The 61,682-nt window shown below is 44.1% G+C and overlaps 2 pseudogenes; one reads left to right on the top strand and one right to left on the bottom strand.

Annotated features, from left to right (window-relative positions):
* Nucleotides 1–9,099: 9,099 nt before the first annotated feature.
* On the top strand, nucleotides 9,100–41,216 carry LOC111525060 (annotated as a pseudogene).
* A 3,904-nt stretch (nucleotides 41,217–45,120) lies between these two features.
* Nucleotides 45,121–45,516, bottom strand: LOC111525067 (annotated as a pseudogene).
* Nucleotides 45,517–61,682: the final 16,166 nt, after the last annotated feature.

Here is a 61,682-nt window from a genome sequence, read left to right as displayed (position 1 = left end):
ATTCTGCTGTTGTTGGATAGAATGTTCTATATAGGTCAATTTGATTCTGTTGGTTGATTGTGTAATAATTCTATCAGTTGCTGAGAGTGAGATGTTGAAGTCTCCAACTGTAATTGTGGCTTTGTCTATTTCTCTTTCAGGTTTCAGGTTTTACTTCTGTCAGTACTTTGAGGCTCTGTTGTTTGGTGCATACACATTTAGGATTATTAAGTCTTTCTTCTGAAATCTTTTATCATTATGCAATGTCTATTTTTTTCTCTGGTAATTTTCTTTGCTCTGAAGTCTACTTTATCTGATATTAATATAGGCACTCCTGATTTTTAAAAAAGTAATTTCTGTATGGTACGCCTATTTCTACCTACCTATGTTGTATTTGATTGAGTTTCTTGTAGACAACATGTTATATGATTTTTTAAATTCACTTGCCAATCTTTTTCTTTTCACTGGTATATTTAGACCATTTATATTTAAGGCAATTATGGATATATTAGGATGCAAGCTGTCATTCAAATGTTTTCCTCTCCAGTTATGAAAGTCTTAGATGTCATCTTCTTCCAATAGAAGGGTGGTTTGTTTTCACGGAAGATCTGCTGTTTAGTGTAGCCACCTTCATCGACGATCTTAGCTACATCTTCTGGATAACTTGCTGCAGCTTCTACATCAGCACTTGCTGCTTCCCTTTGCACTTTTGTGTTATGGAGACGGATTCTTTTCCTAAACCTCATGAAGATTTTCCTGTGGTTTCCTCGCCTCTCTCAGCCTTCATAGAATTGAAGAGAGTTAGGATCTTTTTTTGGTAGTTTCCTCAGGACAATGAGTTCTTACTGTTTGTTTAAAAGTGTGCAGCACCTCCCCCTTCACTATCTTTGCTCCTGCTCTGGCAATGTGACAGCTAAACTTCTTCTTTGCCTTGTGCCATGATTGGAAGCTTCCTGAGGCCTCCCCAAAATCAGAAGCCTGCTATGGTTCCTCTACAGCCTGCAGAGCCATGAGTCAACTAACCTCTTTTTTTTTTTTTTTTTTTTTTTTTTTTTGAGATGGAGTCTCACTCTGTCATCAGGCTGGAGTGCAGTGGCACAATTTCAGCTCACTGCCCTCTGCCTCCTGGGTTCAAGCGATTCTCCTGCCTCAGCCTCCCGAGTAGCTGGGACTACAGGCGCACACCACCCACGTCCAACAGGGTTTCTCCATGTTGGCCAGGATGGTCTCAGTCTCCTTACCTTGTGATCTGCCTGGCTCAGCCTCCCCAAATGCTGAGATTACAAGTGTGAGCCACTATGCCCATCCTGAAACCTCTTTTCTTTATAATTTACTCAGTCTCAGGTACTTCTTTATAGCAATGTGAGAACAGCCTGTTACACCTTATTTTGAAAAGCTTGGGACCACAAGTGTTAGTTTTGGATTTTGGAATATTTGCAGTATGCTTATCAGTTCAGCATCCCTAATCTGAAAATCCGAAATGTGAAGAGCTCCAATGAGCATTTCCTTTCAGCATCATGTTGGCATTCAAAAAGTTTTGGATTTTAGAGCATTTTGGATTTGGGATTTTCTAATTAGGGATACTCAATCTGTATGTATATAGCCATAGGGATGTATGTGTGTGTGTATGTGTGTGTATCTACAGATTTGGGAAGTTTTTGGCCACTATTTCTTCAAAGACTTTTCAGTCCCACCCTCTGTTTCCTTCTATGACTCCACCAATAGAAATATTAGTTCTTTTGTTATTGTCATATGGGTCCCTGTTCCCCTTCTTTTCCAGTCTGTTTTCTCTATTGCTCAGATTGAGTAAATTCTACTGATTTGTTCTCAGATTATATCTCCCCTCATTTCCATTATACTGTTGAGCCCACTCAGTGAGTTTTAAAAATTTCATTTCTTGTATTTTCTTGTTCCATAATTTCCATTTGAATCCTTTTTATAATTTATCTTTCTTTGCAAAGATTTTTTTTTTCTCAAGGGAATTCTTAATTGCTTGTTGAAACATTTCTATACTGGCTGCTTTAAAACCCTTGTCACATAATTCCAACGTGAGCTTCATCTTGATGTTAATGTCTATTGACTTTTCTCATTCAAGTTGTGATTTTTCTGCTTCTTGGTTTGATTAATAATTTCAACTCTACCCTGGATATTCTGGATGCTAATTTTGAGACTCTGGATCCTCTGTAATCTCTTTCCATTTACGCAATAGTATCCGGCTGAGATGCAGCATGAAAGCTTATGACTGTGAATTCCGCTTCCCATGGGTCCTGCCAACACCATCTCAGCAAACATGGAACCAGCAGGTACTACCAGTGGGGGTGGTGGTTCAGCTTGATTGATGCTGGACCCCGCTGATACTAACTTGGTGGGAAAATCGGGGTATCACCTGCTTCTATCAGATAGGAGATAGATAGAAATTAATGATTTTTGCTTCAGCTATCAAATCTTTGCTCAGCTCTGCTGACAGGGAAATTGGAGCACTGACACCTTCTTCCATGGGACAGAGGTATAGGGGGAAAGACCAGCTTCTTACTCAGTTTTGCTAAAACTGCTGGGGGGCAGTTTTTCCATTAACTTTTAGCTGGAGTGTGGTAGAACTTGCCAAAAAGGTTTTTTTTGTTGTTAGGCCACATTTTTCTCAGCACTTTACTTAGGGACGACAGGATTTGGGGGGACCTTCTCCTCCTTCTCCTTTTCCTTCGGCTCCTTTTCTTTTCTCTTCCCTCCCTTTCCCTCCTCCTCTCTCACTTTTTCTTTCTTTTTTTCCTTGTTTTTTTGAGATGGAGTTTCACTCTGTTGCCCAGGCTGCAGTGCAGTGGCCCAGTCTCGGCTCACTGCAACCTCCACCTCCCAGGTTCAAGTGATTCTCCTGCCTCAGCCTCCCGAGTAGCTGCAATTACAGGTGTCTGCCACCACACCTGGCTAATTTTTTGTACTGTTAGTAGAGACAGAGTTTCACCATGTTGACCAGGCTGGTCTCACACTCCTGATCTCGTGATCTGCCCGCCTCAACCTCCCAAAGTCCTGGGATTACAGGCACGAGCCATCAAGCCCAACCAACATCATAAAGACTTCCTCCCAGATTTTCTTCAGAAGTTATATAGTTTTATATCTTATATTTAGGTCTATGATATATTTCAAATTACTTTTTGTATATATGTGAAATAAGGGTTGAGTTTTATTTTGCTTCCTTATGGATATCTGATTCTTTCATCACCATTTGTTGAAAAGACTATCTTTTGCCTATTGTGTCACCTTGGCGTAATTGTTAGAGATGAAATATGTGGATTCATTTCTGGAATCTGTTCTGTTCCGTTGATTTACATGCCTACTCTTATGCCATTCCTCAAGTCTTGACTATCTTAGCTTCTTGATCTTAAAATTGGTTAGTATAATTCCTCCAACCATTGTTCTTTTTCAAACTTGTTTTGGTTATTTTAAGTATTTTACATTTTCATGCAAGCTTAAGTTTAAAAAAACCTGTTGAGATTTTATTGGAATTGTATTAAATCTATATACCAACTGGAGAGAATTAACCTATTAACAATAGTGAGTACTGTAATTCAAGAACATGGTATACCTCTCCATTTATATAAATCTTTTATTTGAGACAGGTTCTCACTCTGTCACTCAGGCTGGAGTACAGTGGCATGATCACAGCTCACTGCAGCCTCAAACTCCTGGGCTCAAGTGATCCTCCTACCTCAGTCTCCTGAGTGGCTGAGGCCACAGGTGTGCACCACCATACCCAGTTAATTTTTAAATTTTTTGTAGAGACAGGATCTATGTTGTTCAGGCTGGTTCAGAAGTCCTGGACTCAAGCAATCCTCCTGCTTTGGCCTTCCAAAGTACTGGGGTTATAAGTGTGAGCCACTACACTTCCCCACTTATGTAAATTTAAAAAAAGTTCCTCTCAGTGTCTTGAAGTTTTCAATGTACAGGTTTGCACTTCTTTTGTTTGATTTAGCCCTAGGCATTTCATATTTGTGTATGCTAATATAAATGGCATTTTTTTGGCTGGGCGCGGTGGCTCGTTCCTGTAATCCCAGCACTTTGGGAGGCCAAGGTGGGCAGATCACCTGAGGTTGGGAGTTCGAGACCAGCCTGACCAACATGGAGAAACCTGTCTCTACTAAAAATACAAGAATTAGCATGGTGGTGCATGCCTGTAATCCCAGCTACTTGGGAGGCTGAGGCGGGAGAATTCTTGAACCTGGGAGGCGGAGGTTGCGGTGAGCCGAGATTGTGCCATTGCACTCCAGCCTGGGCAATAAGAGCAAAACTCTGTCTTAAAAAAAAAAAAAAAAAAAAAAGGCTTTTTTTCCCTTGAATTTAAAATTCCCAATGTTAGTTGCTAGTTTATATAACTACAATAGATTTTTTGTGTAAATATTTTGTATCTTGTGATTTTGCCAAATTCAAAAGTTTAAGTATCTTTTTTGTAACTTCTTTGGAATGGTTTATATAGACAATCATGCCATTTGCAAATTAGGGTATTCGCTTTTTCTTTCTGATCTGCTTACCTTTCTTTCTTTGCTTTGCTTTGTTGTACTAGGTAGGACCTCCAGTAAAATGTTAATTAGAAGTGGTGAGAGAAAACATCCTTCCCTTATTCATTATCTTAGGAGGAAAGCATTTATTCTTTCATTATTAAGTGTGATGTTAGTTTAAAGTTGTGGGGTTTTTTGTGTTTTTGAGATGGACTTTTGCTCTGTCAACCAGGCTAGAGTGCAGTGGCACGATCTTGGCTCACTGCAACCTCCGCCTCCCAGGTTCAAGTCATTCTCCTGCCTCAGCCTCCCAAGTAGCTGGGATTACAGGCATGTGCCACCATGCCCAGCTAATTTTTGTATTTTTAGTAGAGACAGGGTTTCGCTATGCTGGCCAGGTTGGTCTTAAACTCCTGACCTCAGGTGATCCATCTGCCTCAGCCCCCTTGTGCTGGGATTATAGTCGTGAGCCACTGCGCCTAGCCTGTGCTTCACTTTGGATCTATTGTTGTGTCTATAAATTAACCCAGTTTTTTTTTTTTTTTTTAACAGTGTTTAAACTGCCGTTAATCTAACCTAGTGTTATTTGTTCATTTTAGACACTGTATCAAATGGTCCACTTATGCCTTTTAAATTTAAAAATTTTATTTCTCTTAACCAGGTGTGGTGGCATGAGCCCATAGTCCCAGCTACTCAGGAGGCTGAGGCGGGAGAATTGCTTGAACCTGGGAGGTGGAGGTTGCAGTGAGCTGAGATCACGCCACTGTACTCCAGTCTGGATGACAGAGTGAGACCCCATTTCAGAAAAAAAATAAATAAAAAACAAATAAATAAAAATAAAAATTGTGTTTTTCTACTTATGTTTCTCTACAGATCCTAAATATATTTATAATATTTAGAGTTACCCATTTTAAGGTTCTTGCATGCTCACTCCATCATCTCTGTCAATTCCTGGAGTGTTTGTATTGATTGAGATTTTCCTCCTCATTGTGGGTCACCATTTTTACCTTCTTTGCATGACAGCTTTTTTGTTTTTTAAATTTAGGTGCTGTATTTGTGAATTTTACATTGTTACATGCTGGAGTTTTTTTGTATTCTTTTAAAGAGCATTAATTAGCTGGGCGTGGTGGCACGCACTTGTAGTCCCAGCTACTTGGGAGGCTGAGGCTGGAGAATCTCTTGAACCCAGGAGGCAGAGGTTGCAGTGAGTCAAGACTGTGCCAGACTGGGCAACACAGTGAGACTCTGTCTCAAAAAAAAAAAAAAGCATTGTACTTTGTTTGGCAAGGAGTTAAATTCCCTGCAGATATTTTTGTGGGTTGGTTGGAAAGGTTTGTTTGAGTGAGTGTGAGGCAGCCTTTGTTCTAGAGCCACTTTAACCCCAGTTGTAAGGTGTGCCTCTGCTGAGGACTCTGTGTCCCAGGTTCTGAAGCCTCCTTACGTGCCTATGTGGGTTGTGGCAGTTGTGTCACCTACTGCTCTCTGGCAGTTCTTTCTCATGCCCGTGGAATGTCATTCCATGCGTGCACTAGTCAGTTCTCAAAGGATTGAGGGCACGCCTCTGCAGAGCTCCGAACGCCCTTTCTGTGCACATTTTCTTTAGTACTCTGCTCTGTGCACTCTAGTTGTCTTGGTCTCTTCATTCTACAGTTGACTCGTGAACAATGCGGGGTTAGGGGGACTGACCCCCACCCGCCTCCCTGTGCAGTCAGAAATGCACATACAACTTTTAATTTCCTCCAAATGTAACTAATACAGCCTATTGTTGACCAAAAGCCTTACCAATGACCGGAACAGTTAATATATATTTGGTGTGTCATATGTGTTTTATACTGTAGTCTCACAATAGAGTAAGCTAGAGAAAAGAATGTTCTAAGAAAATCATAAGGAAGAGAAAATACATTTATTCTTTATTAAGCGGAAGTGGATCATCATAAAGGTCTTCATCCTCATTATCTTCATGTTGCACAGGCTGAGAAGGAGGAGGAGGGGTTGGTTGCATTGTCTCAAGGGCGGCAGAGGCAGAAGAAAATCCTTTTATATGTGGCATGCACAGCTCAAAGCCTTATTGTTCAGGGTCAACTGTTAGCTGCGTAGTGATTTTCTCTCAGCTTCTTGGCCCAGTGAGACCTCGGTGGGGGACTGGTGGAGGGGAGGGCTCTTCAGCTTCTCCGCCCTGGGCTGCAGCCTAGACATCGCCTAATGGAAGTAAGCCGAGGCATCATAGGGCTAATCTGGTTTGTTTCTCTTCTTTCAGGAATTGCTTCCTTGCACTGCCTGTTGCTCAATCTCTGAAAATAGCACTCATTTATTTTGTTTGTTTAAGTTTTTATGGCAGGAAGATAGTTCCTGTGGCAGATTATCTTCCATAGGTGGAGGCTGACGTTCTGGATAAATTTTTAATGGTTACTTTTATATTGTTTTCCCCATTTAAAAAGTTCTTGCCAAAAATACATCTTAAGTCCATTTATAGTTAAGCAGCGTGCAGTGTCCAGAATGTTTTTTATTACATTCAAGGTCAGTAAAAACATTAATGATCATACTTGTGTGGACCCAGAAAATCTGAGACAGGTCTCAGTTAATTTAGAAAGTTTATTTTGCCAAGGTTGGTAACAGTGCGGCTGTGAAACAGTTTCAGGAAGTCCTGATGACGTATCCAAGGTGGTTGGGGCACAGCTTGATTTGATACATTTTAGGGAGACAAGAGACATCGATATATGTAAGAAGTAGATTGGTTTGGTCTGGAAAGCTGGACAACTCCGAGCGAAGGCAGGAAGACTGGAAGGAAGCGGGGAGGGGGCTTCCAGGTCACAGATATGTGACAAATGGTTGCATTCTTTTGAGTGTCTGAACAGCCTTTCCAAAGGAGGCAATCAGATATGCATTTATCTCAGTGGGCAGAGGGATAACTTTGAATAGAACGGGAGGCACGTTTGCCCTAAGCAGTCCTCAGCTTGAATTTTCCTTTTAGCTTAGTGATTTTGGAGGTCCAAGATATTTTCCTTTCACACTTGCAACCGAATGTGAATACGTGGCAGTCTTATGGGGGATGCTGGTAAACCTCGTGGAGCCCATGCAAATACAAAACTTCTAATGAAGACATGGCAAGCAGAGAAGATAAGGAAGAACTCAACAGATCCGAGCAGTCAATGTCATTAGAGGGCAGATGTGGTGACTTCTCCCTGGAAGGACATGGCCCAGCAACAGGTCAGAAGGTGATGTGGGAGGAAAGCGGGGAGTTTAGGGAAAGGCAAGGGCAAAAGAGCATTTGTGAATGACACAAACTTTAGAAACTACAAAGGAGGGAGGTTCAGCCTCACAGCCTCTCGTGGCTGAGGGAAAGCAGTGGCTGAAGGTGCAGGAGACGCGTTCACAGGAGACAGGCTCTGGGCTCAGCCTTGCTGCTTGCTTTACAGAGGGAGAGACTGGGAAGATCCGTCCCCTTGTGCAGAGGCAGAATGCGAGCAGAGGCAGAATGCGAGCAGAGGCACAACGCGAGCACATGAGCCCGAATCCCCTGAGGAGCTCCTCCTGCAACTGGGGGCAGTTTCTTCATACAAGGCAAGTCGGAAAAAGCAAATTATTTTCTCTTATAGGGATTTTCCCTTTGAACCTTGTTAACCCAGAATATCAGAGACAGGTCTCAGTCAATTTAGAAACTTTATTTTGCCAGGGTCGCGTCCGTGACACAGTCTCAGGAAGTCCTGACAACACGTGCCGAAGGTGGTCAGGGGTGCAATTTGCTTTTATACATTTTAGGGAGAGATAAGACATCAATCAGTACGTGTAAGCTGTACAGTGGTTTGGCCTGGGAAGTGGGGGTCTCCAGGTCAGAAGTAGATAAGAGACAAAAGGTTGATTCCTTTGAGTCCTTGATCAGCCTTCCACTGAATACACAATTTAATCTGGCTCAGCGAATCTGCATTTTTACATGAATAATAGGGCAGAAGAAGCAATCAGATACACACGTGTCTTGGGTGAGCCTTAGAGGGACGACTTCTAGAGTTCTGTCTGCCCTTTGCCCACAAGGAATTTCCTGTGGGCAAATGGTGAGGGAGGTATCCTTGTAGCTCTCTTATTTAGGAATAAAATAAGAGGCAGGTTTGCCTGACGTAGTTCCCAGCTTGACTTTTCTCTTGGCTGAATGACTTTGGGGTCCTGAGATTTAGTTTCCTTTCACAACCTTTACTTGAGTGAAAGTTTCTCCTTCAGGAACCACAAAGGCCAGTCAGTCCCTGAGCTTCTGATTCTTTTGTCTCCTTAATGACCACACCTGTGTGCTGTTTCACCACACACCTTTGAATCCCTTGAAATTCTGCTGAGGTACAGTCAACAATCACCTACCTACATGGTTTGACCTGAGGGATCCCCAGAAGAGTGGCCTCTCTGAAATGCTGCTGCCATGTGTTTACCTCAATGCCAGGAGTCCCTCTGTGGGATGCCCCCAGGCAGTGGCAGGGGACACGGCAAGCCGGCCACCCAGCAGCCCCATGTGAGTGTGGCTTGCTGTGTTAGCTTCCAGTCCTCTGACAGTGACAGAGACTAGGCCATGGAGGAATGGGAGAAGAGTGGAGCTTGGGATGTGGAGAACTCTCTAGAGAGAGCAAACTTGGAGGGTTAAAAAACCCCAATGGCAGAGGGCATTAAAGCAGGAGATCAGAAAGAGGAGGTGAAGAGACTGCAAAACCGAACTCTGCCCATACGAACATTCCTTGTGTCGGGCTGGGATCAGTGGCTCATGCTTAGTCACTGCTTTGCATTGGTACGTCTTCTGTCCAACCTATGCTCCATGGCTGACCCGCCACCCACCACTGAACTCTGGTCCGAAGGCGGCCCGCAGCAAGCCAGAGTATGTTCCATGTCACCTGACTGTGCAGACATGGTCTGGGCACCACCCTGTCTACCTTCTGTACTCCACAAAGGGATAACAAACCACCAACCACACAGTAAGACGTACCCTTGTACTCAGAGAGAATTTATTTTGGAGAGTTCCTTCCTTCTATTCTGACCTTAGCTTTCTGTCCTCTGCAACATCGGAGGGTTTGTATTGCCGGGAGTTTTGAAAGTGCTAGGCTGAGGGCCACAGCCAGTGTATTTCCCCACATCTTTCCTTGTCTCAGCTACATTCCTCGGGTTCTGAATCAGTCTTTTTTTTTTTTTTTTTAATTGCAACTGTGTCATAGGTATATTGGTTTTTCCTGGAAACAGAGGTGAAGCTGCTCAGGTGATGATGACCTGTTTATTCCCAGACCTCAGCTCCGGTATGAGTGTGTCTCACTGAAGCCCGACCCACACCCTACATCCTAACCTCAGAATAGCAAGATAATTATATCACAAAAATAGCAAACAAGGACGATCAAATTTGGGGGTGGGGGCTAGGAGAGGAATGTTCAAAAACATTTGTCATTCTGAGTTACAGAGCTTCCGGATTAACAAAAAATAACCACTTGAGAGCTGAAGTAGTAGGAAAAATAAATACATGTTAACCAAACATTAGCGCTAATTAAGGTCCAAACGTTTAAAATACTTGGCCAGACGGGAAACTGCTGAGCTCACAGGCATTTACCAAGCGCTGAGATTCGCCAGCTGTTGTTATTAATCACTGAGCTTTGAGTTGTCAGCATTTTGTGTCGCATTCTGCCACTGAACTGTGGTGTGCAACTCTAATTGAATAGCACTGTGTCTTTGGAGCCATGTCTGTTGCCTAATATGGTATGTTCACATTCACTCAGACACTGCATAAATTTTAAAACCACGTTTTTATTTTCTGTATTTTATTTATTTATTTTTGAGATGGAGTCTCGCTCTGTCACCCAGGCTGGAGTGCAGTGGCCCAATCTCGGCTCACTGCAACCTCTGCCTCCTGGGTTCAAGCAGTTCTCCTGCCTCATCCTCCCGAGTAGCTGGGATTATAGGCAAGTGCCACCACGCCCAAATAATTTTTGTATTTTTAGTAGAGATGAGGTTTCACCATGTTGGCCAGGCTGGTCTCAAACTCCTGACCTCAGGTCATCTGCCCGCCTCGGCCTCCAAAAGTGCTGGGATTATAGGCGTGAGCCACCACGCCCAGCCTATTTTCTGTATTTTAATTGTACTTCACCTTGTGGTTTGCTTTTCCAGCTAAGCCTTCCTCCTTTTATCTAACACACACTGTCAGAATTATATTCCTAAAACACCACCTTGCAAATGTCCTCCCTCTGCCCAAAAGTGGAGGTTGCCAATTACCTGTTGATGAGGTCCACACCACGTAAATCGGCTCTTGTCGTGGAGAACTGGTGGACACCATGAATAGCAATGCTGTAAAATAGACTGGAGCTGCCAATCACTTCTCCCACTGCCAATCACTTCTCCCACTGCCAATCACTTCTCCCACCGAGGGAGACTACCTAGGCTGAGGGTGGTGGGTCAAGTTAAACGACCCCTCTGGCCAGAGTTTATTGGCCCTGGGGTTGAAACTTGAAACTGTCAGGTCAGTCAGATGATCCCTCCCCCACATCTGGAAGTGGGCTGAGAAACCCCTTTTCAGTGAGCCTTGAACAGAGCTACTCAGTAGCTTTACCTGCTCCCCGTTCCCCGCTGAGCTTTGCACAGCACAGAGAACTGCTCTAGAAAGGAAAGAATAAAGCATGGGCCAAGCATGGTGGCTCACGCCTGTAATCCTAACGCTGGGAGGCCGAGGCAGAAGGATCACTTGAGCCAAGGAGTTTGAGACCAGCCAGGGCAACACGGCAAAACCCCATCTCTACAAAAAATTTAAAAACCTTAGCTGGGTGTGGTGGCACGTGCCTATGGTCCCAGCTTCTTGGGAAGGCTGAGGTGGGAGGTTGAGGCTGCAGTGAGCTATGATCACACCACTGCACTCTGGCCTGTGCAACAGAGAGAAACCCTGTCTCAAAAAAATAACAAATAAAAATTAAAAAATTAAAGTAAGCCTGGTGGGGTGCTCAGGCCTGTAATCCCAGCACTCTGGGAGGCCGAGGCAGGTGAATCACCTGAGGTCAGGAGTTCGAGAACAGCCTGACTAATATGGCAAAACCTCGTCTCCACTGAAAAACAGAAAAATTAGCTGGGCGTGGTGGCAAGTGCCTGTAATCCCAGCTACTTGGTAGGCTGAGGCAGAAGAATCACTTGAACCCAGGAGGCGGAGGCAATCTCGGCCAAGATTGTGCCATTGCACTTCAGCCTGGGTGACAAGAACGAAACATTGTCTCAAAAAGAAATCAAAGCAGACAGGTATAAAGAGCATCAAAGACTCAATAAGAGAAACAGCAGCAATTCAGTGCAAGTCAGAATCGTACAAGATGCTCAAACCCCTTTAGGAATTACAAAATGAAGCAATGAGAAATCATTTTTTGGCCAATGATATTGGCAAATTAAAAACAAAATGGAGGCCATTGCACTCCAGCCTGGGCAACAGGGCAAGACTCCCTCTCAAAATAAATAAATAAATAAATATATATATATGAGGCCAGGCGCGGTGGCTCAAGCCTGTAATCCCACTGCTTTGGGAGGCTGAGGCAGGCGGATCCCCTGAGTTTGGGAGTTCTAGACCAGCCTGATCAATATGGAGAAACCCCGTCTCTACTAAAAATATAAAAATTAGCTGGGTGTGGTGGTACATGCCTGTAATCCCAGTTACCTGGGAAGGCTGAGGCAGAAGAATTGTTTGAACCCGGGAGGCGGAGATTACAGTGAGCCGAGATCGCGCCATTGCACTCCAGCCTGGACAACAAGAGTGAAACTTGTCTCAAAACACAAACAAAAACAAAAACAAAAGTGGAATATATGCAGCGAGGGTGGGTGGATAGGCAGGAAGATGCTTAGTTAGGCGCAAATAGCGTGGGTCTTCCTAGTGGCTTTCTTGCCATCTTCTGGAGTGGCGTTGAAGCTTGCTCCGGCTCAGTCCCTGTGTATGTTCATGAGGTCATAGTTCCACGAGGTTCCATCCAGCTCAAGCTCTTTGGCCGGGCCTGAGCCCCAGGGCGTTGTGTGGAGCCACTCCAGAGTCAGGACTCAGGCAGAGCCATCCCTGGGCCTCAGGCAGAGCCATTCTGGTTCAGTGCAGCAGACTCCCAAATATGAACTTGGGGGTGGGAGTTCAGGTCTCAGTCTCCAAGGAGGTCTTGGATTCTTGCAAGAATGGAGCCGCTGCCTCCACAACTCTGGCAACCCAGGTTTTAGGAAATGGTTATCTAGTGGTCATCTCAAGTTCAAACTTCTAAAGTGGAAATCTTGATCTCAGCCCCCAACAAAAAATAACAGTTTCTACCTGCACCTTTACCAGAGATGGGGCAGGTAAAGATACCCCTAGTTGTTCAAGAGACAAACCAGTGACCAGAAGCTTGGTGTCATCTGGGTTCCTCTTTCTTAGATTAATGTCCCACCTATTAGAATATTCTTCCAAATGCATTCAAAATCCAACCTCTTCTCATGACTGACACCTGGTGGGAGCTGCTACCACCTCTCACCTGGGCTGGGCCAGGGCCTCCTGTCTGTTCTTTTGCCCCTATCCCCAGTTTATTCTCAGAGCAGCAGACCAGGAGCTCCTTGTGTGATATAAACTAGGCTGTACCACCCCCTGCTCACACCAGCATTACTGCCCATTTCACGCAGATGCAGAGCAAAAGTCTTATCAGGAAAGAAGTGAAGAAAGGCCATGTGACTTCTCCAGTGTCACTTCCACTTCAGCCCACTGGCCCTGCCAGTCCTTGGAGAGGCCAGGCTCAGCCCTGCCCTAGGGCCTCTGCACTGGTCATTCCCTCTGCCCAAGATGCCCTTTGCTCGGAAGTCCATGTGGCTATGTCCTTCCCTCCTTTAAGACTTTGTTCAAGTCTTCCCACTGAGGCCTGCCCTGACTGCTGCCCTCCCCAAGGCCTCCAGTCCCCTGCAACCTGCTCTGCCTTCCCCCATGGCACCAATTCCCTCTGATAGCCCATATAATTCTGTTATTTATTATGGGCATTGTCTGTCCCCCACTTATTTGACTTATGAAGGCAAAGGTCGTTCTTTTGTCCACTGAGGGGTTCTGAGCACTAGAAATGATGCTTGCCGCACAGTAGGCACCCAATAAGTATTTGTCTGATGAGTGAATGAATGAATGAATGAATGAGCAATGGCTGTCAGCTTACTTCAGATATGAGGATGGAGCACCCAGGGGTTCTTCACAAAGATGGGGTGCCCAGGGGGCTGCCCCTCACTTTCCACAGCAGGAATCCTGGTCCTTCACTGATGCAAGTCCCCTAGAGGTGCCCAGTTTCAGCTCCACCGTGGGAGGTGTGCCACGAGGGCCATGTAACGCTGTCACAGACATTGAGTTGGAGAGGGAAGACCCACCAGCTGCTCACAGTACAACTGCCAGGAGAGAGAGGGCTGGAGGGACAAAAGGAGTTATTACATCTTACTCTACTTTATTCTGAATTGCTGGGATTTTAGCATTTAACAAATATTACTTTTTTGACAAAATAATTCACAATTTATTTATATAAACACATTTTAACTTTAGATCTACTGCCTAGTAACCCCCTTGCAGAAAATTGATGTTTACTATAACCAGTGACATGTTTTGCAGTGCTTTCTTAAGGTTAAATTCACATTTCAAACCCTATAGAGGCTGTAGCACAACTGCTGACAAAAAGAACCCAGCTGGTTCTTTACTTGCCTTCTATCCTCTATGACTGGCATCTGCTTCCACTTAGATTTGACACAGCACCATTCCTTCCCCAACTCATCCTAAAGAAACCCAGGGGAAGCGGTGCTAAGATTATGGGCCTATTGGAAAGCAATCTACCCTGATTATACCCTTAGCCAGACTGACATTCAGCTGTAAATACCCACATGGCCAAATGGATTATAAAATACGGCTACAATTCTGTATTCATAGGTACCTTGCTGCAGCTTCTAAGCCCTCCAGATTCCTCCACCACCTGCTGTGCCCTCCCTATCCTCCTATGACCCAGCCACTGAAGGGAGAACAGGGCCCAGCAGGGATGGCTTTTAGGCCAGCATCCGCCTGTTCTGACTGGTCAGCGCCCATGCCGGGCTGGTTGTTCAATAGTTTGAATAGCCCTCTGCCCATTTAACCCCCCTTTTCTTCTAATGTTCAGAGCTCTTTAGTCTCATACCTTTTTTCTCTATCAACCACACCACTTTAAAGTGTTGAATAAGTACCTACATGTTTAGATGTAAATTTTAAAAATGCAGAACCTCTTGTTTGAACCTCTCGGATAAGCTCTCTTTGGCTGCATTGCAAGGCCCAAAGCCTGCCCTGTGGAAAGGCATAGAGGGTGTGGCCTGGACCACAGGTGCCAGCACCTCAGCAGTGCAAGTGCCATCCTGTACTGAGGGAACATTGGTCTGGGCTTAGAGAAACCCGGTGGGAGGCTGAGATGGGAGTATTACTTGAGCCCAGGAGTTCGAGACCAACCTGGGCAACATGGCAAAACCCCATCTCTACAAAAAATTAAAAACTTTTTTAGATGAAGAAAATTAGAAAATTTTAGCTGGGCATGGTGGCACATGCCTGTAGTCCCAGCTACTTGAGCCTGGGCAGTTGAAGCTGCAGTGAGCTATAATTACACCACTGCACTCCAGCCTGGGCAACAGAGCAAGATCCTATCTCTAAAAAAACAAAATAAAGTCGAGTGTGGTGGCTCACAAATGTAATCCCAGCACTTTGGAAGGCAGAGGCGGGCAAATTGCTTGAGTCCAGGAGTTCAAGAGCAGCCCAGGCAACATGGCAAAACCCCACCTCTACAAAAAGTAAAAAAATTAGCTGAGTGTGGTGGTACGTGCCTGTAGTTCCATCTACTTGGGAGGCTGAAGGTTGCAGTGAGCCTGGGAAGCAAAGGTTGCAGTGAGACAAGACTGTGCCACTGTACTCCAGCCTGAGCAACAGAGTGAGACCCTGTCTCTAAATAAATAAATAAATAAATAAATAAAATTTAAAAATAACAAAACAAGGCCGGGCACGGTAGCTCAATCCTGTGATCCCAGGGCTTTGGGAGGCTGAGGCGGGCGGATCACCTGAGGTCAGGGGTTTGAGACCAGCCTGGCCAACATGATGAAACCCTGTCTCTACTAAAAATACAAAAATAAGCTGGGTATGGTGGTGGGCACCTGTAATGCCAGCTACTTGGGAGGCTGAGGCAGGGAGAATCACTTGAACCCACGTGGCAGGGGTTGCAGTGAACTGAGATCGCATCATCACACTCCAGCCTGGGCAACAAGAGCAAAACTCTGTCTCAAAAATAAAATAAAATAATAAAAATAAAAATAACAAAACAAAACAAAACTTTAGCTCTGCTGCCTGCTCCTGGGAAGCAGCTGCTGCCTCCGTGCAGTGTGGGGTATGGAGTCTGATGCCCCACTCTGAGAGCCAGTGCCAGGGCTTTGCAATCCTGCTGTCCCTCACTCTGTCACCCTAGATGGACCACTGAGCCTGGCTGAGCTGCAATTCCTTATCTAGAGGTGGAAATAATCATAGCACCTACCCTGTAGGGTTGTAAAGATGAAACAAGATAATGCATGCGACGCCCTTGGCGCTGTGCCTGGCACAAGGGAAGGGCTCATAAAAGCCCTTGGCTCTAGCACAATATCATTTACATATGGAGGGAAGGTCTTTGATCATATTTAAAACAAATACTTGTATAATAATAGTGGGCAAATTAGAGAAACAAAATGATTTTAAAAGTGATTTACTCGCTGGGCACGGTGGCTCACGCTTGTAACCCTAGCACTTTGGGAGGCTGAGGAGGGCAGATCATGAGGTCAGGAGTTCGAGACAAGCCTGGCTAGTATGATGAAATCCCGTTTCTACTGAAAGTACCAAAATTAGCCGGGCATGGTGGTGCACGCCTATAATCCCAGTTACTCTGGAGGCTGAGCCACGAGAATTGCTTAAACCCGGGTTTAATTGCTTAAACCCGGAGGTTGCAATGAGCCAAGATCGCACCACTACACTCCAGCCTGGGTGACAGAGCAAGCCTCCATCTCAAAATAAATAAATAAATAAATAAATAAGTAAATAAAAATGGCCAGGCGTGGTGGCTCATGCCTGTAATCCCAGCACTTTGGGAGACCAAGACAGGCAGATCACTTGAGGTCAGGAGTTCGAGAGCAGTCTGGCCAACGTGGTGAACGTTGTCTCTACTAAAAATACAAAAAGTAGTCAGGGGTGGTGGCACACACCTGTAGTCCCAGCTACTCGGGAGGCTAAGGTGGGAGAATTGCTTCAACCCAGGAGACGGAGGTTGCAGTGAGCAAAGATCATGCCATCACACTCCAGCCTGGGCAACAAAGCGAGACTCTGTCTTAAAAAAAAAAAAAAAGTGATTTACTCTATCAGTTATATGTGGATTCCGGCCCCCATTGCCTGTTTCTCACGTGAATTTGTGTGAAACCGTGGCTTTAAAATGAAATTTGGAGACACTCAAAACTATTTCTGGGCCAAGCCTGGTGTCGGCACGAGGTGGGGCTGAAGGCTCACCTCTGCGAGGTGCCAAAGCCTCAAGGAAGCCAGAAGCAGTGGTCAAGTGCCCAGAGCCCACCACCAAGGCTCTGGCCTGCGAGATCCTGGGGGGAAGCCATGGATTTGGAGAGCCTTCCACGTGCATCTAGTGAGTTCTACCTTCAACCACCATCAGCAGAAAGCAGAGTCAGGGAGAAGCCAGCAGAGCCTGGGAAGTAGGCAGTGAGGGAGGGGTGAGAGGAGACCCAGGGAAAGATGGGCTGAACCCTCCGGACACTTTAGCTGTGTCAAGGCAGCAGCCTTGGCATGGAAAGTGGGATGGCTGGTGATTCCCGAGACAGCAAGATGTGTTCATAATAGGAAGGGGATTCAGCTCTGCTAAGGTGGCAAGATAGCCAGTTTCTGGGACATTCTCTCAGGTGGCGATGCCTGTGCCCTGTGCTGAGGCCTCCTCCCTATGCCCTCTCTCTGCCTACCCACGTCCAGTCTCAGGGCTTCAAATGCTGTCTGTAAGTTGGTGGCATATTTGGATAGGTCTTTTGAGTTTCAGCTTCCTATCTGCCCCTGGGGACCTGATATCTCCTCAAGGACATCTGAAAGGCAGCGCAACCTTGACACATGTATGTGAGAACTTCAGCCACCCCGGCAAGTCCCCCGCAACTGTCTTCAGCAGCACTGTCCATACACTCAGTAACTTAGGCCGGCATTCTCTCTGTCCTTCTTGAGCCCACTTCTCACACCCTGTAAACATCACCATTTCCAAACCCCTCACATCTGGCCATTCCTCCCATTGCCAAGGGTGGGATGCAGCAGACCAGCCTGTCCCTTCCCTGGGACCCTGCAGTGGCTCCTCACTAGAGTCCCACACCTGCCCTTGCCCCCATAGCTTTGCTGCACAGCAGCCAGGAGAGTCTTAATAGTCAAATAAGCCACTCTCTTGTTTTACAAGCCTCCAGTGGCTTTCACTCTTTATAAACCCCCAAATCCTTGCCTACACGGTTCTGAGGCTTGCAGGACCAGCTTACCATCATCTCTGTGCCCCCTCCTTCTACACTCTGATGCCTACTGGCTATCCAGAAGCCTGAGGAAGCCTCAGTGGCCTGGCCTGCCCTCCAATAAGCTGTGTACCAGCCTGTCCTGGCCTCTGCCTGAAATGCTGTCCTGGAGACCCCTCAGCCTGCCTCCTCCTTGCTCAAATCACGCAATTATGAGGGGTCTTTCAACACTCAGAGTGAAGCAGTCCCCTTTGTCTCGGTCTGTTTTCTCTTCTGCATGGCACTTAACACCTGAAAGTGTCCGTTGTGTGTTTACTATCTGTTGAGCCCACTTCAGTGCAAGCTCTTAATGGCTGCCTGCAGTCTTGGCTGCTGCTCGCTTCTCCCTGCCCTCCCACTAACCGATAGGCCATGTTCCTCAGGGCCAGAGTCTACACTGCAGTGCATCCTGCCTGGCTCCTTCCCTGTCATCGGGGCTGATGCAACCAGCTGGTCCAGAGCTTGGGCAGAGGATGATTCGCAGCACCACGCTCCATTTTGGTTTTGAACAATTTGCTATTGACTGCTGGATTTTTCTTTCCTCTGCAAATGAAAGATTCCATGCCCAGGTAGGCTGTTAAAACAGGCCTCCTAGAAATCTCTTCCCCAGTGGGTTCAGGGCTGCCCTGGCCAGCTGTGTCAAGTGACAGACCTGGAACGGAGAAAACCGGGCTCAGTGGTCAATGGATTCTGCCGGCCGAGTAGCTGGGATTACAGGTGTGCTCCACCACACCTGGCTGGGATCATGTTTATTAAACACATCCTTACTTGGCCTCTAAGACACCGCCCTTTCTGGGATCTTCTTTAACATCACTGGGCCCTGCTTCCCCATTTATATTTCTGGTTTCTCTTTATTTTTCCTGATGTCAAAATACTGCAGGGCCCCAGGAGTCAGTCCTTCTCTTCTCTGTCCTTGTTCACACTCCAGGTGACCTCATCCAGGCTCATGGCTTTAAGATCAATCTCTCTATGCTGACTTCTCCCAAATTTGTATCTCCAGCCCTGACCCGTCCCCTGAACTCCGGGTTTGAATATCCAACTGCCTAATCAACACTGTGACCTGGGTGTCTAATAGACACAGCTGGCACAATATCCAAAATTAAAGTTTTATTTGTACCCCAGACCTGCTCCTTCTGCACAGTAAACAATACCTTCATCTTCTCCATGCTCATACCAAAACCAGACAAAGGACTCTTCCTTGACCTGTTTCATCTACTCACAATTGACATTAATATACCGGCAAGGCTAGACGTGGTGGCTCATGCCTGTAATCCCAGCACTTTGGAAGGCCGAGGTGGGAGAATCACTTGAGTACAGGAGTTCAAGGCCAGCTTGGCCAACATGGCAAAACCCCATCTCTACAAAAAATACAAAAATTAGCTGGGCATGGTGGTGCTTGCATGTACACCCAGCTACTCAGGGGGCTGAGGTGGGACGATCACCTGAGCCCAGGAGGGCAAGGCTGTAGTGAGCTGAGATTACAACCACTGCACTCCAACCTGAGCGACAGAGCAAGACTCTGTCTCACAAAAAATAAATAAATAAATAAATAAATAAATAAATAAATAAATAAATAAATAAAAAATAAATAAATCAGCAAACCCTGTTGACTCTACCTTCAAAATATACCCACCACTGGCCCTGCTGCCACTAATCCTAGCCACTGAAGTCTTGACCACAGCCTACCAGGCCTTGGCCCACTGCCACCTCCCTGGCTCCATCTCCTGCTACTGACTTTTCCCTTGACCCCTGCCGCACTGGCCTCAGACACACAAGCCCACTCTTGCCTTGAGTGCATTGCTGTCTTCTCAGCCTGGAATTCTCTCCCCCAAACATTCACAAAGCTGGCTGTTTTGTTTCCTTTTGGTCTCTGCTCAGATGTCACCCCTCAGTGAGGCCTCCCCACACTACTCTAAGACAAGCAAATCTTCCCACACTCCACATTCTAGATTCCTCCTCTTTGCATTTTTTCATATCATATGTGTGTGTGTGTGTGCACGTGAGTGTACATTTATAAAAATAAAATATCACGGCTGGGGGCAGTGGCTCACACCTGTAATCCCAGCACTTTGGGAGGCCAAGGTAGACAGATCACAAGGTCAGGAGATCGAGACCATCCTGGCTAACATGGTGAAACCCCTTCTCTACTAAACATAAAAATTAGCCAGGCGTGGTGGCAGGCGCCTATAATCCCAGCTACTCAGGAGGCTGAGGCAGGAGAATGGCATGAACCCAGAAGGTAGAGCTTGCAGTGAGCAAGATCGCATCACCGCACTCCAGCCTGGGTGACAGAACCAGACTCTGTCTCAAAAAAAAAAAAAGAAATCACAAATTTCCAAATTTCCTGAATTGGGCGATGACTGCTCTAGCTACTCCCTGCTGGATAGGGGCAAAGAAGTCTCACTCTGTCGCCCAGGCTGGAGTGCAGTGCCACGATCTCAGCTCACTGCAACTTCTGCCTCCTGGGTTCAAGTGTTTCTCCTGCCTCAGCCTCTCGAGTAACTGGGATTACAGGCGTCTGCTACAATGCCTGGCTAATTTTTATATTTTTAGTAGAGATTGTGTTTTGCCGTATTGATTAATCTGAAACTCCTGACCTCAAGTGATCCGCTCACCTTGGCCTCCCAAAGTTCTGGGATTACAGGTGTGAGCCACTGCGCCTGACTTTTTTTTTTTTTTTTTTTTTTTTTTGAGACAGGGTCCTGTGCTCTGTTGCTCAGGCTGGAGTGCAGTGGTGGTATCATGGCTCACTGCAGTCTCAATCTCCCAGGCTCAAACCATCCTCCAGCCTCAGCCTCCTGAGTAAATGGAGCTATAGGTCTGTGCCACCGTACCTGGCTAATATTTTAATTTTTTGTAGAGATAGGGAGTCTCACTATATTGCCCAGACTGGTTTTGAACTCCTGGGCTCAAGCGATTCTTCTCCCTTAGCCTCCCAAAGTGCTGGGATTACAGGCATCAGCCACTACGCTTTTTCTAGGCTATTTATTATGTCCCTCTCCTCTCTATACTATAAAAACTCAATGAGGATGAAGAATTTGCCGGAATCGTTTCCTGCTAAAGCCTAGCAGGTAGAACAGTGTCTGGTACATAGTTCGTGTTAAAAGAAAAGCTTCAGCTGAATTAAATGTAAAAGCTGAGCAACGAATGATTCCCGAATCAGGCAGCCTCCTGAGCCAGAGTAGGCCCAGAGACTGCAGTGTAGCCAACGTGGTGGAAGAAGATTTATGGACAGAAAAAGGAAAGTAACATACAGAAAACAGAAGCAAGGTTCAGAAACAGCTGGATTGGTTACAGCTTTGTATTTGCCTTATTTGAACACAGTTTGAAGAGTTGGCCACATTTGATTGGCCAAAACTCAGTGATTGGCACAAGAGTAGATCACAGTTTGTTTACACTTCCATTTAGGCTGTAGTTCACGATGTACAGAGAAACCTTTAGGCCAAACTTAAAATATGTAAGGAGGCCAGGCGTGGTGGCTCACACTTGTAATCTCAGCACTTTGGAAGACCAAGGCAGGCGATCACCTGAGGTCAGGAGTTCAAAACCAGACTGCCCAACATGGTGACACCCCCTCTCTACTAAAAATACAAAATTTAGCTGGGTGTGGTGGCGTGCACTTGTAATCCCAGCTACTTGGGAGGCTGAGGCAGGAGAACTGCTTGAACCCGGGAGGCAGATGTTGCAGTGAGCCAAGATCATGCCATTGCACTCCAGCCTGGGCAACAGAGTGAGACTCTGTCAAAAAGAGAGAAAGAAAGAAGGAAGGAAAGAAAGAACTGGAGGGAGGGAGGGAGGGAAGGAGGAAGGAGGGAAGGAAGGAAGGAAGGAAGGAAGGAAGGAAGGAAGGAAGGAAGGAAAGAAGGAAAAGAAAGAAAGAAACAAAGAAACTCCAAAAAAAAAAAAAAAATTAGCCAGGCATGATAGTGGATGCCTGTGTTCCCAGCTACATGGGAGGCTGAAGCAGGAGGATCACTTGACCCCAGGAAGTCAAGGCTGCAGTGAGCCATGTTCATGCCACTGCACTCCAGCCTGGATGACAGAGCAAGACTCAGTTTAAAAAAAAAAATTAGGCCGGGCGCAGTGGCTCAAGCCTGTAATCCCAGCACTTTGGGAGGCTGAGACGGGCGGATCACGAGGTCAGGAGGTCGAGACCATCCTGGCTAACATGGTGAAACCCCGTCTCTACTAAAAAAATACAAAAAACTAGCCGGGCAAGGTGGCGGGCGCCTGTAGTCCCAGCTACTCGGGAGGCTGAGGCAGGAGAATGGCGTAAACCCAGGAGGCGGAACTTGCAGTGAGCCTAGATCCGGCCACTGCACTCCAGCCTGGGCAACAGAGCGAGACTCTGTCTCAAATAAATAAATAAATAAATAAAGGGAGATTACCAGACACAGCAGCAAAGAAAAAGTTTATTTTAGCTTGTGCACAAGGGAGCCAGCACCAAGAAAGGAGAAGGCACAGGCTCCTCCCCAAGATTAGTCTGTGGGTTAGTCTTTCTATAAGGAAGGGTCACATCAGGGCGTGTAGAGGAGAGATTTTTCTAGTGCTTATGCAGTGCTAAACATGCTTCTTCATACATTGTATGTAGTATTAGCATTTTAAATCTCTACCCCTGGGCATGATTTTTAGCATTAAAATAAGAAAGGGGTAACTATAGGTTGAAGTTTAAGTCTAACTGCACATGCAGGGCTCCAGAGAAATCCCTAGCCCCCTGAAATAGGAGCTTGTGGTTAATGGTTAATGGCTTCTTGAATCTTTTGTTATTGATTGGCTGAAAGTTAGATAAGCTAGAGCTTGAGTGAGGAACCGTTGTTTGTTTGTTTTGTAGGTACAGGGTCTCACTATGTTGCCCAGTCTGGCTTTGAACTCCAGCAATCCTCTGGCTAAGGCCTCCCAAAGTGCTGGGATTACAGGGACCAGCCACCACACCTGGCCCGTGAGACAAGGACTTTTACCCTCTTCCTCCAGATCATCTTAAAAGACAGAACCAACCAGCCTGCCTGTCCACTGGCAGTGGGGTAAGCTGCCTGGTTAACCCGCCTGGCAGCCCTAGGTTCTCCCATCTGGGAGAAGCAACCTAGTCTATTGTCCTTTGTGGCCATGGCTCTGCCTTCTCTGAAGTTCCTCCCTGTCCCTTGTGCCCCATGGCCACATCTGAGTGGGCATGGACAGTACGCTTCTTGGAGCTGCACAGCATTTACATTGTTTACTGCTGGTGCCGATTTAGGGCCTGGGGTATGCCTTAAGTAGTTGAACTGCCACAGATTGTGGCAGACCAGTCTTGAAATTTCTTTGGCAGTCTTGAGATTTATCAAGCTGTACTCTATGACTTGTAGGCTTTTATGTAAAGATGTTGCAATTCAATAATTTAAGAAAGGTGTGTCTTGGAAGCAATGGCATACAGTATGTCAAGGGAATGGCCGAGCATGGTGGCTCACGCTTATAATCCCAGCACTTTGTGAGGCCAAGGCAGGTGGATCACTTGAGGTCAGGAGTTCGAGATCTGCCTGGCCAACATGGTGAAACCCCGTTTCTACTTAAAAAATACAAAAATTAGCCAGGCATGGTGGTGGGCGCCTGTCGTCCCAGCTACTCAGGAGGCTGAGGTGAGAGAATCACTTGAACGTGGGAGGCAGAGATTGCAGTGAGCCAAAAGTGTGCCATTGCACTCCAGCCAGGCGGCAGAGCGAGACCCTCTCTCAAAACAAAGAAACAAACAAACAAACAGCACATGAAGAGGAGACAGGTGGGCAGGGCAGAGACAGCAACTGCCACATGAGGGTCTCCAGGGTTAAAAGAAATAATCTTGGTTCCAAGTGGAAGCAAAAATTTGGGAGCCTAGTAAGTTTTCAAGGAAACTCTTGTTGTGTGTGGTTGTTGTGCGTGCTAAAAACGACATTATTTTAAAACCATCAAAACTAACCTATAATGTTGGAAGTCAGGAAAGTGATTACCCGTGAAGGGAGTAGTGACTGGTAGGCTTATGTTATGACTGATGTTATGTTTCTGGATCACACAGGTGTGATCACTTCATGAAATTTTATCAACTCGTACTCTATGATGTGTGTGTTTTCATGTACATATATCATCCATAGTTTTGTGTGTGACTGTGATTTGTTTATTCTTATTGCTGTCTAGTATTGTATCATGTTAATATTACCACAAATTATGTATCCATTCCACTGTTTGATAGGTGTTTGGGGGTAGTCACCAGTTTAGTAAAGAGCGCTGCTATGAATATTTTCAGGTTTGTCTTTTGATGAATTTACGTACGTGTTTCTGTTGGGTATTGTTCCAGCTACCTATTACTGAATGACAAAGTGTCCCAAAATGTAATGGCACCAAACAACACTCATTTTATTACACTCATGGGCTGTGTGAGTAAGGAACTTGAACGGGGCATAGAAGGTATGGTTCGCTCTGCTCCACCTTGCCTGGGGCCTCAGTTGGGAAACCCAGATGGCTGGGGGTGACTTGAATGGCCAGGGCTGGAGTCATGGGGAGACTTATTGCTCACAAATCTGGTGTCTGGGCTGGAATAACTCGAAGCCTGCACTCACCTGGGACTAAACCTCAGGTTCCCTCTCCCTAGCCTGCCCCTGTGACTTAGACATCCTCACTGCAGGGTGGCCTTGATGTAGTCAAACTTCCTACCTAGAGGGCCAGGAATCTAAGAGCAAGTATTCTAGAAAGAAAACGGGCTGGGTGCAGTGGCTCACGCCTGTCATCCCAGCACTATGGGAGGCAGAGGCGGGTGGATCACCTGAGGTCAGGAGTTTGAGACCAGCCTGGCCAACATGGTGAAAACCCGTCTCTACTAAAAATACAAAAATATTAGCCGGGCATGGCGATGGGCGCCTGTAAACAAAACTGCACATACCCAGCACTGGAATTTCTGGGCCACAGAATTTCATATGCTCAGCTTTAGTGCTGCCAGCCAATTTTACAAAGCAATTATATCGACGTTGCCACCGTGAGCAGTGTATGAGCGCTTTGGTTGGACTACATTCCTTCATTTTTCATTTTAGCTATTCTGGTGGCTGTGAAGTAGCAGCACACTGTGATCTTAACTTGCATTTCCTTTGGATTTTCCTGATGCCTAATGATACAAGCTATAGTGGACTGAATGGTGGCTCTAAAAGATATCAGGTGCTCAAACTTCAGGAAGTAGTGAATGTTGCCTTACATGGTCAAGTTTTTGCAGCTGTGATTAAATTAAAGATTTTGAGATGAGATTATTCTGGATTATCTGGAGAGCCCTAAATGTCATCATAGGTGTTTTTATAAGACAGAGTCAGAGGGAGATTAGATGTTCACATAGAAGCTGAGGACAAGGCCAGGTGTGGTGGCTCACACCTGTAAGCCCAGCTCTTTGGGAGGCTGAGGCAGGTGGATCACTTGAGGCCAGGAGTTCAAAGCCAGCCTGGCCAACATGACAAACCCTCATCTCTTCTAAAAATACAAAAATTAGCCAGGCACGGTAGTGTGCTCCTGTAGTCCCAGCTACTTGGGAGGCTAAGGCATGAGAACCACTTGAACCTGGGAGGTGGAGGTTACAGTGAGCCAAGATCACCCCATTGCACTCCAGGCTGGGTGACAGCGAGACTTCCGAGACTCCACCTCAAAAGAAAAAAAAAGAAGTTGAGGGCAAGATGGAGGAGTGATGCAGCCACAAGCCAAAGGGAGCCAGGAACTACCAGCAGTTCCCAGAAGTTAAAAGTGCCAAGGAATGGATCTTCCTCAGAGCCTCCAGAGGGAGCCGACTCCTTGTCTCCAGAACTTTGAGAAAAAATTTCTGCTGTTTTTAAGCCACCATGATTGTGGGAATTTGTTACAGCAGCCCCAGGAAACTAACACAAGCATATTTTTATTTGTTTTTTCACTGCTATTTTATCTTCCTTTATGAAGATAAAATACACTCATTCATGCATATTGCCTATTTTTTACTGGGCGGTCTGCCATTTGTTTATTGATTTTTAGGGTTTTAAAAATATATATTCTAGATATAAACTGAACTGGTTCAAGTTCTCTTGGAAGCAGAGATTGAGGTGGAGTTAGATGTGTCAAAGGAGCTAGGCGTGGTGGCATGGCCATGTACTCCCAGCTACTCGGGAGGCTAAGGCAGGAGGATCACTTGAGCCCAGGAGGTGAAGGCTGCAGTGACCTATGATTGTGCCACTGCACTCCATGCTAGGCAACAGAGCAAGACTCTGTCTCTTTTAAAAAAATGTTTTTCAGGCCAGTCATGATAGCTCACGCCTGTGTTTTCAGTACTTTGGGAGGCCGAGGCAAGTGGATCACCTGAGGTCAGGAGTTCGAAACCTGCCTGGCCAACATGGTGAAACCCCATCTCCACTATAAATACAAAAATTAGCCAGGTGTGGTGGTGAGTGCCTGTAATCCCAGCTACTTGGGAGGCTGAGGCAGGAGAATCACTTGAACCCGGGAGGCAGAGGTTGCAGTGAGCTGAGATCATGCCACTGCTCTCCAGTGTGGACAATAGAGCGGGACTCAGTCTCAAAAAAAAAATTAAACCTGGAAGCCAGGAGCCGTGGTACATGTCTGTAGTCCCAGCTACTCAGGAGGCTGAGGCAGGAGGATCACTTGAGCCCAGGATTTTGAGTTCAATCTGAGCAACATAGCAAGACCCCGCCACTAAAACATAAAAAATTAATAAAAAAGAAATTAAAGCAGAGAAATGTTAAAGAATATTTATTAATTCATTAAAAAAACAAACTCATTACATGTTAACATCAGAGTGATGAGGCAAGGCATGGTGGCCCATGCCTGTAATGCCTGTACTCTGGGAGGCCAAGGCAGGTGGATCACTTGAGGTCAAGAGTTCAAGACCAGCCTGGCCAACATGGTGAAACCCCATCTCTACTAAAAATACAAAAAAATTATCTGGGAATGGTGGCAGGCGCCTCTAATCTCAGCTACTTGGGAGGTTAAGGCAGAAAAATCACTTGAATCCGGGAGGCGGAGGTTGCAGAGAGCCAAGATCATGCCACTGCACTCCAGCCTGGGCAACAGAGCAAGACTCCATCTCTAAATAAATAAATGGGCCAGGCACAGTGGCTCACGCCTGTAATCCCAGCAGTTTGGGAGAATGAGGCAGGTGGATCCCTTGAGGTTAGGAGTTCAAGACCAGTGTGGCCAACGTCGTGAAACCCCGTCTCTACTAAAAATACAAAAATTTGCTGGGCATGGCAAGGGACGCCTGTAATCCCAGCTACTCAGGAGGCTGAAGCAGGAGAATCGCTTGAACCCGGGAGGCAGAGGTGGCAGTGAGCCGAGATCTCACCATTGTATTCCAGCCTGGGCAACAAGAGCGAAACTCCATCTCAAAAAACAAAAACAACAAAACAACAACAACAACAACAACAGTTCCTAGGCCAGGCATGGTGGCTCACGCCTGTAATCTCAGCATTTTGGGAGTCCAAGGCAGGTAGATCAGTTAAGGTCAGGAGTTCAAGACCAGCTTGGCCAACAAGGTGAAACCCCATCTCTACTTAAAATACAAAAATTAGCTGGGTGTGGTAGCAGGTGCCTGTAGTCCCAGCTTCTCAGGAGGCTGAGGCAGGAGAATGGCGTGAACCCGGGAGGCGGAGGTTGCAGTGAGCCCAGATCACACCACTGCACTCCAGTCTGGACGACAGAGCGAAACTCTGTCTCAAGAAAACAAAAACAAAAACACAAAACCAGTTCCATTTACGATAACATTAAAAAGAATAAATTACCTAAACATAAATTTAACAAAATAAGCAAAACTTATACTTTGAGAACTGCAAAACTGAAAGAAATTTAAAAAGATCAAAAGAAATGGAAAAACATCTCATGTTCATAGATCAGAAGACGTACCATTGTTAAGATAGCTGTACTTCCCATATCTCTCCACAGATTTAATGCAATCTTTGTCAGAATTTCAGCTGGCTTCTTTGTAGAAACTGACATGCTGATCCTAAATTTCAAATAGTCTCAAAAAAAATTTCACGTGGAATTTAAAGGGACCCAGAAAACCCAAATAATCTTAAAAGTGAGGACTAATGTTGGAGGCCTCATACTTCTTGATTTCAAAATTCACCACAAAGCAACAATAATCAAGACAGTGTGGAACTTGCACAAAAATAGACCTATAAACCCATGAAATAGAATCAAGAGTCTAGAAATAAATCTCTGATCAATTGATTTTCAAGAAGGGTGCCGAGACCATTCAGTAAGACAAGGGTAGTCTTTTAAGCACTGAAGTTGGACACTTAGCTCATGCCAGAAACAAAAATCCATTCAAAAGGCATCAAAGACCTAAATGTTAGAAGTGAAACAGGAAAACTCTTAAAAGAAATTACCTTGGATCTGGGCATGGTGGCTTACGACTGAAATCTCAGCACTTTGGGAGGCTGAGGCAGGCAGATGGTTTTTAGCTCAGGAGCTCTAGACCAGCCTGGGCAACATGGCGAAACCTTGTTTCTACATATAATCCAAAATCTAGCTGGGCGTTTTTGGTGGCTTGTGCCTGCAGTACCAGGTACTCAGGAGGCTAAGGCTGGAAAACCTCTTGAGCCCCGGAAGCAGAGGTTGCAGTAAGCCAGGATCATGCCACTGCTCTTCAGCCTGGGCGACGGTAAGACCCTGTCTGAAAAAAAAAAAAATTACCTTGGATTTGGCAAAGAACTCTTAGATATGACCTATCCTTAAGTATGATTTTACACCTTGGATTTGGCAAAAGATTCTTAGGTATGATACCAAAGGCACTACCCTTCCTCCCTCCAAATACACAAATTGAATATTGAATTTCTTAAAAATTAAAAAAAAAAATTGTGTTTCTAAGGATACCATCAAGAAAGTGAAAAGACAACCCACAAAATGGGAGAAAATATGTCAAATAATATATCTGATAAAAGACTTTCAGGCCAAGCACAGTGGCTCACACCTGTAATCCCAGCACTTTGGGAGGCCGAGGCAGGTGGATCATGAGGTCAGGAGATGGAGACCATCCTGGCCAGCATGGTGAAACCCTGTCTTTACTAAAATATAAAAAATTAGTCGGGCTTGGTGGTGCACACCTGTAGTCCCAGCTACTCGGGAGACTGAGGCGGAAGAATCATTTGAACCCAGGAGGCAGAGATTGCAGGGAGCCAAGATTGCACCACTGCACTCCAGCATGGTGACAGAGCGAGACTCTGTCTCAAACAAACAAACAAACAAACAAACAAACAAACAAAAAACTTTCTTCAAACCAACCATCAAAAGACAAATAATCTAACTAAAAATGAGTAAAGGATTTGAATTGACATTTTTCCAAATATACAAATGGCCAAGAAACACATACAAAGATTATTGACGTCATTAGTCATTGAGAAAATGCAAATCAAAACCACAGTGACATACTACTAGTGTATCTGCTAGGATGGCTGTAATTTTAAAAAGTGGAAAATAATAGGCATTGGCAGGAATGCAGAGAAACTGGAACCCTCACATATTACTGGTGGAAATGTAAAATGATGCAGCCACTTTAGAAGACAGTCTGGTGGCTCCCTCAAATAATTAAACAGAGTTACCATCTGGCCCAGCACTTCTACGCTGAAGGTATGAACCCAAGAGACATAAAAGCATATGACCATTTGTACACAAATGTTTATAACAGCATTTTTCATAATAACCAATAAGTGGAAATAACCTAAATGTCCATCAACTGATGAATGGATAAAGAAAATGTGGTATATCCATACAATGGCATATTACTCAGCCATGAAAAGGAATGAAGTACTAATACATGCTACAACATGGATGAACTTAGAAACATTATGTGAAGTGAAAGAAGCCAGTCACAAAAGATCATATATTATAGGATTACATTTATACAAAAGTCCAGAATAGGCAAATCTATAGATTCACAGTTGCTCAGGGTTGGGGATGGGAGGTGGAGAGAGGGATCAAGGTACAGGGGGGTGACAGCTAACAAGTACCAGGTTTCTTTATGAGGTGGTGAAACCATTCCAACATTGACTGTGGTGACTGTTGCCACATCAACCCCATGACTTAAAAACAATTTAATTATGGCCAGGCGCAGTGGCTCACGCCTGTAATCTCAGCACTTTGGGAGGCTGAGGCAGGCAGATCATGAGGTCAGGAGATCAAGACCATCCTGGCTAACATGGTGAGGAAATCGAGACCATCCTGGCCAATATGGTGAAACCCCATCTCTACTAAAAGTACAAAAATTAGCTTGGCGTGGTGGTACATGGCCGTAAACCCAGCTACTCGGGGGGCTGAGGAAGGAGAATTGCTTGAACCAGGGAGTCAGAGGTTGCAGTGAGCTGAGATCGTGCCACTGCACTCCAACCTGGCAACAAGAGTGAGATTCCATCTAAAAATAATAATAATAATAACAGAAACAGAAACAAAAAGCAATTTAATTACATGCCTGAGTGGGTAAATTGTGTTGTATGTGAATTATATCTTTTTTTTTTTTTTGAGATGGAATTTTCCTATTGTTGCCCAGGCTGGAGTGCAATGGCATGATCTGGGCTTACCGCAACCTCTGCCTCCCAGGTTCAAGCAATTCTCCTGCCTCAGCCTCCCGAGTAGCTGGGACTACAGGCATGCACCACCACGTCCGGCTAATTTTTTTCGAATTTTAGTTTCTCCATGTTGATCAGGCTGATCTCAAACTCCCGACCTCAGATGGTCATCCCGCCTTGGCCTCCCAAAGTGCTGGGATTACAGGTGTGAGCCACCGCACCCGGCTGTGAATTATCTTTTTTTTTTTTTTTGAGATGGAATCTTGCTCTGTCGCCAGGCTGGAATACAATGGTGCGATCTCTGCTCATTGCAACCTCTGGCTCCCCGGTTCAAGCAATTCTCCTGACTTAGCCTCCTGAACAACTGGGACTACAGGTGTACACCACCACTCCCAGCTTATTTTTGTATTTTTAGTACAGATAGGGTTTCACCATGTTGGCCAGGATGGTCTTGATCTCTTGACCTCGTGATCCACCAGCCTTGGCCTCCCAAAGTGCTGGGATTACAGGTGTGAGCCACCAAGCCTGGCCCATTAATTGTATCTTTTTTTTTTTTTTGAGACAGAGTCTCACTCTGTCGCCCAGGCTGGAGTGCAGTGGCGTGATCTCTGCTCACTATAAGCTCCACCTCCTGGGTTCACGCCATTCTCCTGGCTCAGCTTCCCAAGTAGCTGGGACTACAGGCGCCCGCCACCACGCCCAGCTAATTTTTTGTATTTTTAGTAGAGACGGGATTTCATCGTGTTAGCCAGGATGGTCTCGATCTCCTGACCTCGTTATCCGCCTACCTTGGCCTCCCAAAGTGCTGGGATTACAGGCATGAGCCACTGTGCCTGGCCCATGAATTATATCTTAATAAAGCTTTTAAGAAAATTGAAGGGACTTGGGGGAGTCCATAGATACCTGAGATCCACAAGGGGTCTGCTTGGAAGACCTTTTCAGAAGCATCGACTAAGGCAATTCCACTGGACATCTGAATTTTAAGCCTCGGCCAGAGTGATGATTGTTCTTTAAGCAAAAATTCATTTATTTATCTTCCTTGACCAACATTTATGTAGATCAAAATTTGATGTCAAGCCTCAAGCTGGGAGTAACAGGAGGAAGTGAGCCTCTGGAAACTGCTGTTCTACTGAGGACTTGTGATTGGCTGTACCTGGCTGGATTCTGGACCATCACTGCCCTTACCAGCCAGCTTCGGCCAGCTAAAGCCAGCTGCTCTTTGTGGTTAACATAAATTTCATTTGACACTTCTACTGACTTCAGAAACGTTTGCCAATAGAACATGTGATGGGGAGACCAGTATGAAATACTGAACCACCTCCCACACGCCTCCAAGCCCATGTGTGACATTTTGATCATTATATATATGCACACAGATATATATTAATCTTTACAAACACACACACACACACACACACACAGTCCCTTCAGTGACACAGCATCACTGTGACAGCCACTATAGCAGCACTTGCAACCTATCGGTGGTTCTTAATTCTGGCTACATCTTAGAATCACCTGAGAAGCTTTAAAAAAAAATGGCAATGTGTGGGCTCCATTCCAGACAAACTGAAACCAAATTTCTTTCACAGGTAAGACCTGGGTATCTGAGTCTTTTAAAAGTCCTAGAGGTGATTCTCATGCACCACGCAGGACTGAGAATCACTGTAACTAGGCAGGCAGTGAGATAATGCAGTCCCCCTACTGAAGTGCAGGTCTGTAAGAACTTGGCATGCCAAATGTAAATTCTGGAGGCAGGGACCCAGGCACGAAATAATGCCATCATTGTTTACAGGTCTGATGGGACCCAATCCATCATTTCATCCGATCTCCTTAGTTTTCACATGTGTAAATAACTCCAAAGATGTGAGTTGCCAAGGTTACCTGATTTGCTCTTGTCCCCAGAAGATCTGAGAGTCCCCCTCAGGCTGGGACCTCACAGCAGGGTACTGCTTTCTGGCAAAAGCCCTCCCTCTCCTGATTGTCACTGGCCCAGCTCCCGGGGGGGGGCGGCCCTTCTAGCACAATGCCACATATGGGCACCTTTCTAGCTAGGCCTCTCCTCACCAGCTCAGCAGCCTTGCTCACCGGAGATGAATGCCCATCAAGTCCCAGATGCCCCCAAGAGGGCTGGGGCAGCATTACTAAGATCACACAGAATGTGCCGCTGTGATCAGGATGTGAGCTGCTGCAAAACAAGATGGGGCAACTGCATTTCTGGAACTGCCAGAAATATTAATTCATATAATCACTACAAGTTCCTTCCTGAAGACTTCTGAGTAGGCACTGGTTGGTATTTAAAATGACATTAAAAACCTCCCTCGGAAACACGAACTTTCTTTTTTGTACATGCTGTGGCTTTCTTCCTTTGTACCCTCTCCCAAGGAAGCAAAGCCAGACATGTTTCCTCGGCAGCTAAATGCTGTTATACCAGAAATTCCACACTGTGCCACAGTCCGACGGAACATGGGGCGTGTGATTTGCTTCCAAAGTGGCAGACTCGTAAAAGCCAAGCCTGTGCAGAAACACACTGGGCATGCATAAAAAATAATGAGATCAGGGATGCCTCAGCAGGCAGGTATCAGAGCAGAGACAGAGTCAGAATTGCTGTGCTGGAATTTGCTCAGAGGGTGCCCTTTACTAGTCTATTTAAGGCCTGCCTCAGCCTCCTGAGTAGCTGGGATTCCAGGCATGTGCCACCACACCCGGCTAATTTTTGTATTTTCAGTAGAGACAGAGTTTCACCATATTGGTCAGGCTGGTCTTGAACTCCTGACCTCAGGTGATCCACCTGCCTTGGCCTCCCAAAGTGCTGGTATTACAGGTGTGAGCCACCACTCCCAGCTGAGGTTGGTTTTTGTTTTTGTTTCTGGTGTGTGTGTCTGTGTGTGTGTGTGTTTTCCATCTGCAGAATGGAGATGGCCTGGTGCAGTGGCTCATGTCTGTAATTCCAGAACTTTGAGAGGCCGATGCAGGCGGATCACTTGAGGTCAGGAGTTTGAGACCAGTCCAGCCAAGATGGCAAAACCCTGTCTCTACTAAAAATACAAGAGTAGCAGGGCATGGTGGCTTGCACGCCAGTAGTCCCAGCTACTCGGGAAACTGAGGCAAAAGAATCGCTTGAACTCCGGAGGTGGAGGTTGCAGTGAGCCGAGATTGTGCCACTGCACTCCAGCCTGGCGACAGAGCCAGACCCTGTTTCAATGAACAACCCCTCCCCAAAACAAAAAACAAACAAACAAAAAACCCCCACAAAAAAACAAAACAAAACAAAACAAAAACTGGAGGTGATGATGCCCCCTCCAGGATCCGTTTGTGAAGGGTGAAGATTATACAGGCACGGTCCATGTCTCAGAGAAGATCATTTCCAAGGAGGCTGTGTGATTAGTAACCACTTTTGTTACTAGGCTACTAATAAGCCACATGATCCTGGTCAGCTTCCTAATCTCACCAATCCTACTAACCAAGGAGTCTTCGAGTGTTTTTAGCTTTTGTGTTTTACATTTTCCCAAAGGCCTGTGGCTAGGAAGGGGCTGAAATAGGGCTCAATGTGCCGGTGCTCTGGAGAGTGGGGAGCCAGACCCTCCGGCCCACCGCAGGAAGTCCACCCGCTGAGAGGGAATGTGGTCGGGGATAGGCTTGGAGAACCTTGGGCCATCCAGGAGATCCCAGTGGACAGAGGCAGGGAGGTGCTGTCATATTGGCTGAGTGCCACTACATGGCATGCCCTGTTAATCAGTTACCTCAGGAGATGGTGCTTGGCTCCTGCCAACCTCAGGGCTGCATGCTAGGACTGAATGAGAACCGGCTAGACGGAAGCCCTTCCTTCAGGGGGCTATAGTTAGGGGCTCGCGGGGGTCAGGCAACATGTACTGCCCTGGTGCTTCCTAAACCACAAGCACTGTGCACCACCTTCAGAGTTTCTGCTCTGATACCTAAACTGGTAGTTTCTGATACCTCCCTCTAAATCAACTCACACCTTTTTCTATGAAAAGAAAACAAGCAACGTTCTAATACATTAAGAAAACACTTAAATATTAAAACAACAACAAATTGTTTACCTATGGGGTAGTCTACCCCATATCTTACTTGATAAACACCAGGGATACAAATAACCTGTGGGAAGCAGTGAACTTTTTGAAGGGATGCTCACCACAGTTCCATGAGATTGGTTTCATCTTTCCCATTTTTTAGATGGGAAAATGAAAGCCAAGATTTGAGGTCTTACTTAAGGTCACCTAGAAAGTAGTGGGTGGAGCTGGGACTCCAAGTCGAGTCTGCATCCCGGAAGTCTGTGTCCTTTTCACTACATGTACCTGCTCAGTGAATCCTTTATTCCTGAAACCCTATTTCACATAGCATACCTGCACACGGGGTGGGATGACTGATTTGTCCTCCCACAAACTCCCAACGCAACCAGAGGCTCAGGTCTAGCGAGGGAGTGATGGCCACCCCTCCTCAGAGAGCACATCTGATGATGCCCTGGGGCACAGAGGGAGTCCAATGCTCAGAGTGGCCTCATGCTAAGGGCTTAGTTTTTAACATCCCTGGACTCTCCAAGGCAGAAGAATTAATCCAGATGCCTGTTTACCCAGGGCTTCCCCTTGGCCATGGCACTAAGCATGACCTCTTAAAAATACCTACAGTACGTTATTATGAGAAATATTAACTTCCAAGATGTCTACAATGTCTACAACAGTATGTCCCAGCCCACGTGCTCCTTAGAACCTTGCCACTTCCTTATCGAGAGGCAAAGTCTATGCTCCTTCCCCTTGAAAGAAGGCAAACCTTTGTGCTTTGTAGACCGAGAGGTTACTGAGGAACTGACACTGACTTCCAAGGCCAAGCCATGAACCTAATATGCATTTATGTCTTGTTCTTTAGGGATGCTTGCTCTTGGAACCCAGCCACCATGTTGCGAGGAAGCCCAACAGCCTGTAGGGAGGCTCACATAGAGAAGAAATAAGGCCCTTGTTTCATAACCTCTGCCTTGCCTCAGAAGCCAGCAGCAACTTGTTAGCTATGTATGTAAGGTATCTCTAAAGTGGCTCCTCCAGCCCCAGTCACACTTGCTGTGTCCCCCAGATGACACAGCAAGTGGCAGACATGAGCTGTTCTCACTAAGCCTTACCCAAACTGAAGATTCACTAGCAAAATAGATGATTGTTGTCATTCTAAGTTGGTATGTTGTGGGGTAGCTTGTTAATCAGCAGTAGGTAACTGATATGGATACTACTAAATACAGTAAATAATGCAAAAATAATACTATTTTTAAATTTTTAAAATTTATTATTATATATATATATTTGAGATGGATTCTCTCTGTTGCCCAGGCCAGAGTGCAGTGGCATGATCTTGGCTCACAGCAACCTCCGCCTCCCAGGTTGAAGTGATTCACCTGCCTTAGCCTCCCGAGTAGCAGGGATTACATGTGCCCACCACCGTGCCTGGCTAATTTTTGTATTATTAGAGAGGGGTTTTCACCATCTTGGCCAGGCTGGTCTCGAACTCCTACCTCAAGATCCACCTGCCTCGGCCTCCCAAAGTGCTGGGATTATAGGCATGAGCCACTGCACCCAGCAATACTATATTTTAAAGAATATATACACAGTGGTGTGCTAGTAAAGGTTTGGTTCTCTAGATTGAAAAGGAAAAAGCCCCGATTACTGATTTCTATGGTGTAAATGCTCCCACCATAGCTGATCTCAAGCTCTCAGTGGTTTAACAGTCAGCTTGCTAAATTCCTGAAAATTTAACATTTGGTTCCATCTGGTTCAAGCACACCACTGTATGTGTAGTAAAAGGATTAAAAAATGCAGGGCAGACAAAAATCCCCAAAAGGCTGGAAAGCACTCAGCTGTTACTAGCTTTTTTGGACACAGCACAGATTTAACAGCTCTGCCATGTGAAGATGGCTGCTGACTTTGCAAGAGGGAGGAGCACACTGCCCTGGTACTCCCAGTCCAGCAAAGCCAGTGCTGGAAGGCCATGACTTTCCAACTTATTTTTTCATCTCTGACCAGCAGATGCTCCTTCACATAGGAGAAGTGTACTCCATTTTGTAGATGGGTTGAAAACATCAATATAAAAGATATTTACTTCTGGTTCCAAATGGCACACACCCAAACATGCTTTCATGACAAAACAATTTCTCTAATTCTATTTGTATTTTTCTTATTTAAAAAATACAAAGCTGGCTGGGCGCAGTGGTTCATGCCCGTAACCCCAGCATTTTGGGAGGCTGAGGCGGGCGGATAACTTGAGGTCAGGAATTTGAGCCCAGCCTGACCAACATGGCGAAACCCCATCTCTACTAAAGATACAAAAATTAGCTGGGTGTGGTCACTAATCCCAGCTGTATCCCAGCTACACAGGAGGTTGAGGCAGAAAAATCCCTGGAACCTAGGAAGTGGAGGTTGCAGTGAGCCGAGATCACGCCACTACACTCCATCCTGGGTGACAGAGCAAGACTCCGTCTCAATTAAAAAAGAACAAAAACAAAAACAAAACAAAAAACGCTATTGGAGATGTGGCAAATGTAACTAAAGACCAGAAAGGAAAACTCCCAGGTGTCCTGGCTGAAGGAGAGAGGCAAGTGCAGTGCAGTGGTGTGTTAGTCTGTTTTCACACTGCTCTAAAGAACTTCCCTGAGACTGGGTAATTTATAAAGGAAAGAGGTTTAATTGACTCATAGTTTCACAAGGCAGGGGATGCCTCAGGAAACTGACAATCATGGTGGAAGGGGAAGCAGGCACCTTCTTCACACAGGCAGGCACCTTCTGCCGCACAAGGCGGCAGGAGAGAGCATGTGAAGGAGGAACTGCCAAACACATATAAAACCATCAGATCTTGTGAGAACTCACTCAGTTTCAGGAGAACAGCATCAGGGAAACCACCCCCATGATCCAATCACCTTTCTCCCTCAACACGAGGGGATTACAGGTCCCTCTGTCAACACTTGGGGATTACAATTTGAGAAGAGATTTGGGTGGGGACACAGAGTCAAACCGTATCAGGTAGATTGTGAGGTTGACACCAAAGCCCTGGCCAGGAACATGTTATATCATTTTGAGGAAAGGTTCAGAGAAAGAAGCACTTTATTGTCCATCACGCGTGGACTTTGAAAAGCTGTTTCTTTGGATGGGTTGAATAAACCTCTTGCTGATCTCCTTGTGTTTTCTAAGAGATGTTCCTCGAAAGATGTAAGAATAAAAAGTGAGTTTACTCCAAAGAGCATCCAGTTGACTTGGTCCCCTTTGAGGCTGCTTCAGAGGAATGACTAGCTTCAGCCCTTCCTCCAGTGTATCCATGACTACAGAGGAAGGGATGTGTAAGACAGAAAACTGGATGACTTGTAAAAGTTAATAGAAGTGAAGCAGAGACAGAGAGAGGTAAAATGCATTCGTGAGGTATTCAGTTTGGGGACCACCTTAGTTCAGGCTGCTATAACGAAGTACCATAAATTGGGTGACTTATAAACAACATATATTTCTCACATTTCTAGAGGCTAGAAGTCTGAGATCAAGGTGCCAGCATGGTCTAGTTCTGGTGACGGTCCTCTTCTGGGTTGCAGACACTGACTTTGTGTGTTTTCATGTAGTGGAAAAGGTGAGGGATCTCTCTGGGGTCTCTCTCTTTTTTTAATTTTTTTTTTTTGAGACAGACTCTCACTTTGTCGCCAGGCTGGAGTGCAGTGGCACAATCTCGGCTCACTGTGACCTCTGCCTTGTGGGTTCAAGCGATTCTCCTGCCTCAGCCTCCCAAGTAGCTGAAACTGCAGGCGCACGCCACCACACCCAGCTAATTTTTGTATTTTTAGTAGAGACGGGGGTTTCACCATGAGGCTGGTCTTGAACTCCTGACCTTGTGATCTGCCCGCCTTGGACTCCCAAAGCACTGGAATTACAGGCATGAGCCACCACGCCTGGCCAGGGGCCTTTTTTTTTTTTTTTTTTTTTGAGACAGAGTTTCACTTTTGTTGCCCAGGCTGGAATGCAATGGCACAATCTCAGCTCACCACAACCTCTGCCTCCCAGGTTCAAGTGATTCTCCTGCCTCAGCCTCCCAAGTAGCTGGGATTACAGGCACACACCACCACGCCAGACTAATTTTGTACTTTTAGTAGAGACGGGGTTTCTCCAGGTTGGTCAGGCTGCTCTCAAACTCCCGACCTCAGGTGATCTCAGCCTCCCAAAGTGCTGAGATTACAGGCATGAGCCACCACGCCTGGCCAAGGGGCCTCTTTTATAAGGGCACTAATCCTTACCACTTTATTACCTCCCTAAATGCCCCACCTTCTAATATCATCACCTGGGGTTTAGGATTTCAACATATGAGTTTTGGGGGACACATTCACTTTATTTGCAGCAACCAAAGGATGCATTAAAAATAAGTGTAAAGGCTGGGCGCGGTGGCTCACGCTTGTAATCCCAGCACTTTGGGAGGCCGAGACAGGCGGATCACGAGGTCAGGAGATCAAGACTATCCTGGCTAACCCGGTGAAACCCCGTCTCTACTAAAAAATACAAAAAACCAGCCGAACGAGGTGGCGGGTGCCTGTAGTCCCAGCTACTCGGGAGGCTGAAGCAGGAGAATGGCGAGAACCCGGGAGGCAGAGCTTGCAGTGAGCTGAGATCCGGCCACTGCACCCCAGCCTGGGGCGACAGAGCGAGACTCCGTCTCAAAAAATAAAAATAATAAGTGTAAAATTTTAAATTTTGTGTATCAGGGGTTGGTCCAATAATAGGAGAATTAGTTGGAGTAAATATTGGAAGATGACCCAATGTTTGAAACATCTTCCAATGGATTCCATGTGTCCAATTCAAATAGCTCAATTTTTAATTTTTTACTTCTTTTTTTTTTTTTGAAACAGAGTCTTGCTCTGTTGCTCAGGCTGGAGTACAGTGGCCTGATCTCGGCTCACTGCAACCTCCGCCTCCCAGGTTCAAGCAATTATCCTGCCTCAGCCTCCTGAGTAGCTGGGACTACAGGTGTGTGCCACCATGCCCAGCTAATTTTTGTATTTTTAGTAGAGACAGTGTTTCGCCATATTGGCCTGTCTGATCTCAAACTCCTGACCTTGTGATCCATCCCCCTTGGCCTCCCAAAGTGCTGGAATTATAGTCGTGAGCCACTGTGCATGGCCACCAGGCTGGTCTTGAACTCCTGACCTCAAGTGATCCCCCAGCCTCAGCCTCCCAAAGGGCTGGGATTACAGTCATGAGCTACTGCATCTGGCCTGTTTCACTTCTTAAGCTGGAGGATTTGATACTTAAGTATTTTTCTTCTTTCTTTTTTTTGGTGGGGAGGACAGGGTCTCACTCTGTCACCCAGGCTAAAGTGCAGTGGCACCATCATGACTTACCACAGCCTCCACTGCCCAGGGCTCAGGTGATCCTCCCACCTTGGCTTCCCGAGTAGCTGGGACTACAGGCTCACACCACCATGCCCAGCTAATTTTATTTATGTATTTATTTTTTGTAGAGACAGAGTTTTGCCAAGCTGCCCAGGCTGGTCTCAAACTCCTGGGCTCTAGAGATTCACCAGCCTCAGCCTCCCAAAGTGTTGGGATTACAGGCGTGAACCAGCATGGCCATAAGTGTATATATTATTCTTTATTCCCTTTGGAATGCTGTGAGTAAGTGTATATATTATTCTTTATTCCCTTTGGAATGCTGTGAGTAAAGTATTAATTAATTGCAGGCCTCGATCCTGGACAGACCTAGGCCGCCTTCTCACAACAGTGTTTCCTTGAAAATGTATCAAGTTCAATGTGGAATAATGTATGTTGGGAACTGGTCACCTGCTTCGTTTACTATAAAGCCCTTGGTCTGTGGGACTGTTCCTATCCTGGGAATGTGCACGAGCCTGGAGGCTTCATCACAAGGAGAATATAAAAGATTCATGGGAAACCAAGGCAGGGACTTCCGTCTGTCAACATGAACCACATACACCTTCATCTCTCTTTTTTCTTTTTGAGACAGAGTCTTGCTCTGTCACCCAGGCTAGAGTGCAATGGTGTGGTCTTGGCTCACTGCAACCTCCGCCTCCTGGGTTCAAGCAACTCCTGCCTCAGCCTCCCAAGTAGCTGGGACTATAGGCATGTGCCACTGCACCCGGCTAATTTTTACGTTTTTATTAGAGAATGGGGTTTCGTCATGTTGGCCAGGCTGGTCTCGAACTCCTGGCCTCATGATCTGCCCGCCTTGGTTTATGTAGGTTTATGCAGGCAGTCTTGGAAACAATGGCAACAAGACTGAATTGGAACAGGCTTTTGGCTACTATGGACCATTCTGAAGTGTGTGGGTTGCTAGAAACCCTCCCGGCTTTGCTTTTGTTGAATTTGAAGATCCCCGAGATGCAGCTGATGCGGTCCGAGAGCCAGATGGAAGAACACTATGTGGCCGCTGTGTAGGAGTGGAACTGTCGAATGGTGAAAGAAGAAGTAGAAATCATGGCCCACCTCCCTCTCCGGGTTGTCGCCCTCGAGATGATTGTTGCAGGAGGCGTCCTCCACCTCGTTGCAGATCTCCAAGGAGAAGCTTCTCTCGCTGCAGGAGCAGGTCCCTTTCTAGAGTTAGGAGAAGAGAGATTGCTGTCTTAGCAGAGAAATCACAAGCCATGATCCTTCTCTAGGTTTCGTAGGCCATCTAGGTCAAATGAGAAAAAAAAAAGAAAACAAAGAAAGCTGACTCCATTAGTAACTATAAGGATTATTCACAATTGAATGGAATTTTGCCATGGAATGCAAAGATGTTTCAACAGAAGAAAATCAATCAACATAGTACATCACATTATTTGAACAAAAGAAAAAAAATCACATTATCATCTCAATTGACATGGAAAAAGCATTTGAGGAAATAATACCCTTTCATAATAAATACTCTCAGCAAATTAGGAACAGAGGGAAAATTTCTCAACATGATAGAGTGTGTTTCTGGAAAACTTACAGCTAACATTATATTCAATGGTAAAAACCTGAATGAGTTCCCCTTACGACAAGGGACAACAAAAAGATTCCCACTGCTATTTGACACTGAATTGAAAGTTCTAGCCAGACAAGAAAAGGTGTGGTGGCTCCCACCTGTAATCCCAGCACTTTGGGAGGCCAAGGTGGGTGAATCCTTTGAACTCAGGAGTTTGAGACCAGCCTGAGCAACATAGTGACGCCTTGTCTCTACAAAAAATACACACACACACACACACACACACAATAAAAAACAAAACTGAGCATGGTGGCATGAACCTGTAGTCCCAGCTACCAAGGAGGCTGAGGTGGGAGGATTGCTTGAACCCGAGAGACCGAGGTTGCAGTGAGCAAAGACAGCACCACTGCACTCCAGCCTGGACAATAGAGCCAGATCCTGACTTAAAAAAAAAAAAAAAGAAAATGTCAGCTGGGCACGGTGTCTCATGCCTGTAATCCCAGCACTTTGGGAGGCCGAGGTGGGTGGATCACCTGAGGTTGGGAGTTCAAGACTAGCCTGACCAATATGGCAAAACTCTGTCTCTACAAAAAATGCAAAAATTAGCCTGACATGATGTCAGGTGCCTGTAATCCCAGCGACTCAGGAGGCTGAGGCGGGAGAATTGCTTGAATCTGGGAGGTGGAGTTTCCAGTAAGCTGAGATCATGCGATTGCACTCCAGCCAGGGTGACAGAGTGAGACTCCATCTCAAAAAAAAAAAAAGTCATCCAAATGTAAAGGAGTAGGTGAAACTATTTCTATTTATAGATGACATAATCCTTTGCATACAAAACCCCACAGAATCCACAAGAAAGCTCAGAGCTAATAAATGAGTTCAGCAAAGTGGCAGTGTACAAAATGAACACACAAAAACAAATCGTTTTCTATACACCAGAAGGAAATTAAGAAATTCCATTTACAATAGCATCTAAAATAGTTAAATACTTAGAGATAAATCTAACTGAAGAGGTCAAAGATTGATACTCTGAAAACTATAAAAGATAAAAACTACAAAAAATTTTAAAAGATCAAAGTAATTGAAAATACATTCTGTGTTCGTGGATAGGAAGATTTACCACTGTTAAGATGTCAATACTACTGAAAGTGATCAGCAAATTTAATAAAATATCTTCTAAAATTCCACAGACTTTTTTTCCCCACAAATGAGGAAGCTGATCCTCAAATTTATGTAGAATTGAAAGTGACCCTGAATTGCCAAAACAATCTTTATAAGGAAGAATAGAGTTGGAAGACTCACACTTTCTGATTTCAAAACTTACTACAAAGCTACATTAATTAAAACAGAACAGCACTGGCATAAGGACAGGCATATCCAATGAAATAGAATAGAGTCAGAAAAAGGTCTCATATATATGGTCAATGGATTCTTTCTTTTTTATTTTTAATTGACACATAATAATTGCATGTTTATGGGGTATTGTGTGATATTTCGATACATGTATACAAAGTGTGATGCTCAAATCAGGGTAATTATCATAGCCATCACCTCAAACATTTATAATTTCTTTGTGGTAGGAACATGCAAAATCTTCTGTTCTAGCTATTAAAAATATACAGTAAATTATTGTTATCTGTAGTCACCCTACAATGTTATAGAGCATTAGAACGTTTTCCTCCTACCAGCTATGATATTTTTGTCCATTAACTAACCTCCTCCTATTCTTCCCACCTCCCTGCCTTTCCTAGCCTTTAATAACCACTATTGTACTCTTCTATGAGCTCAACTTTTTAATCTTCCACGTATAAGTGAGAACATGTGGTATTTATCTTTCTGTGCCTGGCTTATTTCAGTTAACATGAAATCCTCTAGGTTCATTCATGTTACTGTAAATGACAGAATTTTATTTTTTATGGCTGAATAGTATTCTATTTTGGTTATAGACCACATTTTATTTATCCATTAATGTGTTGGTGAGCACTTAGGTTGATATCACATCTTGGCCATTATGCATAGTGCGGCAATAAGCACAGTAATGCAGATATCTCTCTCCCTCTTTTTCTTTTTTAGTAGCCATGTGTTAGCCACTTTAATAGAAAATGTGATCAAAACTTGATTACAAGAGTTCAAAAAGACAGAGAAAAACCAGTGAATTTCAATTTTATTACTAGTTTTAAAATCTGGTACTAGTTAAAAAAAAATTTTTTTTTAAACCTTAAATGCTAACTTCAGCCCAGGGTTTTTTCACAGTCAAACTAAAAATTACTACATGGAAAAATCAATCCAACAAACAAGTAAAATTTGTGAACTCAAGCTACAAACTTATAGTTAATAATCACGGTAAGGGACATTGCCCAGGAGCAACTGATGCCTCAGTGAAGTTTGAAAGAAACTCTGCCTTCGGTGAAGGCAGAGAAAAAATACGCAAGCAATTCTGCTTCAAAGAAATTTGCATAGAAATGGAAAATGCTAGAACCTTTAACACAAGTGAAATTGCAAAGCCTTAACATGTTCAACTCAGTCCAGAGAGCATCAAATATTAAATTGGAGCCAAGGTAGGATTAAACATTGAATTTCCAGCTATGCCACTCGCAGAGCACAATTTCAGGTGTGGAAACCATCTGTAGGCAAGTTCTTTTAAAAACATGAATTTCATACACCGTAAATTCTAAAACACACACTTCTGCATTACTGTTCGAATTTCAGAAGGGCACCACAAGGCATCAGGGTCTTTCAGAGTCACTCACGGCAACAATTTCATCTTTTTTGCCCAGCCTTGGTAGCCCTCTTCTGCGGTTCTCTAGCCTCTGCACGCACTGCAGCACACCACTGTTTGTAGAGTAACTTCTGACATTGAATCCAGTCATGGCCTAAGTTGCATGAGTCAGCTATTTCCCAGGCACCTCCCAACTCCTTGGCATCGGAGGCTTCCCAGCCACTTCTTCAGGCCCCACACGAGGCCACATCTGGAAGCACTAGTCCTCTAGCGCCCTCTGCTGGAGACCAAAGTGACAGATCGTTGCAAAGACTTGCAGAAACAGCTTACTTACACATTCATTTGTGTACACATTTAGTTAATTTAGAACCTGGGATTTTACAATCGATTCCCCAAACTCCTTTATGGAGAGTGACAGACTACGCAGCAACGCCGAAGGAGCACTGTTTCTCTCTCTAGGAAGAAGATTAGTAGACATAATTGTGTGCGTCAAGAGAAATTTGTACTAAAAAATCAAAGTAAGACGAATAGCCCAGAAACCCGCGTTTTATTGACACTGTCATTTTCCCAGACAGAGAATCTTAGAAAGATGTCACGTTTTCTTTTAATGAATGAGAGGAGCCCGCTTGTATCCCTGAATCATTCTTTGGGAAAAGCAACAGAAACGATTGACAGTTATATTTTTAAAAATAAAACGGTCACTCCCTTCAGCCCACACCTCCACACCTTCATCTGCCTACCCAATGGTTGTCAGTTCCATCAAGTCACCCTCTCCTTCTACTCTAGTATTACCACAAGAATTGAAATTTTCAAGCAGAAAAAAAAGATGTCATATTACAAATAAGTGAGTAGCGGCCCAAAGGAAGCCCTTTGACTATGATCTCCAATTTTCTGTTCAGTCAACACTGCAGAGATACAAGGATAAACCACCATTTTGGTTACCAAGTCTTATTCAAGAGCTCACATAAAATATTCCAGATAAATGAAATTTAATCCTCATCTTTCTCCTCTTCTTCGTCCTGGTTAATTTGGAAGCAACGTAATTTGTAACTCTTTTTGCTGTTAGCAACTGTACACAACCAATCATGAAGATGATTCTTCTTCAAATATTTTTTGGTGAGATATTTCAAATACCTTTCGGAAAAAGCCACCTCGGATGTCACAGTGATCTTGCTCTTACTCCTTTCGACGGTCACCACCCCTCCACCAAGGTTCCCAGCTTTTCAGTTCACTTTGATCCTTCCTTGCAAAAACTGCTCAAAATTGGCAGCATCCACAATTCCATCTTCTACAGGGTGGGTGCAACCAAGGGTGAACTTCAGAACCTGCTTTTTTTTTTTTTTTTTTTTGCCCCCGTTCACCACAAGGTTTCTCACAGGCATCATGGCATCAGTGGAGGCAGAAAGCCAGATATCTCTTTAACATACTGATTTTCTTTCCTTTGGATGTATATCAGGTGGTGGGATTGCTGGATCATATGGTAGCTTAATTTTTAGTTTTTTGAGGGACCTCCATACTGTTTTCCACAGTGGCTGTACTAATTTACATATCCACCAACAGTGTAAAAAAAATTCCCTTTAATCTGCATCCTCTCCAGTATTTGTTATTTTTTGTCTTTTTGGTAATAGCTATTCTGATTGGGATGAAATGAAATCTCATTGCAGTTTAGATTTGCATTTCCCTGATGGTTAGTGATATTAAGCATTTTTTCTTATACTTGTTGGCCATTTGTAGATCTTTTGAGAAATGTCTACTTAGATCATTTGCCCATTAAAAAAAATGGGTTATTTGTTGTTGTGTTTTATTTGCTGTTATTTGAGTTCTTTGTTTATTCTGGATATTAATCCCTTGTCAAATGAGTAGTTTGTAAATAGCTCCTCCCATTCTGCAAGCTGACTCTTTACTCTGTTGATTGTTTCCTTTGCTGTGCAGAGGCTTTTTGGTTTGATATAATCCCATTTGTCTATTTTTGTTTTGTTGCCTGTGCTTTTGTGGTCTAATCCATGAAATCTTTGTCCAGCTCAATGACCTAAGCATTTTCCTTATGTTTTCTTCTAGTAGTTTTGTAGTTTTGGGTCTTGCATTTAAATCTGTAATTCATTTTGAGTTTATTTTTGTATATGGTGAGAGATAGGGGTCTAGTTTTATTCTTCTGCCTATGGATATCCAATTTTCTCAGTACCATTTATTTATTGTTTATTTATTTATTTTGAGATGGAGTTTTGCTCTTGTTGCCCAGGCTGTAGTGCAACGGTGTGATCTCAGCTCACCGCAACCTCTGCTTCCCGGGTTCAAGCGATTCTCCTGCCTCAGCTTCCCGAGTGGCTGGGACTACAGGCATGCACCACCATGCCCAGCTAATTTTGCATTTTTAGTAGAGACAGGGTCTCTCCATGTTTGTCAGGCTGGTCTCGAACTCCTGACCTCAGGTGATCCACCTGCCTTGGCCTCCCAAAGTGCTGGAATTACAGGCGTGAGCCACCATGCCTGGGCTTCTCAGTACCATTTATTGAAGAGGCTGTCCTTTTGCCAATGTATATTCTTGATGTCTTGGTTGAAAATCAGTTGGCTGTAGGTACGTGTATTTATTTCTGGTTTCTCTATTCTGTTTCAGTAGTCTGTGTATCTGCTTTTATGTCAGTACTGTGCTTTTCTGGTTACTATTTTATAGTATATTTTGAGGTCAGGTAGTGTGATGCCTCCAGCTTTGTTCTTTTTCTCAGGTTTGCTTTGGCTAGTCAGAGTCTTTTGTGGTTCCATATGAATTTTAGGATTTTTTAAAAAATTTTTGCAAAGAATATAATTGATATTTTGATAGGGATTGCACTTAGTCTGTAGATCATTTGGAATAGCGTGGTCATTTTAACAATATTAATTCTCCCAACCCATGAACATTGAATGTCTTTCAATTTTTAGGTCCTCCTCAATTTTTTTCATCAGCCTTTTATTGTTTTCATCGTAGAGGTCTTTTACCTCCTTGGTTAAATTTATTCCTAGGCTTTCTTTTTTTTTTTTGGTAGCCTTTTAAAATAAAATTGCTTTCTTGATTTCTTTTTCAGAAAGTTTGTTATTGATGTATAGAAATGTTACTGATTTTTGTATGTTGATTTTATATTCTGAACTTTACTGAATTTGTTGATCAGTTCTAAGACTTTTTGGTAGTCTTAGAACTGTAGACTCCAAATCCTACCATGACTTGTGTCTCTTTTTCCTAGGTACATCTTCAACCTTGGCAAAATAAACTTCTAAATTGATTGAGACCTGTCTCAGACACTGTTTTGGTTTATATTCGCTTTCTTTTTTTTTTTTTTTTTTTTTGAGATGGAGTCAATGGTGCAATCTCAGCTCACTGCAACCTCTGCTTCCCGGATTCAAGTGATTCTCCTGCCTCAGCCTCCCGAGTAGCTGGGATTACAGGCACCTGCCATCATGCCTGGCTAATTTTTGTATTTTTAGTAGAGACAGGGTTTCACTACGTTGGCCAGGCTGGTCTCGAACTCCTGACCTTGTAATCCACCCTCCTTGGTCTCCCAAAGTGCTGGGATTACAGGCGTGAGCCACCACACCTGGCCTTTACACTTGCTTTTTGAAATGAATTTGGAATTCCCTCCCTTTCAATTTTTTGGAAGAGTTTGAGAAGAGTTGGAGTGAGTTCTTTAAAAGTTTGGTAGAATTTAGCAGTGAAAGCTTTTCTTTATATACATGGGTAAAATTCTCTCCTCAAACCATGTTTTCCTCTACTTTCCTATCTCAGAAATCACCTACACAGAAGAGAACCTCTGTGACCATATGTGTGGGGATCTTCCCTGCCAACCAAGCAGCAGACACCAGGTGAATGTCCTCCAATTCCGTTCTAACACTATTTACGTGGAGATAGTGCCAGATCCCACAGGTTAAGGACTCAGTCCCCAAGCCTATTCCCTCTTTCCCCTCACCCACCGATCCCAAGGCCAGGCCTCTGGAACTTCTGACTGATTGCCTTCAAGTTGGGGTTCCCACAACACCCTCTTTGGGTTCAATTAGTTTGTTAGAGTGGCTCTCAGAACTCAGAGAAACACATTTACTGGTGTACTAAGAAGTGTATTTTAAAGGATGCAGATAACCAGATGAAGAGATATATAGGATGAGGTCTGCAAGGGTCCCAAACGCAGGAGCTTCTGATCCTGTGGAGTGGGAGTGCACCACCCTCCCAGCATGTGGGCGAGTTTTTCTTCACCTTCCTGTCGGCCTCCATGTGTTCGGCTATCAGGAAGCTCACTGAACCCTGTCCTCTTGGATTTTTTTTTTTTAGACGGAGTCTGGCTCTGTCACCCAGGCTAGAGTGCAGTGGTGGGATCTCGGCTCACTGCAAGCTCCGCCTCCGGGGTCCATGTCATTCTCCTGCCTCAGTTTCCCAAGTAGCTGGGACTACAGGCGCCTGCCACCACGCCCGGCTAATTTTTTGTAGTTTTAGTAGAGATGGGGTTTCACCGTGTTAGCCAGGATGGTCTCGATCTCCTGACCTCATGATCTGCCCGCCTTGGCCGCCCAAAGTGCTGGGATTACAGGCGTGAGCCACCACGCCAGGCTGTCCTCTTGGATTTTTATGGAAGCTTCATGGCAGCAGCATTCTTCCCCTAGAGGTATAGGTGAGACCCTCTCAAGACTCACAATCAGAAAGGCAGGGGAACATTAGAGTGAAAGGAGGGCAGGACAACGTCAGAGGCCTGTCCCTGAGGCCTAACGCCCCCAACATTATAACAAAAAACTGCATCAAGGGCTATGGGAATTATGATCCAGAAACTGTGGATGAAAACCAAACAGGGACCATTTGACTTCCTCTTTTCCAACTTGGATGCATTGATTTCTTTCTCTTGTCTAATTGCTCTGGCTAAGACTTACGGTGCTATCTGAGTAAGAGTGGTGAAAGTGGGCATCCTTGTTTTGCTCCAGTTCTTGGAGGAAAGGTTTCTAGCATTTTCCTGTTCTGTATGACATTGGCTGTGGGTTTGTCATCTATGGCTTTTATTATGTTGAGGGATGTTCCTTTTATACCTAATTTGTTGAGAGATTTTATCATGAAGGGATATTGAATTTTATCACATGCTTTTTCTGCATATATTGAATATTAAGTTATATTCAACTTAATACTGGCTCCATCATCCAGGCTGGAGTGCAGTGGTGCCATCTCGGCTCACCACAACCTCTGCCTCCGGGCTTAAGTGATCCTCCCACCTCAGCCTCCCGAATAGCTGGGACTACAGGCACTCGCCACCACACATGGCCAATTCCTGTATTTTTTGTAGAAACGGGTTTTTACCATATTGCCCAGGCTGGTCTCCAACTCTTGAGCTCAAGCAATCCACCTGCCTTGGCCTCCCAAAGTGCTGGGATTATAGGCATGAGCCACTGTGCCCGGCAGAGTTATCGTTTTTGTTAGGTTATAGTTTCTATTGCTGTGATGTGTCATGTTTATTGAGTGATGTGTCTTGAACTATTTTTGCATCCTTGGAATAAATCCCTCTAGGCCGTAGCATATAATCTTTTTGATGTGCTGTTGGATTTGATATGCTAGTATTTTGTTGAAGGTTTTTCTGTCTATGTTTATCAGGGATATTGGCCTGTACTTTTCTTTTGTCTTTTTTTTTTGTGAGACGGAGTCTCGCTCTGTTGTCCAGGCTGGAGTGCAGTGGCGAGATCTCGGTTCACTGCAAGCTCTGCCTCCCAGGTTCACGCCATTCTCCTGCCTTAGCCTCTAGAGTAGCTGGTGCCCGCCAACACGCCTGGCTAATTTTTTTTTTTTTTTGTATTTTTAGTAAAGGCGGGGTCTCACTGTGTTAGCCAGGATGGTTTCGATCTCCTGACCTCGTGATCCACCCACCTTGGCCTCCCAAAGTGCTGGGATTACAGGCATGAGCCACCGCGCCCGGCCTTGGCCTGTACTTTTCTTTTTTTGCTGTGTCTTTTTCTGGTTTTGGTGTCAGGGTATAAAAATAACAATTTCTGTTCTGTGAAAGACACTATTAAGAGAATGAGAAGACAAGGCACAGGCTGAAAGAAAATATTTGCGGCCGGGCGCGGTGGCTCAAGCCTGTAATCCCAGCACTTTGGGAGGCCGAGACGGGCGGATCACAAGGTCGGGAGATCGAGACCATCCTGGCTACCATGGTGAAACCCCGTCTCTACTAAAAAAATACAGAAAACTAGCCGGGCGAGGTGGCGGGCGCCTGTAGTCCCAGCTACTCGGGAGGCTGAGGCAGGAGAATGGCGTGAACCCGGGAGGCGGAAGCTTGCAGTGAGCTGAGATCCGGCCACTGTACTCCAGCCCAGGCGACAGAGCGAGACTCTGTCTCAAAAAAAAAAAAAAAAAAAAGAAAAAAGAAAATATTTGCAAAGATATATCTGATAAAGGACTGTTATCCAAAATATACAAAGAACTCTTGGTTTTCTTTTCTTTTTTTTTTGAACTTTTAGTTTTGATTCAGTGGATATTCGTGCAGATTTGCTAGCTAGGTATATTGTGCGATGGTGATGTTTGGGGTATGAATGATCCTGTCATTCAGGATCAGTACCCAATAGTTAGTTTTTCAACCCTTACCACGTCCCATCCTCCTCCCTTTACTAGTCCCCAGTGTCTATTGCCGTCTTTACGTCCAGGAGTACCCAATGTTTAGCTCCCACTTATAAGTGAGAACATGTGGCATTTGATTTTCTGTTCCTGGGTTTATTCACTTTAGGATGATGGACTGCAGCTGCATCCATGCTGTTGCAGAGCATAGGAATTTTTTTCCTTTTTATGGTTGCATAGTATTTCATGGTATGTATGTATCATATTTTCTTTATCAAATCCACCATTGATGGGCACCTAAGTTAACTCTATGTCTTTGCTATTGTGAATAGTGCTGTGATGCACACGTGAGTGCACGTGTCTTTTTGGTAGAACGATTGTTCTTTTAGATATATGCCCAACAACGGGATTTCTGGGTTGAATGGTAGTTCTGTTTTAAGTTCTTTGAGAAATCTCCAAACTGCTTTCCACAGTGGCTGAGCTAATTTACATTCCCACCAAAAGTATATAAGAATTCTCTTTTCTCCACAGTCTTGCCAGCATCTGTTGTTTTTTGATTTTGTAATAATAGCCATTCTTACTAGTGTGAGGTGGTTTTTCACTGTGGTTTTGATTTGCATTTCTCTGATGAATTAGTGATATTAAGCATCTTTTCATATGTTTCTTAAGTACTTATATGTCTTCTTTTGAGAAATTTTTTTTTGCTTGTTGATTTGTTTCCATTCCTTATAGATTTTGGATGGTAGATCTTTGTCAGACATGTAGTTTGTGAATAGTTTCTCCCATTCTGTAGGCTATCTGTTTACTCCAAATTATACAAAGAATTCTTAACAGCCAATAATGATAAAATTAATGATCTAATTAACAAGTAAGTAAGAGATCTGAATAGATATCTCACCAAAGAAGATACACAAATGGCACATAACTGTATGAAAAGATGCTCAACATCATATGTCACCAGGGAACTGGAAATTAAAACAACAATTACATATCACTAAACACTGATCAGAATGGCTAAAATCCAGAACACTGACAACATCAAATGCTGGTGAGAATGTGGAGCAACAGGAATTCTCCCTCAATGCTGGTGGGAAAGCAAAATGGCACCACTACTTTGGAAGAGTTTGGCAGTTTCTTACAAAACTAAACATACTCTTACTACACAATCCAGTAATCAAGCTCCTTCATATTTATCCAAAGAAGTTGCAAATTTATGTCCCCACCAAAAATGCACATGAGTGCTTATGGCAACTTTATTCACAATTGTCCCAAACTGGAAGCAATAGGTGATTGGATAAACAAACTGTGGTATATCTATATCATGGAATATTATTCAGCAATAAAAGGATATGAAATATATATATATATGTGTGTGTGTGTGTGTGTATATATATATATATATATATATATTTTTTTTTTTTCGAGACAAGTTCTGGTTCTGTTGCCCAAGCTGGAGTGCAGTGGTGCAATCTTGGCTCACTGCAATCTCTGCCTCCCAGGTTGAAGTCCTCCTCCCACCTCAGCCTCCTGAGTACCTGGGACTACAGGCAGGCACTATTATGCCCAGTTAATTTTTTAAAAAATTTTGGTAGAGATAGGATTTTGCCATGTTGCCTAGGCTGGTCTTAAACTTGTGAGCTCAAGCGATCCGCTCACCTCAGCCTCCCAAAGTGCTGAGGTTACAAGTATGAGCCACCACACTGTCCAGGACATGAACTATTAAGTCATGCAAAATCATGGAGAAACTTTAAATGTATGTTGCAAGGTGAAGGAAGCCTGTCAGAAAAGGCTACACATTGTTAAGATTCCAACCATTTGGCATTCTGGAAAAGACAAAACTGTAGAGACAGGAAAATGATCTGTAGTTGGTGGGGGATGGGAGGGAGGAATAAATAGGTGGAACACAGAGGATTTTTTGGGCAGTAAAACTATTTTGTACGATTATGTGATGATGGACATATGCCACTGTGCATTTGTCAAAAGCCCTAGAAGTATAAAACATAAAGGCATAGCCTGGCCAGGGGCGGTGGCTCACGCCTTTAATCCCAGCACTTTGGGAGGCCGAGAAGGGCGGATCACCCGAGGTCAGGAGTCCTCAAGACCAGCCTGGGCAACATGGTGAAACCCTGTCTCTACAAAAATACAAAAATTAGCCAGGCATGGTGGGGTGTGCCTGTAATCCCAGCTACTCGGGAGGCTGAGGCAGGAGAATCGCTTGAATCTGGGAGGCAGAGGTTGCAGTCAGCCGAGATCGCACCATTGCACTCAAACATGGGCAACAGAGAGAAATTCCATCTAAAAAAAAAAAAAAAAAAAAAAAAAAAAAGTTGCCCTAATTTAACCTAATTAAAATTAAGGATTCAGTGAATAATAATGCATCATTATTGGTTAATCAGTTGTAGCAAATGTATCACAGTAAAGTTAATGACAGAGGAAACTGGAAGAGGGGAGATGAGGATTTGAAAGTGGGGGAGGAAGTATAGGAGACATCGTATTTTCTGCTTGGTTTTTCTGTAAAACCAAGCTCTAAACATAGTCTATTAGTTTCTAAAAAGGTAATGAAATGCTTGAAAAAAAGGTAAAGCTATTGAGAAAAAGTCATGGCTTCAATAGTTGAGTAATGAGCACAGCACATTTGATCGTCAGTTCTGAAATCTACATTAAACAGCTAGTTAGTTTCTATACATTTCAATAAATGTATAAAGAATTAGAACAGAGAACTAATTTTCCAAAACATGTAGAAGGATCTAAAGAGATACTAAATCAAACCACTGTTCTAGGTGGTGACACTGTATTTGGAAAATGTTTGTAAATGTGCCAATCTAAAATTATAAAAATGTCGTTTCGATTTCTAGGAATGACAAGGTATTTATGAAATCTTGCATAGACTTAAGTGATGTTTCCATAAATATTCTTCATTTTTTAAAAAAATTATACACAACAGATGATGCTATGGTTTAGATGTTGTCCCCCGAACTTCATGTTAAAATTTAATACCCGGTGTTAAATTAAATTAAATTAAATTAAATTAAATTTAAATTTAATACCCGGAGGCGGGGCCTAATGGGAGGTGTTTGGATCACGGGGGTGGCTCCCTCATGAGTAGATTAATGCCCTCCCTGGGGGGTGGGTGGTCAGTGAGTTCTTGCTCTGTTAGTTCCTGTGAGAACTAGTTGTTAAAGGAGCCTGGCACCACCTCCTCTTTCTCTTGCTTCCTTTCTCACCATGCAGTCTCTGCAAACCGACTCCCCTTTGTCTTTCTTCATGAGTGGAGGCAGCCGGAGGCCCTCGCCACATGCCCAATCTTTCAGCCAACAGAATTGTGAGCCAAATAAATCATTTTTCTTTATAAACTATCCAGTCTCAGGTATTCCTTTATAGCAACACAGATGGGCTAAGACAGATGATATCCATTCTTAGTAACATAGCACAAATAATATAGTTATATGCCTTTCTAATCCTTGATTTCTTTATATATATAGAAACATGATTCATACAGCACCATGATCTTGCCAATATTACTGAAAATTTATTAAGAAAATACTCAATATCTTATCAGCATATGAGGTAATAAAAAATACCAGCTTTAGTAGTTAAGTGAATCTAATAGGTACAAAAATGAATATTTTATTACACTGAGCAAGAGCCCCAAATTTGGAAAATAGACATTTATGACTATAACATAATTATGACTAGACATAATCTAAATTAGTTTTGAGGTATAAAATTAGTTTTCCTTTCAAAATGATTCAAATCAACGACTCTAAAAAATATTTTTTTAAATATGCCTGATGTTCAAGGACTACTCTGCCCTATAAGATCATTAATAGGCTCATGCCTGTAATCCCAGCACTTTGGGAGGCCAAGGCGGGCAGATCACCTGAGGTCAGGAGTTTGAGTCTGGCCCACCTGGTGAAACCCCGTCTCTACTAAAAATACAGATTTAGCCGGGCGTGATGGTGGGTGCCTGCAATTCCAGTTACTTCGGAGGCTGAGGCAGGAGAACCCGGGAGGCGGAGGTTGCAGTGAGCCAAGATTGCGCCATTGCACTCCGGCCTAGGCAAAAAAAGCAAAACTCTGTCTCAAAAAAAAAAAAAAAAAAAAAAATCATTAATAATATCTACACACTAAACTTTTGGTTCAGTAGTAATTTGAATTTACTGTCTAAGGTAAACTAACTTTTGTTCCTGTCATTCTCAACCCAGTTGTTTAAGATCAAGGTTAGAATGCCATGGTCTTGCATTTCCATCAGACTACTTACAGGGTCCTAAATTTCCATTAAACTTAAGTTGAAGGAGATGGTAGGAAAAAATATTAGTCTAAAGGAAATTTAAATTTTTTAACATTTATACCTTTTTTTTTTTTGAGATGGAGTCTCATTCTGTCACCAGACTGGAGTGCAGTGGCGCGATCTTGGCTCACCGCAACCTCCGCCTCCCGGGTTCAAGCAGTTCTCCTGCCTCAGCCTCCTGAGTAGCTGGGACTACAGGCATGCACCATCACACCCAGCTAATTTTTCTATTTTTAATAGAGATGGGGTTTCACCATGTTGGCCAGGATGGTCTCGATCTCCTGACCTCGTGATCTGCCCACGTCAGCTTCCCAAAATGCTGGGATTACAGGTGTGAGCCACCGCACCTGACCTAACATTTATACCTTTTTAAGAGGATCTGTCTCACAAATTCTTTTTGTTCACTCTGTCGCTCAGGCTGGAGTGCAATGGCACGATCTCGGCTCACTGCAACCTCTGCCTCCCGGGTTCACACCATTCTCCTGTCTCAGCCTCCAGAGTAGCTGGGACCACAGGCATCCACCACCATGCCTGACTAATTATTTTTGTATTTTTAGTTTCACCATGTTAGCCAGGATGGTCTCGACCTCCTGACCTCGTGATCCACTCACCTCGGCCTCCCAAAGTGCTGGGATTACAGGCGTGAGCCACCACACCCGGCCAGATTCTTATCCTCTAAGTCTAAGCCAAATAAACAACACTAACCAACATACTTCCAATGGACTAATTACAAGTTACCGTTCCATGGAAAATAAAACATTTTGGTTTTTCATTTTCTAGGTGTAAAAATTGCTTAGGCTGCATTACCCCTAAAGGAGTATTTATATTGTAGCCCCCAGTACTATTGCCTAACTCTTCAATTTTCTGTACAACAGAGAATCAGACACAATTCGAATTATATATTCCCCATTTGAAAAGCTGGCTTAGGCCAGGCATGGTGGCTCACGCGCTTGGGAGGCTGAGGTGGGTGGATCACCTGAGGTCAGGAGTTCAGAACCAACCTGGCCAACATGGCGAAACCCTTTCTCTACTAAAAACACAAAAATTAGCTGAGCGTAATCCCAGCTACTCGGGAGCCTGAGGCAGGAGAATGGCTTGAACCCAGGAGGCGGAGGTTGCAGTGAGCCAAGATTGTGCCACTGTACTCTGGCCTGGGTGACAGAGTGAGACTCCATCTCAATACATAAATAAATAAATAAATAAATAAGACTAACTTAAAATAAACATGTATAGAAAATGAATTTACACTTAGTAATAAATTAGAGAGGAAACCATATACTGCCTGAAATATCCCTACAATTTAGCATTTGTGAAACTTTTAGCGTTTTATTCACATGTCTATGAATTGCATTAGGACTTCCCTTTATTATACAACTCAGATGATTTGCTCCAAAGTATAGAAACCTAACTTTGGAGTGAACACCCAGCTGAGTGTCTTTCAATGGAGAGCAGAGAGAGGTATGTTTGGTATGACCAGTGTTCACAGCAACTGAATGGAACCTCCACAGCAGGGAGTAACACTGACACTCTTGCCAGCTGATGTGTGCGGCTTCATCAGAGGATGAGTGTGTCTTTAGTATCAGCTGAAACAGGGAAGATCACTTTGTTAAAGTTATCAAGTATTTGCAAGAAATACTTTCCAGTGATGGTAAAAGCCATCTATATTGTCCTGAAAAGTCTCTAAGATGCTTTATATATAAGGTAATAAACCTATGGACAAATAGATGAGTGGAGGCACCCTTTAAGAACAGTTCTGGGGCGGGCACAGTGGCTCACACCTGTAATTCCAGCACTTGGGAGGCTGAGGCGGGTGAATCACCTGAGGTCAAGAGTTTGAGACCAGTCTGGCCTTGTCAGGTGTGGTGAAACATGGCAAAACACTGTCTCTACTAAAAATACAAAAAATTAGTTGGGTGTGGTGGCAGGCACCTGTAATCCCAGCTACTTGAAAGGCTGAGCAGGAGAATTGCTTGAAGCCGGAAGGCAGAGGTTATAGTTAGCTGAGATCATGCCACTGCACTCCAGCCTGGGTGACAGAGTGAGATGCCATCTCAAAAACAACAAAACAAAAAACAAACAAACAAACAAAAAAACACTTCTAATAGGTGCAAGATTAGAAACTTTGAGAAATAATTACAATTATTATTTAATATGATACAGTTGTTTTTAAGAAATTTAGCCTAATGAATGTTAGGGTTGTCTGGAACTTGACTTGATTTTTAACTACTGACAAGGTCACATAATGTGGTATGTTTTATGGACAATCCATATGCTTTGTTGAATATATATTTCTTCCCTCCACAATAAAACCTGTTCCATAGCAAGTTATACCATTTGTTAGCTTATCTCCAGAAAAAACTGTGATGTCCTACAAGAGCCTCTTTAAAATCTATTTGGATTATAATGAGTATTACAGTCATTCAAACTTAATTAAAATTAATGACAAACTCAAATATATGAAGAGATTTCTCTATGCCAGCTCACTTCTTTTCTGAGCCTCTAAAGCATTTTATAGATTTGTTTATGAAATTTGGAATTTTCAGTATGCTGGAAGTTTGAGTGTGTTTAAATCCTGTATAGCCAGAAATATGCAATTCTCTAAAGTACATCACAGGCTAGCAGTGTTGAAGACATGCTAAGTTAACGTTGTGACAACATGAAAGGCTGCTGTGAACTAATTCTGGTCATAGCACAAGAGTAGTGCATACAAGCACAACCCATAGGAGATTGTGTGGGTACAGGATATTTTTGCTGAGTTCATAGAAAATACAGGAACCATCTCGGTGTTCTGGGTTGTGCCAATGGTTGAAAGCAGCAGCAGGGGGCTTTGTAACACCTGAGCTTTAACATAGCTGGGCCTGAGATTCCTCACAACTGAATGAGGTTGAACTAAATGACTGGTGGATTCTCACCTAGCTACACTGCCCTTCTCACCTGTCCTCATGAGGCTATTGTAAAAATTTGATAAGATCAAAGACTTTGCATGGTAGCTGGCATCTACTTAGTGCTGAACAGGTAACAGGAATCACTACAATAATAATAATAACTATTATTATTATTATCTTTTCGATTCAGAGTCTTGTTCTGTCACCCAGGCTGTAGTACACTGGCGTGATCTCGCCTCACTGCAACCTCTGCCTCCCAGATTCAAGCAATTCTCCTGACTCAGCTTACTGAGTAGCTGGGATTATAGGCGTGCACCACCACGCCCAGCTAATTTTGGTACTCTTAGTAGAGATGGGGTTTCACCATGTTAGCCAGGCTTGCTTCAAACTCCTGACCTCATGATCTGCCCGCCTCAGCCTCCCAAAGTGCTGCGATTACAGGTGTGAGCCACTGCACCCGGCCCCACTACTGTAATTATAAAACCTATTTATAAAACCCTATTTATAAAACCAAAGTAATCTACCATAGGCATCAGTCAGGTCCCTACACTAGCGCTGTTTAGGAACAGGCTGGATGATCCTTTGTTGACAAGGATTTAGCAACTGGTTAGAACTAGGATTAGGACTCAGGGAGCAGGGGAAAGGAGTCTAGATACCTCTGTTAGTTCTATTTATGTGAAACAAATTACCGGAAACCTCAAATTACCAATTGATTTATGTTGAATGTCTCTCAGACTTCCTTCATTTCTGACCCATAGGTTCTCTTCCAAAGGACTCTTTTAATTAGACAACAAATATCTCTTGATTATATCACAGTCAGAATACTATGCACCTTAAATACATTTGCAATCCCCGCACCCCCAGCATTGCCATGTAAGGTTATCTAATTAGGGAAATGACATCCCAATATATTCAGAAGTCCAGGCCCCCCTCAGTGGGAGGAGATTATACAGGGGTGGACTGCAGGAGACAGAAACTCAGGAGGTGTGTTAGAATTGTGTCTACCAAAATAGCCTTTCGGTCCCCTTCCAACTTGGAAAATCAGAGATTCTAATTTACAAGAAGCAGCAGCTCAAGGTTTATCAGAAAGAACTGGGAGAGATGAGAGAGTGAAACAACAGGAATTGAGTACCCGCTGTTCACCAGCGAGAGTGATCTGTGTGCTTCAGCTGATCTGATTTTCACAAGAACTGGTAGCACCCTCATGAGGAGGTGCGAGTTTTCCAGGACAGCACACCCACATCTTCATTGCATTTCCTCTCCTTTTTGGCTGTGATGCTCTAGATACTAAACCTGACATGCCTCATTTGCCTCATCAGTGCCTTGCCTGTCCAACCCGCTTCCTTCTTTCTGCTCCTACTGCCCTTCATTCCCTGCCACTAGTCCATCCCTGCCCCAGCCATGGCTGGGGACACTCACCCGCATACTGCATGCTCCCGTGGCGTCTCTTGCCTATTTCCTCCCTCCTAACCTCCTCTCTCTGCCCTCTCCTCTTGCCTGTCAAGGTGAGGAATAATCATGGGAGCGTAGGTGGGAAAATATGGACAGGTTTGACATTTTAAGGGAACAATTATATTAACATCAGACTTCAGATAAATTATGTGTTATTTATCCACGTTCATATAAATATTTGCCATGTGTATGAATACGTAATACTAATATAATGGTTAAGATGCATAATTTTGTGTTCTATGTTTCTCAGTTCATATTCAGTTATTTTCTGATGAATCCAAATTTCTACTAATAAAATTATGTTTAGAGCTGCATAAAAAGCTAGAAACTGACCAACATATGGTATTTTTCAGCAACGTTGGCTGCATGTGTATTGAAAAGTATTCATCTATTGAAAAGTATTTAACCTTTACCCTCATCACTTACTACTTGTCACAAAATTTCACTTATTACTTGTCACAAAATTTTGCATTCAACAACCCAAATCATATCACAATCCTATTTTTTTTTTTTTTTTTTGAGATGGAGTCTCACTCTGTCGCCCAGGCTGGAGTGCAGTGGCCGGATATCAGCTCACTGCAAACTCCGCCTCCTGGGTTTAGACCATTCTCCTGCCTCAGCCTCCCGAGTAGCTGGGACTACAGGCGCCCACCACCTCGCCCGCCTAGTTTTTTGTATTTTTTTAGTAGAGACGGAGTTTCACCGTGTTGGCCAGGATGGTCTAGATCTCCTGACCTCGTGATCCGCCCATCTCGGCCTCCCAAAGTGCTGGGATTACAGGCTTGAGCCACCGCGCCCGGCCACACAATCCTATTTTTATCTTACTTTTAAAAACTGAGTTACATGGAAAAATTCTGAGTTCTTAAATGAATTGCGGGCTAAAGGATTCTTTTCAGAAATTTTTCATTTTTATTTTTGTGCGTCTGTAGTAGGTACATATTCATAGAGTATGTGAGATGTTTTGATTCAGGCATGCAATGCATAATAATCACATCAGGGTAAACGGGGAATCCATCCCCTCAAGCATTCATACTTTCTTTGCATTATAAACAACCCAATTATACTTTTTTAGTTATTTTAAAATGTGCAATACATCATTGTTGACTGTAGTCACCCTGTTGTGCTATCAAATACTAGATATTATTCTTTCTACCTAACTACATTTTTGTACCCATTAATCATCCCTACTTGCCCTCACCCTCCACTACCCTTCCCAGCCTCTGGTCACCATCCTTCTTTCTATCTCCATGAATTCAATTGTTTTGATTTTTAGCTCCCACAAATAAGTGAGAATATGGGAAATCTGTTTTTCTGTGCCTGGCTTATTTCACTTAACACTACCACCTCCAGTTCCATCCACGTTGTTGCAAATGACAGGATCCCATTCTGTTTTCACAGCTGAATAGTACTCCATGGGGTATATGCACCACATTTTCTTGATGCATTTGTCTGTTGATGGACACTTGGGTTGCTTCCAAATCTTGGCTATTGTGAATAGTGCTGCAATAAACATGGAGTCCAGATATTTCTTTGATAATACTGATTTTCTTTCTTTTAGGTATACACCTAGCAGTGGGATTGCTGGATCATTCGGTAGTTCTATTTTTCGTTTTTTGAGAAACCCCCCAAACTGTTTTCCATAGTGGTTGAGCTAATTTACATTCCCTCCAACAGTGGACAGGGGTTCTCTTTTCTGTACCTCATTGCCAGCATTTGTTATTGCTTGTCTTTTGGATAAGAGCCATTTTAACTAAGGTGGGATGATATCTCATTGTAGTTTTGATTTGCATTTCTCTGATGACTGTTGATGTTGAGCACCTTTTTATATGCCTATTTGCCATTTATACATCTTCTCTGAAGAAATGTCTACTCAGACTTTTGGCCCATTTTTTAATCACATTATTAGATTTTTTTCCCCATAGAGTTGTTTGAGCTCCTTATATGTTCTAGTTATTGATCCATTGTCAGATGAGTAGTCTGCAAATATTTTCTCCCATTCTGTGGATTGACTCTTCACTTTATTGATTGTTTCCTTTGCTGTGTATAGGCTTTTTAACAAGTGACCCATTTGTCCATTTTTGCTTTGGTTGCCCATGCTTGTAGGGTATTACTCAAAAAATCTGAATCTAGGCCAATGTCCTGGAGAGTTTCCCAGTGTTTTCTTGGGGTAGTTTCATAGCTTGAGGACTTAGATGTAAGTCTTTAATCCATTTTGATTTGACTTTTGTATATGGCAAGAGACAGCGGTCTAGTTTCATTCTTCTGCATTTGCATATCCAGTTTTCCCAGCACGATTTATCCTTTCTCCAATGTCTGTTCTTGGCATTTTGTTAAAACTGAGTTCACTGCAGATGTATGGATTTGTTTTTGAGTCCC

Source organism: Piliocolobus tephrosceles, chromosome 15, assembly GCF_002776525.5.
Source record: "Piliocolobus tephrosceles isolate RC106 chromosome 15, ASM277652v3, whole genome shotgun sequence".
NCBI lineage: Eukaryota > Metazoa > Chordata > Mammalia > Primates > Cercopithecidae > Piliocolobus > Piliocolobus tephrosceles.
This window is presented reverse-complemented; position numbering and strand designations above follow the sequence as displayed.